Genomic DNA, 53,983 nt, shown 5'->3' on the forward strand with positions numbered 1-53,983 from the left:
AGGATGACTATAAAAATGAGGCAGTGGAGGAAGACGAAGACTGGAGGCGCCAGCCCCTCTAGGGTGTTGTGGAGGCTTCTGGGACTGGAGCCGAGGTAAGTGCAACGTGCAGATGGTCCAAGTGGGCAGAAATGTCCTCTAGGAAGAGCATAATCCACTCTTGGTTGTCCTGCTGGGAGTTCATTCTCTTAATTTTGGTCTTTGGGTCACTGCAGGGTCTCTGATAAGTTCATGGCCAAGCAGATTATCACAGGACCAAAGGGAGTTGTGTGAGCAGGTGGCCAGGGGTGCAAAGTACAAGGGCCATTTGGTGTTCTGCAAAGGATCCCCTCAAGAAGTTTAAACTTTGGGGTGTGCTGACCCCAAGTAGTGACCCCAACATACTTTTTTTTTTTTTTTTTACTATTGGTAACATTTCATAGGGTTTAATAATTTTGTAGCACAATAGGCTTTTGGATAGTTACCACTCTGGTATATTCATTGGCAGAAACCAAAAATATAGGACAAGCACATTGATTTTATACATGGGCCAAATTCAAATACTTCACAACCCAGACTGCCTTCGCTTGTGTCCCACCCGATTCATTTTTTCAGACAAATAGTGCCTCAGTAAACAAAAGGTAAGTGCAAACATGCCTCACCCACCAATTTAAAATAAGTTCAAATCATCATTGGGATAGTAGTTCTGAAAACCGAGCCACAACCTCAAACCTTTTGAAACCTAAAAACATAACAAAACAAAATTCTAAAATGAAAATATATACAAAAGTTTAATACACTTAAACAAGGATGAAACTTGTGGTCAGGAATAATGATAACATGAAACTTCACTGTTTTTGAAGTACCTTACTAAGGTTTACACTTCAGGACTTTTATTTTCATACTGCTGATAAACAGTTGCTGATGCCCATCCATCTGTAAAACAATTAAATAGAACTAATAACATGCTGATACTTACAGGAACAGACATATATTCGCAGTTAAAGGAAACTTGCAATGAGAGCAATAAAACGCTGTCATTGCAAAATAATTACAAAATAAATAAACTCCAGCAATATAAAACAATTCATCAACACCAAACAGCTAAAGTAAAAATTGGTATACAAACACAGAAACTGTAAAATATGTAATGAAACAACAAATACATCTCTGCGTAGTTTAGGCTGAGCAACCAAATATATATATATATATATATATATATACTTGCAGGTCTGCAAGGGACCTGCATGGCACCATCGCTGGTGCAATCCTTTCCAGGCTCCTGCAACAAAAAAATAATAAATGCACAATTTTTACCTGCAAACAAATGTGCATTTATTATTTTTTGTCAAAGGTGAACTTATCCTTAAATAATTCTTCCAAAAATAGAAGTGTTCATAGTTTATTTTTATCAATTAACAAAATGGAAAGTAAATAAACAGAAGAGAAGTCCAAATTAAAATGATGATTGGCCCCCCAAAGAGCCCTGGTCTCAACATCGTTGGGTTTTTCTGGTATTGAAGAGACAGAAAGATTTGAGGCAGCCTACATCCACAGAAGATCTATGGTTAGTTCTCCAAGATGTTTGGAACAACCTACCTGATGAGTTCCTTCAAAAATTGTGTGTATGTGTAACTCATAGAACATCAAAGCCACAAGGTCAGTAGTACAACCAACCAGCAAGCATTCTTTGTAAAATACAGGTGTCCTTTATTCATGAGAAGAGTGGTCACATTGAATAATAACCTGCATGTCATTGTGAAGAGGTGCTTCTTGAACTCATCTTCTTGGAAGTTAAAGATTTGAACAGGGGTTGCTAAGATTGCTTATTTTACACAGGCCAGGATTTATTGATAAAATCTTAACTTGAAAAACTAAAAATGATTTGTATGCCCTTTCAGTCTGCTCTACAAAGCTGCAATGTAGCTGCAGAGGTGACACTTTTATTACATGTTTATGTAAATTTTATGTTAAATCGTACAGAGTTTACTGATTAGGTAAATCATGTATTCAAGTAATGTATGAGCCCTAACCTCACAAGTATTCTGCTTGTTCAAAATTTGTGAGCAGAAAATTCAAGCAGGATTGTGTGTAATATACATGTAATGTGCAGCAATAAAAAGAAATCATGTATGCAGGTGAAGTTTTAGAATGTGTAACATTTTTATTTATACTATAGGTGATGACTACAGCTTCAGTACAGGCAATATTCCAGTTTATAAACAAAGGCAGTGTGCATGGAAACCAACACATTAACAAATTGATAGGAAGTGTCCTGCCCTAAAAAGCTAACACTCTAAGTCAGCCTTTCTCAACCAGGGTTTCATGGAACCCTAGAATTCCTTCTGAGGTTGCTAAAAGGTTCCTTGAATAGTGACCGACAATGAAAGGGGACACCACAATTTTCACTTTCTTTCCTATTATAGCTCATTTTATTTCAAGGTTAATACTAGGAACATTTTGTATAGAGAATTGTTTGTTAACAAAAATTGTCTGAACTGGGTGTAAAATATTCTGGAAATGTCACATTATGTATTCTTTTATTTAAAATGTCCTACAACTCTCTGATCATGTTAATGTGCCATGAGCTGCAAGTACAATCGTTTATAGCAGGGGTTCCCCAAGATCTTGAGATTTGAAAATTATTTAAACCTTGGTGTCAAATATTCTGAAAAGTCACATTCTTTATTCTTTTATTTAAGACATCCTCCTACTTACTTATCACACCAATGTACCATGAGCTGTAAGTACAATCATTTATAGCAGGGGTTCCCCAAGATCTTTAGATTTGAAAATTATTTCAACCTGGGTGTAAATACTCTGAAAAGTCACATTCTTTATTCTTTTATTTAAGACCTCCTCCAACTTACTTATCACACCAATGTACCATGAGCTGTAAGTACAATCGTTTATAGCAGGGGTTCCCCAAGATCTTGAGATCTAAAAATTATTTCAAGAGTTCCTCTGGGGTGAAATGGTTAAGAAAGGTGGTGCTAAATAAAATAACTGAAATGGCCTGAGTAACGTTAAATTCAAATTGACTGATGTGAATGTACAATATATATATATGTAAAGTGCTGCGTAAACTGACGGAGCTATATTATTATTACCTGTAATAATAAAATATTTGTGAAGTTCAATTTATTTTTTATAGATTAGGCAAGGATTAAAGTAAAACTAAAGGGATTTTTTTAGTTTTGGATTGGGGAAGGAGGGATTACAATGCCTGTCAGGTTTTTATTGCTGTCTCTAATCCCATTAGGGACATTCATCCACTTGCACTGATGACAACCAACAGTGAAAGTAAATCCTAAAGTTTGAGTTGTCTCCAGAACAAGAATAAATCTGGTAACAAGCAGGGATCCCCTCACTTTGGGGAATTTTCTTTCACTTCCAGCTTTGGCTATGGGACAAGATGTGAAGGGAAATTTCCCCAATGGGACAGAAATAGCACAAAATAACTCAACAGAGGTCATATTCCTCTCTTACTCTATCCAAAATAAACAAAATGGGCTTTAAAACCCTCATCTCATATTCTTAGTTGTTAGGTACAGTATGTGCTCTATTAGAGAGATTTACCTTCACTTCCTGACCCATTTGCAGGATGTGATAGGAAATCTCTCCAAAGTGAGGGAAATTTTCCCAACTAGAAGATGTTCTTCATTCTTGTTCTGATGACAGGTCAAAATGTTGGATTTTTCCTTGCTTTTACCTCCAGTGACAATGATGACTAGAACAAATAGAGAGGGTAAATCTCCCCCCGTTGGGATACAGACAGTAATAAAAACTTGACAAAGTTGCTAACACTTCCCTTCTTTATCCAAGTATGCTTATCACATACATTAATACAATTTTTGCTGATCTATATGATATGTATACCTTAAAGTAGTAAGCAAGTCAAAACCTACCTAAGCTTAAACCTGCTCCCACCTCCATATGTCTACTCTGTCTATCCGTTAAAAGGAAAGTCAAGTATACTTACCTATTCTGAGGTCTGGTCACATGATTGGGTCCTAGCACTGGCTTCAGTGTAAGAGGAGGGACAACCGACAGTAAGCCTATGGGTGACGGCATTGCCCAGGCTCTACAGCCTTTGTTGGTGATCTCTCCTCTTCACTGAAGCCGGCCACTGTGGAGATCATGTGACCAGACTGGAGCGACTTCAAAATAGGTAAGTCTAGGCATCTTTTCCCTTCCAGGGTATATAGAACAGTCTTAGAGGGGAGGTAGGAGTAGATTTTAGCTTAGTTTGGTTTTGCCTGGACTCTCACTTTAACTATTCATGGTTGAGTGGGTTAAACTGGATACTTAAATAGTCTGGGTAGGGTCATTTTCTTTATAGATCATGCCTTTATAATCTCATTGATGACATCCATATAAAAAGACATAAATAGATCATATTAGAATTTATTATAACAGTAATCTGTTGAATTTGGAAACTAGTGTAATAGACATTTGTCCATTATCTTCTATGTATTGACATTGTCGGCGAAAATCAGTCATCCTGAGGAAGGTGGGTGACCTTGGAGGATATATTGGAAACCATTGATGGTCATTGCATTGATCCTGGGTACACAAAAGTTAGAAAACAACTCTGAATATATCCTAATCCAAGATAGATAGTAATGTAGATAGTAAGAGAGATAGAATATATGATAGAATATATGATAGATAGATAGATAGATAGATAGATAGATAGATAGATAGATAGATAGATAGATAGATAGAGGTAGATAGATAGATATGTAGATAGTAAAATAGATTAGTTAGATAGTAAGATAGATAGATGGCTGTAGTATGTATTATTATTTTAGAATATGTATATATATATATATATAATTTTTTTTCATTCTAGTACTGTGAATTTTTTTGGTAAGTAACCCTCATTGAGCACCTCTATTCTTTTTCTCATCCATAGTTTCAATCCATTGGTTGAGAAAAACAAAGTGGTTCCCTCCAATAAGGAAAAAAAAATAGAAAGACACTCCCACATTCTTTTTTCTATTGGCCACACAGCTGTGGGCGGGGTTTCCTTTTACCACCACCCATTGAATTTGCATAGGAGGAGCCTGGCTCTGTAGGAAGATAACGTGACTGGCGACGTCACAGGCTTGTCATGGAGCCCCGCCTCTCTTGACGTCAACAGCTGTGGAAGGCAACGCGAGACTTTGTAAGGTGAGCTCACACCCTTCAGTTTTATTATAATGGGGGGTGGGCGTGCTGTGGCTTCATTGGGGGAGGGGGGGCACTTGTGGCACCCCAAAACTTGGTGAACCCCTTATGGTCTCTGCTGAACACTCACAGTAGTGACTTATAAGGAGCCCTAAAAACACAATGGAAAGGGGGTGTGGTCTGACAGTGGACACTTGGTGCATGCAAATTATAGGGACTATGACGTCACTTCCTACGTATATACCCGGCCGCCATTTTCTGGCGGTGAGAGAGTCGGGGGGGAAGGTGTCTCGGTGGCGGGAGAGGAGCGGACACGGTACCACGGCCAGCACGCCCACCCACTCGGTGACTGCAGACACAGAGTCTTCTCAGGAAGGCAGGGGGCGGGGACAGCGGCTGGTACCGGCAGGAAGAAGCGGCGGCGGACTCCCCTGGCCCGGGGCACTGATAAGCGGAGCACTAGCCTTTGGCTGTGCCGGGTAAGAGCAGCACGTGTGACTATTGTGTGTGTGAGAGAGGGGAGGAGGGGGCGGCGTGCCGGACCGGCTCGTGTCCCGGCTGTGTAGGAGACTCCTCCCTCTCCTGACGGGGGCGCCATCATTCTGGGGAGATGCGGTGTGCCGTGCGGTGCCCCCTAGGGGGTTGTGCCCCGAGGAGGAGGCCGCAGTGTCTGCGGAAGGATGAGCATTTATTCCCCTTTTATTCCTCCATACACGTGTTCTTCACATAGATGTGCCGGCTGTGTGAGAGCGGAGTGGGCGCAGTCTTCTCCAATGAGGGAAGGGCCCCATCCACGGCTCACACCAACCAATGACAGGAGCAGCTTCTCCACTCACCAGCAATACAAAATCCAAGCACATCTCCTCCACACCAGACCACTGCTCAGCCCGCATTGGTTTTATACATAGGGGGGACTCCAAGAAACATCTGCTGGCTCACAAATAGTAGAACAACAACTTCAGGAATTACAGCAGTTCTAAAATCCGCTGGCTTGTAGGGCCCCTTTCCATCAGGACCCCCATCGGTTTTTCGGGAGGACCTGATTGGATGGTCCATGGAGTCCTAGGGACAAGCAGATGTAAATGGACTTGGTCCAGGGGGAAAAAAAGAGTGTAAAAGGACTGCATCAGATTATGAGGACCAGACTGGAAGTAAGCTGATGTAAGCACAGAGCAGTCCCTGTACACCCGATCGGCCATAGAGCAGACAGGTCCACAGGGGTGTGGATGTGACACCTATTGTTTTATTACAGGTTCTTGTGTAGTGCTGTCAATTCATGCAGTGCTTAACACACACATATAATATATATATATATATATATTGCATTCCCATCATCTATCCCGTTCTGTTCTGATCAGCAGGGGATCTGCACACTAATCTGATCAGAACATGGCTCCGTGAAAGAAGCCCAAGGCCCCTTTGACACTCAATTTTTCATCTGTTTTTGCCAAACCAAAAGCAGAGTTAAAAAAAATGACCATTAAACTCCATGGTGCTCTTCACACCAGACATTTGCGTCTTTAAAGCTACTTTCACTCTGCTCCACTGAAAAATGTACATGAAAAAAAAACGCATCTGTTTTATTTACGTGTTTTTGCTTTGGTGTGTTGTGCTTTTGATGTGTTTTGCATTGCATTCCCCACTGGACAAAGCACTCCCCACTGATGCATTGCATTTTTGCTGCGGTTTCTATTCCTTTCTAGGGAATGGTGTTTTTTGTTTTTTTTCTTAACTGAACATATATGTACCAAAAATGCAGCAAGCAGGTTTTTGTTTTTTTTTCTCCGCAACTGAACAATGAATTAATCTGAAGAACGCCATAGTATTTAAAGATGCAGTTTTCTTCACCTTTTTAAAATGAGTGTACCGTAAATGGATCAGTGTGAAAGCAGCCTAAAAGTTCTGCCTTCTTGCTGCGTGTTTGGTGCAGAAAAAAAACCCACGCGCCTCCCCACTTAAATGGATAGACAACACAAAAAAAATGCACCTGCAGTTGCATTTTTGGTGTCACGTTCTTTTTTCACATGTGCAAAACGCGCCAAGAACATAGCAAAAACGCATATGCATTTTTACCACATTTTTTGCAATGGAACAGTGTGACAGTTGCTTAGGTGTTAAAGCGAGACTACACTTCTAACGATAATGTGAGCAGACACTCTTTATTGCAGAGAAGACATGTTCTCTCTTCTGTCATAATATGCACTCTTGTGGTTGCTCAGTCTTCTGTTGAATGTGCATTGAGCTCTACCTACCTCAGCATGCTTTCTGGGCACACTATTGCTGTGCTGGAGCGACTGAATTACATGCACAGGGAATTACATCTTCCTCGCTCTTGACATGCCAGGTTTTCAGTCTCTGGATTGACAACAGCTTGGGAGGAATGTCACCGTTGCATTTATGGAAGATGGAGATTAGCATTTTGCAGCGTTTAGCTCTGCTTTAACCACTTTCCATCCGGACCATAAACAGCTGGACGGGATCATTGCAGGAACAGGTGGCCATTTATAAACGTCCTCCCCGCTTCCCTGGGAGCTCGCAGAACCACGATCTGGTGCCCGCTGTGTCCGGAACAGCGATCGCTGTACGGAACCTCTGTGTGAGGTTCAGATGATGTGATCACTGATTGGCCAATCAGTGATCACATGAATAGTAGTAAGCAAGATGTCACTTCTGACATCATTGCTTACTACTTGTGAAATCTGTGAATGATCACAGAGGTCACATGGTACAAGGCTGTTGTGAACAGCCTTGTACCATGTGACAAGCTGTGACTAATCACAGCTCACACAGTATTTCTCAATGTATTTCCAGAGAGGAGAAATTATTGCTTTTACAGCCTTTATGGGTTTAAAAGCAATCGGTGTAAAAAAAAAAAAAAAATCACTATGGTGACACTGTACGGCCAGGGTGATAGTATGTTGAAAAAATAACATAAATAAAATAAACATTCTTGAAAAATTATAATTTTTGGTTACAAACTAATTTGGGTTATCATTTTTTTTTTTTTTTTTTTTTTTTTTTTTTTTACTAAAAAGATAGCTGAATGCATTGTGGCCAAGATTGATGAAGAAATTATTTTTGCAAACTTTTATAAGAAAAAACTTTTTTTTTTTTCAAAATGTTTGAAATTTTTAATTTATATAGCAAAAAAATAAAAATCCCAGTGATGATTAAATGCCACCAAAGAAAATTTTTATCTGTCTCAAAAAAATGCTAAAGAATTCATATGGGTACAGTGTTGCATGACCGTGCAATTGTCATTCAAAGTGTGATAGCGCTAAAAGCTGGCCTGAACAGAAAGGGGGTGAAAATGTCCGGACTTTAAGTGGTTACGCTTTGTTTAGATTTGTGGGGGGCAGTAAAACACTGGTTGTGCTGCATTTTACAGCCCATCAATGGCTCCCCCTGTTGTTGCTAAGAGGGAGTTCACATGCCAAGATACTTTTTCACAGCTATGGCAGGAATTGTACCACCTGTCACACTCGGCAGGTGCAACCCATTCAAGTGAATGGTGCCGCGCTGCAACTGCGCACAATTATCCGATAATTAAGGGGTTAAACCATGCAGTGAGAAGGAAATAACACTCCTTTCTATTTCTGTCTGAAGCGTGATCCAATTGTGTAAATGAGACCTTGAAGTGGAACTAAAGCCATCGATTTCACAGTTTAAAAAAGTTACATTCCCGGCACATATATAACTGTCACATTGGTTGTGCTCTGAACCAAACTGTCAAGCCATCAAATGTCTGGTGTCATAACTGATCGCATGTGCAGCATCATGGCAGTTGAAGATCAGAGGCTAGTATGGCAGCTTCTTTGGCTGTTAAGGATAGGAGGGTTTAGTTCTGCTTTAAGTCTCAACAAGGTGTCCGGCACTTTGTGGACTTATCTCTTTTATTTACAATTTACATTTTTACTGAGCACTGGAAGTACAACTCCCTATAACTTTGGTGCTCCAACACTGGACCATTGTGTTTTGTGGAGCAGCTCTGCCCACCCTCTCTCTCCGCTTGCCCACTCATTTGTATTATGTGAACGTGTTCAGGAAATACAAAGTGTTGTCTTCAAGTCCACATTGTAGCATAGACTTTATAGACAATTGATATTAAAGGCACTTTTTTAAAATAATAAACATGTTATATATGCTTGCTTTGTGCAGTGTTTTTGCACAGAGCAGCCCAATCCTTGAATTCCCTGCTGGCGCTCCTGTCCCATCCTTCCTGCTGAGCATCCCCATAGCAAGCAGCTTGCTAAGGGGGTACCCAAGCGAGTTCCCACTTGAGCTCCTGCTTTGTGTCCATTCACACACAGCATGGCTCGACCTCACCCCCCGCTCTCTCCCCCATTGACTCGCTGGCAGTGATTGACAGTGCTGTCTCAGCCAATGAGGGAGAGTCCCAGGAGAGCCGCTGCTCTTGTGCACATTGTTGGATCGTGATGGGGCTCAGGTAGGCGTTGGGGTAGGCTGTGGGGGGAGCAGCACACAGGTTATGCAGTGCATGAAGGTTAAAAGAAACTTTACAACCACTTTAACACTTTCAATGGTATATTTACCAGACCAAAGGGAGCAAATATGAGATATTCACTATTGAGGATTATTTTTTTATTCCGTTGTCTTTGCCCATCCTCTACTGTTTCAGTGGCCCTCAATACTGGAGGGAGCAATGTTCATGTAGTTACCTGAGGTCACCAGACACCGCTAAATGGTTTTCTGTTTTAAGCATATCCACTTTGACAAAGACCTATCTACAGTATTAGATGTAGTTATGTCGATGAACGTGGCAAAATGTAGGTAAATCAATTTAAAAGCAATATAACTGCATCAAAGATCGCAACAAACTGATGTCAGCTTAGTTGCAGTGCTGATTCTTCATATACTAGATTGCTAGACAGCTGCAACATGAATGCCATTCTGTAGTGAGTCACACAAGCATCCTAAGGTACTTTAATGGAATCTGCCATTTGTAGTGTTGTCATGTTGTTTTTGCCTTTTGTAGGCATCATGGTTTTTGTGTGTGTTTATGTGTGTGTGTATGTATACGTGTGTGTGTGTGTGTGTGTGTGTATATATATATATATATATATATATATATATATATATATATATCCCATGTCATGTGACTTGTTAGTGTTACAAGGTCTCAGGTGTGAATGGGGAGCAGGTGTGTTAAATTTGGTGTTATCGCTCTCACTCTCTCATATTGGTCACTGCAAGTTCAACATGGCACCTCATGGGAACTCTCTGAGGATCTGAAAAAAAGAATTGTTGCTCTACCTAAAGATGGCCTAGGTTATAAGAAGATTTCCAAGACCCTGAAACTGAGCTGCAGCACGGTGGCCAAGACCATACCGCGGTTTAACAGAAGAGGATCCACTCAGAACAGGCCTCACCATGGTCGACCAAATAAGTTGAGTGCATGTGCTCAGCGTCCTATCCAGAGGTTGTCTTTGGGAAATATATGTATGAGTGCTGCCAGTATTGCTTCAGAGGTTGAAGGGGTGGGGGGTCAGCCTGTCAGTGCGCAGACCATAGGCTGCGCACTGCATCAAATTGGTCTGCATGGCTGTCGTCCCAGAAGGAAACCTTCTAAAGATGATGCACAAGAAAGCCTGCAAACAGTTTGCTAAAGACAAGCAGACTAAGGAGATTGATTACTGGAACCATGTTCTGTGGTCTGATGAGACCAAGATAAACTGATTTGGTTCAGATGGTGTCAAGTGTGTGTGGCAGCAATCAGGTGAGGAGTACAAAGACAAGTGTGTCTTGCCTACAGTCTAGCACGGTGGAGGGAGTGTCATGGTCTGGGGCTGCATGAGTGTTGCCAGCACTGGGGAGCTACAGTTCATTGAAGGAACCATGAATGCCAACATGTACAGTGACATACTGAAGCAGAGCATGATCCCCTCCCTTTGGAGACTGCGCCAGAGGGCAGTATTCCAGCATAACAACCCTAAAGACACCTCCAAGATGACCACTGCCTTGCTAAAGAAGCTGAGGGTAAAGGTGATGGACTGGTCAAGCATATCTCCAGACCTAAACCCTATTGAGCATCTGTGGGGCATCCTCAAATGGAAGGTGGAGGAGCGCAAGGTCTCTAACATCCACCAGCTCCGTGATGTCGTCATGGAGGAGTGGAAGAGGACTCCAGTGGCAACCTGTGAAGCTCTGGTGAACTCCATGCCCAAGAAAGTTAAGGCAGTGCTGGAAAAAAATGGTGGCCGCACAAAATATTGACACTTTGGGCCCAATTTGGACATTTTCACTTAGGGGTGTACTCACTTTTGTTGCCAGCGGTTTAGACATTAATGGCTGTGTGTTGAGTTATTTTGAGGGGACAGCAAATTTACACTGTTATACACGTTGTACACTCACTACTTTACATTGTAGCAAAGTGTAATTTCTTCAGTGTTGTCACATGAAAATATATATTTACAAAAATGTGAGGGGTGTACTCACTTCTGAGAGATACTGTATATATGTGTGTATATAATATCCTCTGTGCTGGGCCCAGGTGATTCAAGGAGCCATTCACACTCCAATGTGTAAACAAGAAGGAACTTGCCATACTCTGATAACGTCATATAGGTTCCGATTTATTAAAGCCAGCAATCTCTGTAATAGTCCCCAGTCTTCTAGTGAGTTCTTTATAGTTTTCATGTGTGCTAGATTTTGGCTTGATGGCTTAGCCTGACAATTCAAAAAATGCAAGGTGTTTTACTGGTAGGTTCACGGTTAGTCATTTTGTATCCCTAATATTAAGCCAGCTTTTCTGTTAAACGTTTTAGTAAGATCTGTGTGTTAATTTAAAATCTTAAAAGCTTAATTCCAGGAAAGTGAAGGCACACTTTGAGTAAGTCCAAAGAGCATGATACCTCCTGGGCTTCTCCATTATTTACACCTGACAAGTCTATGGCTTTGCCATACACTCCAGGCTGTGAGAGGGGAGAGACAAGTAGAGCACAGGGGCGGACTGACCATTTGGGAACTCTGGCACTGCCCGAGGGCCCTGGGTCAGTAGGGGGCCCCATGAGATTCCCCTGGTACCTTTTTCATAGGCTTTTTTGGGTGTGGGTGAGGACACAGGGGCCCCATGATCCCCTATTGCCCGGGGGCCCCATGAGTTGTCAGTCTGCCCCTGGTAGAGCAGCTATACCCGCGCCCCCCCTTCTGCCCATTCAAAGAAACCTTTGTATTTTGTGAATGTTTCTATAATACTAAGGCTTCTGTGATTGGACAGGAGGATCAGGCATAGTAGCTGCAGTGACTCTACTGGTGAAGATGCCAACACCAGAAGGTCCAGCACCTGGCTCCCAGAACTACAGATAGCTGTCTTTCAGGAGTTCATTAGACCTTTCAGATGTAAATAATGGACATAAGTCCATGGAGGTGCATGACACCTCCTGGGATTAACTTGGTGTATTCCTTGAGTTCAACTTTTAGTATTGAAATGTAACTTTTTTCTGTATAGGTCTAACTTGTTTTGCCGTTTCCACATTCCCAAGTCATACTGTTGGTCCTTTAATGTGTTGGGCTGTCTTGCTGATCAATATGAATGTGTTTGGTGTGCATAGGGGCTAGCTAGGGAAAGGGCTTATTAAGGCAATGCATTAAATAAAACCATCCGCATAGCATACCACAGCACACACATGCAAATAAACCAATTACTGCATTTCACTCTTTAACATGTTATAAGAATTTTTATTTTTCGTTAAATTATATAAAATGAATAGCCTGCTTTCACCCGCTCAGTTCTTGAAGCCCTGCTTGGTGCTACATAGCTTTGAATAAAAAGAAAGTCCTGGCCACACCGAGGAACCACTGCATCCACATGTCCATTTCCCCATTCATTCCTATGGGTGGAGGAGCTATGAGTATGGACCCAGACATAGGAATTTAAAATCCACTGGCTTGAACTATTGAATTCTAATGGTAGAATGTTTTTTGAAGAAAAGGACAGATTAATATTTCCCTGCTGGCACTGCCAAGAACCTAGAAGGTGACTAAGTAGGTGTAGTCATTACGGTTGGAGACTGTGCTGGGCTGACTTGATCAGTCACTGGTTGTGGCTCCTACTACTGTCAATCACAGCCAGTGAGCTATTGGGGGAGAGGGGGGGCAGGGCCAAGCCACAGGTCTGTGTGAATGGACACAAAGAGCAGCGGCTCGGGAGCAAGCCTGCCTGGATGTCCCCATAGCAAGCTGCTTGCTCTGGGGGCAAGAGGGAGGGGCCAGGAGCTCCAGAGAAGAAGACGAGGATCGGACTGCTCTGTGCAAAACCAGTGCAAAGAGCAGGTAAGTATAACATATTTGCTGTTCATCTTTTTTCATTGCCTTTAATATCACTTTAATATTTTTGGATGTGCAGGACTTGGTTAAACTCAAGGTCTACTGCCAAGCTGGCACAGACAAACTATTTTCTACACAAACCGGTGTGCACTCAGCTGCCTATAGCCTTGCGTTTCGGCAAGGAGAAGAGAATTTCTCACACCTGAATCAGAATGTTCAGGCTGAGCAGTGCTCAGCCATTTATAGGCAGGTTAGTGGTCTATGAATGAATATAAAGCTTTCCCTGATTTTCTGAGTTAGAGACTATGACCTCAGCCAATCAGAAGCTTTGTATTCATTCAGTGTGCTCCACCCAGCTCTATTTTGTTTGGGGTGTGAGACAAGATATTCTCGTCTCACTGTTGAAACACCAGGCCTTATACTTTATGTAGCCTCAGCTTTATACAGCGTATCCAGGAGGCACACCTGTTTGTGTAAAATTGTTTGGACCAGCTCGACCCAAATAAACTAGTTAAAGGGACAGTAAACCTGGAAATCAACTCTCAATAGTGTTTCAACTGATTAAGGCAGATTTTAGCCAGCATATGACATTTTAAACACAAATTATTGTATACACTGTGTACCCAATTCTTGTGTGTATTTAGAGTAACCTAATACAGAAAAAGTATCCGTAAGCGGTAACATGTTGTAGACTTACCAGATAACAGTGACTCATTCCCTTCAAAGCAACAATGATAATGGTATAGGATAATGTTAGGAAATGTACATGGGACAAGAGTGAAACTGATATTCTTGCTGCAAAACATAGGAGTGCCAGTAATACATGTGTTCCAATATCCTTTTGCTTAACCACTTGCCCTCCTGCTGATTTGCACCCCCCTTTTCCTGACCAGGCAATTTTTTGCATTACTGTGCTGCGTTACTTTAACTGACAATTGTGGGATCATGCAACGCTGCTCCCAAGTGAAATTTACGTCCCTTTTTTTTGTACTAGTCATGGTGGCAATCAGCGACTTATTGCAGGACTCCGGGACTGCAGCGGGCATTCTGACACTGGGAGGGAACTGACTTGGCGTCACTGACATTCCCAGTGACAGCAATACGGTGATCAGCGCTAAAAAAAAAAAAGCACTGACACTGGGCAGAAATGGGTTAACATGAGGGGCGATCAAAGGGTTAACTGTGTGGTGGGAGTGGTTTATTGGGGGGCAGTGTGTTGGTGCTTCACTGTGCTGTGCACAGCCATCTAGAGCAGTGTGCCCGAGCAAACAGGGAGGACTGTTGGTAAACAAAGCAGCCCTCTTCCCTGTTGGAGATCCTTTGTAATCACTGGCCGGGACCTGGTGATTGACAGCCGCAGCTGTGAATGGCAGCGCAGGTAGGGCACTCGCCCCCTACCTGGAAATACAAAATTGTGTATGTATGTATGTATGTATGTATGTATGTGTGTATATGTGTATTTGTGTGTGTGTGTGTGTGTGTGTGTGTATGTATGTGTATATATATATATATATATATATATGTATATGTGCACCCCTGTAGCGGGACGTGGTTGAATCAAGACTGCTGGACCACGGTGGGGGTTGGACCGGATTGTGTGCGGGGAAGATCGGCAGGTCAGATGTGTATATCCTTGCTGCCCTCTCCCATAGAACAAATTGAGCAGTTGCAGTGCCCGGACAACCCCACTGCATGGGCAAAAAAAAAATTGCCTGGAATTCTGCTTTAAAGCAGTAATAAAACCAAAAGTGTAATATTACAACTTATAAATTATTAGTTGTGGTGGTTGCATTCGTTTTCACTTTTAGGGTTTTTCCCTCTGTTTTCACCTGGTGATCTGACCAGTCAGGGTCACCCTTGGACACAGCATTGTCAGTCTGGTGGAGGGGAGTGTATCTAAATCTGCTAGCACATCTAACAGATTGATGCCAAACTCCAGCTTACACTGCAGTTACAGCAACAGTTTTTTTTTTTTCTTTTGGAATAAAGATGTTCTATGCAATAAATGTCACACTCACATGGCCAGTATGCACAAGTGCTTTATGCAGAGTAATTGTCTCCAACACCGCTACTGATTCTGTCCTGTGTGCGGCTAGCTGGTATCCGTAGAGCGTTGATGACCAAGCCCCTCCCCTACGCGTTACTCTACCAGGTCACGTGACTTCATCGGGGGGGGGGGGTGATGCTCCCTGACGACACTCTACGGATCTAGAGATGCCAGCTGGCTGCACACAGGACAGAATCAGTAGTGGTATTGGAGACAATTACTCTGCACAAAGCTCTTTTACATAGTGCACATGTGAGTGTAACATTTTAGCACAATAAATGTTGGTTATAGGGATAAAGAGCTATGTTCTGGTTGTTTTTCTTGACATTGTAACCGATGGAGGAGAGCAACTAGAGGAGTGAAGGGGACCCAGATCTGTTGGATACCAATCCTATCTATACTTGACCCATTAAAGGGGACACAAGCTTTATATGACCTCACTTAATGGTCTGGTCATAAATCTAAGGTGAGCGCACAACTGGTGGGGGAACACAATCAATTTTTTTAAAAAAATCCGATTTTTTTTTTTTTTTTAATTTAAATCGGATTTTTTTTAAATAAAATGCTTTTTGATGAAAATATATTATCATCCAAAGGTTATTCCATCATGAAATAAAGATTAGTTTTTTAATTATGTAGAATAAGGTTGTATATGTTTCATTGTTTTGGTAAATAAATTCCATGAATCCATTCACAATGTCATGCTCTTCCAGAGGTTTTTGTAAGATTATTGGGCAGTTTCTCTGCCTACAAGATACTATCACAGATACTTGGTTTACTTTTGCAGTTCTCAAAACTGAATTTGACTCAGCGGAGATCACATGCCTCTTCTTCACAGCAAAAATGTTATAACATGAACAGATTTAAGAAAAAGACCTGAATCCTAACTTCTACAAACCTATGAATACAGAATCAACCCCTTCAGTGCTAAGTTTCAAGAAGTTCAGTGAATAGAATAGAAACAATATTTTTCTGATTGTTTGGAGTGGAATAGATCTGTACAAGAAGAAAGTGAAACTAAGTGTGAGGAGGAAGGGGCTGACAGTCTAAGTTTCTTAAAATATATAGATTTTGTTTAGCCAAATTAGTTAACAAACATGGATGTTTAAGCAAATAACATATGCTGGAATGTTATTGTTTCATATGAATAAATCTATTTAAATTGTTATTATTAAGGTAATGATTATTTTTCTCCTTCCTAAGTACAACAGAAAAGTTGTCCAAATATGAATGATTAACCTATTAAACTGGGGATTAGAAAACTAATATGAAAAGTTGTTCTTAAAATCTTCATCTACTTGCATATTAAAGTTATACCAGCAAGAATTAGTCTTTATGTAGAAAACTAGGATTTAAATCAAGCCTTACTGACTAGTGATTTAAATCGTGATTTAAATCAGTTTGATTTAAATCAAATCCACCCTGACACAAGTGTTGAATAATTACATACACCAAAGGTGGACATAGAAGCACGTGATATATTGCACTGAAGTGATTGAAGATAATTAAGGAATTAATACGGACATTTTATTATATTTTGGATTCATTTAAATTTTGCACTTCTGTTGTTAGTTTGATGCAATTTTGAGCGGAGCGTGGCACATTTTTGAGAATTTGCTCGGGTGGCAGTGCTGCCGTCTGAATGCTTCCACCTGACAGGTGAGTCCTGTTGCTTGCCTGCTGCAGGGCTAAAGGTAAAAGAAAAACTACTTGCCCAATGCCCGAAACTACATTTCCCGGGCGTCGGACGATAGGAATTCAACAGCCCTGATCAACAGATGAAAAATAAAGGAAAGGCCTAAAAAAGAAAACGAATGCAGTATTCGCATCTAAGTTTTCATAATTTGCAATATATTATTTGATTTTGGGTTTAATACTGCTTTATAGTGGTTCTAAATGCAAATGTGTTTGTACCTTAATTCATTCTTTGCTTTAAAGTGGTTCTAAAGAGACAGCAGCGAGAGCCATTGGCTCCCGCTGCTGTCAATTCAACCCTGTGAGGGGGTGGCACCGAGCCTGTGTGTCAATAGGTGCACACAGCCTGCTTGAGCACCCCCATAGGAAGCGGCTTTCTATGGGTGCAGTTGGAAGGGAGGAGGAGTTGAGTGCTGGCAGGGGACCCCAGAGGAGGAGGTTCAGGGCCACTTTGTGCAAAACCATTGCATTTTCATTATTTTAATTGTAAATTGTATTTTAGGCTGCTGCTACTCTGTCAAATCCTGTGAGGAGGGAGCAGGGGGCGTGGCAGAGCCGCGGTGTGTGTCTATGAATGCACACAGCTCGCTCAGAAACGCGCCTGCATGGGTGCCCCCTCAGCATACGGCTTGCTGAAGGAGCACTGGGAGAAGAGGAGGAGCCGACAGTGTTGCCGGGGGAGGAGGTAAGGGACCGCTCTGTGCTATACCATTGCACAGAGTAGCTAAGTATCCATTATTTAATTAAATAAAAAAAATAAGATTTACATCCACTTTAAAGTGGTTCTAAAGTTTTGGTTCTATGCATTAAGGTAACAAAACCTCCTCTGCTGCTGGAATCCACCCAACCCAACCCCCCCCCCCTTCCTTATTCTTACCTCAGCCTCATTTGATTTAGTGACATGCACGATAGTAGCGGCTCTAGCCGCTCTCTCCCTCCTTATAAGGCAAATTGTTAGCAGCGGGAGCCATTAGCTCCTGCTCCTGTCAATCAACTCCAGTGAGGGGGCCGAGTCCCGTTGTTTTGTGTCAACAGATGCAGCAGCAGGGCTTGGGAACGAGCACGCATGAGTACCCTCATGGGGACGCTGGACAGAGAGAGGAGCCAGGAGTGCCGGTGTGGAACCCGAGAAGAGATTCGGGGCTGCTCTGTGCAATGGAATTGCACAGAGCAGGTAAGTATAGAGATGTTTGTTATTTTTAAAAGAGAAAAAAAGTTTCCTTTACAATCGCTTTAAGCCTCATGTAATGAATGCAGTATTTAAAGTTTTATATGCTGCTTGCAAAATTTACAAATGGCAGATGTTGACCCATTCATTTCTTATGCAGCAATATCAGGATTTTAGGTTTTGTTACAATCTCAGCAATAGCATGAATTTTGCCACATTTTTGCATTAGTGTTTTTCGGTGTTTGCGTTCTTTAGTGTGTTTTGCCAAAACTATACTTCCACAGAAGCTTGGGCCTCAAAAACACTCAAACACTTTTTATAGCTGAAGCGTATGCAAATTCAGTGGTTTGGGGATTTTTTGTTTCAGTCTAAAACTGCCTGTGCCAAAAAATGCTGATAAAAGCCTAAATGTGCATGGACACATAGGGTAACATGCTTGGGAGTTTACTGGCTGTAGAAAAAACACCTGACGCCCAAAACAGCAGCTGTAAAAATGCCCAGTGTGCATGAGGCCTAATACTTTACTAAGGGGCTACAACACAAAGGAAATATACACTTCTTCCATTTAGAACAGGCTGATGTATAGAATTATGCATTTGTCAAATCACAAAAAACAATATTTAAATAACTTCAACCTGTGCTGATGACTCACAATGTGAATTCCTTGCATTGCAATTGATGGGTGGGGCCTTCTCATAAATGGGAGTGGTGTCAATTACTTATGCTTCCAGTACGTTCTAAGTACAGAGAGTCCGTTCTCAAATGGACTATCCTGAGGGATTTTAAATTGCCTGAATTTGGGCTCAAATAGAAATGAAGATTAAACTTGGTAAAGGAATACAGAAGTTTCCTGTCATAAAGTTTAATGTGTATATGAAGGCTATCAAAAACAAACTTTTGACACAGGTTATTAATGAAGAATGATGTAGGTGTCCAACAGTTCTCTTAAGTTGTCTTTTCACACAAACCGGTTGGAGGGAGTTCTTGGGTTTCCCCTATAGGTCGAGTATGAAAATCTTTTTTGTTTTGTTCATATAGTGTCTTGGACCTCATGCACACCGGACACCATCTCTTGGCAGCAGTGTGTTGGCAGAAAAACCGCTTGGCGCTTGTAAATGTGTGTAGTGCGTTTAGGAGCATCATGTGCTTGGGAGTTAATTTCATTGGTCAAAATAATTCATTTAAATCGGTTCTGAAAAAGAATTTGCATGTAAGCACTAAATGTGCCCAGCCTTAATGTGTTTACAAACATTGTGTTTCTGCCAACATGCTACTGCTTCTGGAAGTGCATTTTTTTTTTTCCTCTGTCTAAACACCCTTGCCTCTAACCCCTGGTTCACATTTGTGCAGGCATGAGAGCCCATTCATTTGAATGGACTCCCGTGCCCTGTGACACGTAGGGAAGAAGTCCCTGCACTTCTTCTGAAAACACAGCATGCACAGGAACCTCGGTTCCCAGTACGGTTGTGTTTTCCAGTGTGTGCAGCATGCCATTAGAAGTAATGGCACCTGCCCGCGGGTCCGTATTCCTCTGTGCGGGTGCACATATTTTCGCGTGGATCCGCACCACCTGCACATATGTGAACCTAGCCTATGGGCATATGTGTGTATGAACACATAGGCTAACACGTAGGAGTGTTTAGAGGCATAAAAAAAAGGTCAGACATCCTTAGGAGCAGTGTTAAAACCATTCAGTGAGCGTGAGGTCTTATATCCTGTAGTGGACTTGCAAGCCCAGGCCTCAAGACAACATTTAAATGTTTGCTTTTACAAATGAACACATCATTCCTTAAATGGTACTGTTGTTGCACTTCAAAGATCAAACAATTCTGAAAGAACTACATGCAAAAGAGTGGTGCTACCATGTGTTGTTGGGTAGAAAAAGAAAATGTTGTGATGAAATATATCCAAAAGAAATAATTAAAAAAAAAAAAAAACAAACCTGATGTAATGTGAAATTCAAGGCTGATTATCTGCACATGTGGTCGGTGCAACTTAAACACTGTTTTAGTTTTCTCGTATGTCAGTGGAGGACAAATTTTTGAAACACTAAGGCTCCATTCACGTCTAGGCGTTTTTGTACCGCCACGATTCTGTTTGCAAATCCTGAACACTACAGAACTGACAAATCACAGGCTTGTTCAGGTGGCAGTCATTGTTAATGGCACTCAAAATTTGGTGTGATTTTACCGTGATTGTCGTGTGAAGTTTGTTGCTCCAAAAGATGCTCCTGCTTATTTTTGTTTTTTTTTTGGGGACAACAAACTTTGCGCTATGTGGGATGGAATGGCGTGATTTGTCAATTTTGCAGAACATGTTGGGATTGTGGGCAGAAATGCAGAGTTTTTACCTGCAATACAAGACACCTAGATGTGAACAGAGTCTTAAGAAATAAGGTACAAAAGGATCTTCAGAAGCGTGGAAAGATGAGTATTTGTTTTTAAACACATTGATAATATACTGTATATATTTTTCTTCCCAAGATATCAAGATGGTAATTTTAGTGTATGGTCAAAGAAATAATGTAATAGTATGTCTGCTTTGGTGCTGGTAAGATGTGACATATGTAAGCAATGAATGACCAGAGAGGTTACCATTCAAATGTAAAGCACCCATTTACAGCTATACCCCAGTGGATTCTTGATGCACTTTGCAAACACGTGTGTTGTAGTACTCCAACACACATGGTACTATGCAGTTTGGTGCAGCATAGACTTTGGTGCAGTTGTCCAGCCCATTAAAATTAAAGTACAACCAACGGAAAAACTTTTTTTTTTTTTCTTTTTTTAAACAGAGTGGAGATGGATTAGAACCCTGTCAGTTGGTATTGCTGTCTGTGCCCCTGTTAGGAAGATTCACCATCTCTAGTTGTCCTGTTTACCATTATCATTGAAAGTAAAAGAACATCCCAAATTTTGGGTTGGCCCCAGAAAAGTAATAGAGGAGTAATCGTCCAATGGGGACAATGGTTCTGGGACCTGGGGGGTCCCCTAGGTATTCCCTTAATTTGCAGGGATTTCCTCACTTCCTGTTTCTTATGGGACAGGAATGAAGGATTCTCCACAATGGAATGCAGATGGCCAAAAATGATCTGACAAGGGTTATTACTCTACTTTACTCTATCCAAAATGAAAAAAGTTTTGCCTATAGTTCTACTTTAATGCATATAAAATGCATATACATGCATATAGGTGTGAGCGAAGGTGAAAAGGGTCAAGCCATCCTTTGTCCTGCTGCATAATAACATTTTACACTAAATGATCATTGACCACAATAATTTGAAAGCTTAACTTTCCCAAGCTGTGCAAAATCAGTTTGGTAAAAGTGATTGGAAAGTCTGTAATTTTATTCATTTTTAAATAACAAGTTTATATGTGCTTGCTCTTTGCAGTAGAATTGCACAGAGCAGCCCCAAACCTCATGTCCCCTGCCAGCGCTCCTGGCTTCTCTTCTCAGTGTGGCACACATGCATGCTCAAACCTGAGCCCTGGTCTATGTGTCCATCGAGAGACAGCGAGGCTTAGTCTCATTCCCTTGTCACAGGATTTGACTGACAACAGTGTGAACCAATAGCCGTGCTATTCTTGGCAAAGCCTGTGAGCGGGAAAAAGAGGCGAGAGCTGCTGCAAATGGGCACTGCGCTGGATCAAATGAGGGCTCGGGTAAATATAAAGGGGGTGATACTTTAACCTAAACTTTTTTTACCTTAATGCAAGAAGTGCATTAAGGAAAAAAAATGTTTAGACTTTACAACCACGTTAAGTAATTGGAAGCTCGGTCTTTGATAGTCTGGCAGACAGTCACCAGAGCTCCATCCAGTTGAGCTCTTGTGGGAAGAGCCGATCCATAACATTACAGGAAAATGCCCCTCAAGCCAGTTACACCTCTGGGAAGTACTACAGAGAATGGCATGAGTGGAAACGTCTTTAACCACCTCCCAACTGCGCCATAGCCAGTAGACGGCTACAGTGCGGTTGTCTAGTTGTCCTCCCAGAACCCTGCCCCCTGTGCTCCCCTGGGGCACACTCTGTGATCACTGGGTCAGTACAACCCCATCAGTGCAGCCTCCTCAGTGAAGAAATATCATATACTGCAGCTTATCAATTCTTAGATGTGATGTCTGCATTAGTTTTCTTTTTAGGCTTTCTTGTTTTCTATTTTATCTGGTGATCCAGCTTAGTAGTTCTGTTTTTCAAAAGAACATGCTCTCTTGCAGATTTTCAATTATATGGAGGAGACAGACTGTTTACCACTTACAGGGGTGCTTACAATGGTCGGCTTTTATTCATGTAAACATTTTATCCCAAAAATAATAGTTTGCTGTAACTGCTTATAAAGTATTACAAAAAGATGGCAATCACCCCAATTTTTAACTAGCCTTTGTAGTACATGGAAGGGCAGCACACATCAAAGATTTTCCAGTACACTTACCAGCTAGCCTGCAAACAAACCAAATTTACCCTGTCTAACGGTTTACATTAAAAGCAGAGGGTTTTATTGCACACTTCAACGTTTCTCTCTGTATACTGCAGTCCTTACTCTATATTTGTGAGTCCCCAATTTGGAACACATATAGCAGTGGATAAATTAAGGGCAGGTTTGCCTGGAGGGAGCCCACCCCTCCTTAAAGGCATAGACACATTTAATGCCCAATAAGATCACCGTGGCATTCAATGTGTCCCCACACCAAATCGGTGAACAAGCTATGTAATAAAATAGTAGCCACCCAATTTATAACTAGCCTTTGCAGTAAGGTGCACTAGGAAGAGCAGCGCACATCACAAACAAAAAATATAGTATTGGCCTTGATGTGTTAGTGTATCTGACTCTGCAAGTCCATTCAACCCCCCCCCCCCCCATACTGACAAAGCTGCTAGCCATAGGTGTTTCTGTGACTCCTTCATCCAGAAGGCACACTAATACAGAAAGTGTGTTATTGGCTAGATCACCAGGAGAAAACAAAAACTATTCTAGCCACCCCTTCTAATGGTTTATTAAGGTGCCATTTATTACATTTTTGGTTTGGAGTTTAAGGATTCAAGATCAAGATACATTTGTGAGCAAAAAAATAAATATTGGTGACTGCACATTCTGGGATAGTATAGAGGTGATGGCGTGATTCAAAGTTAAGGATTTTTTTTATTATTTTTTTTATTTTTTTTTTTTAGTTCAGTGACTGAAAATCAATGAAATTTGATACAAATGTTTTATTTCAATCATGTCTTAATTCCTTTTTTAAAATTTTTCTTTTTTTTTTCTTTTTTTTGTTTTCTAGCACTGCAAAAATGTTTCAAACACCTGTCAATAATCTGGAAAAAATAAGAAAGACTAGGAAAAGGGTGAAGCAGTTGCTGCTGCAGATTGGTTTAGACACATGCAGAGAAGCATATGAGGTAAGGGGGTTTTAAAGAATTGCCTTTGTATAGGCTTGAAATCTTGAGGTATGTGTAAACAAAAGTAAAACCTTTACCAGCTAAAGTCTCAATCTGCAAGCAGGAATCAGAGTGGTGCCAGATTAAATGATCACTGTAACTGCCAGGTTAGGCCCCTTTCACACAACCATTTTGATCAGGTCCGCCTGTCGGTTTTTCAGGTGGACTTGATCAGACGGTCCATTCATTTCTCTGGACCAACAGTTGTAAACAGACTTTTGTCCATTTGCAGCCGCATACTGCTGATTTGGTCCAAAAAAAAAAACTGGAGGGGGATCCGTCCCCCTCCGGCTAGGTGGATTGGAGGGCCTACACGGAGCTGTCATACGCACACTCTGGTTAGCAGGGGGTGAGCAGACAGATCTTGTGAAAGGGGCCTTCGTGATCAGTCTTGCATTGTAAAATTGATACAAATGTTCTACTACTACAGTCCTGTTAGTGCATATTACAGACATGTTCCTACAAAAACTGCACCAAATCTGTGAAGTCCGGCAATTCTTTTTCCCCAGTCATCTTCCAAGACAGCTCACTTCAGCCTACCACAGGAAACACAAACTCGAAAGATTAAAAGACCTCTCTCCTCTTATTTCTCAGTTTTTATGTTTATAGACCTCCAGGACTTCACTTTGTCATGTTCATGTGCCCCCTGGTCTGGTGATTGGTTATCAGACCTCTTTTCTGGTGACTAGGACCTGGTTTGCCAGAGGTGTAAAGTCGCTTATCCACTTTTGCAGGTACTTTCCCTCTTTGGGAAGTGCAACTCCTGTAGCCTGGCCTGTAGGTCTCGAGAGAGGTTGCACACGGCTAAAGGATTGTGTGTGGTTGAGTATACCAAGATAAGGGGTTGTGCTATTTCTGGGCTTCTGGTGCACTTTTCTCCTTCCCTGTGTTTTTTTGGGCATGTGCAGGGAGACGGTACTTCTGGGCATGCCTTTCCCTCGGGGCCAGTTCACACTATAGAAACGCAGTCCAGATGCGTTCTGGATGCATATTTGCATGCACATTTTTGGTGTGTTCCAGAGCGTTTTTGCCGCTTTCCAGTGCGTTTTTTTTATGCATTCCAGTAAATGTTCCCCCCTCTTCAGTTTAAATAGGGACATGTGCGTACTGGTGCATTTTTGATGCGTTTTACTGCATTTCAGTACAGTTTTGTGCAGGAAAAATGCAAAAAATGTGCATTTTGGTGCAGAAAAAAAAGCAACTGAAACGCATGTAGTGTGAACTGGCTCTCAAGGTGTCCCAATATGGCACTGGAAGTGCTGGTGCTGTACTTCTGGTGTGCAAGTGGTGCATTTCTTTCTGGGAGACTCACAATTTAGGGAAAAAAATTATTTGTAAATATTATCACCATGTTTTGCTTTGCACTAGTCACATTTTATAATGACACACAATAACAAAGAATTATTACAATTCTTTGTTAAAAACACAACTTTAATTTCATTCACTTCTCTTTTTAATTTTTAATACTTCCCTTCCTCTCCCTCAAGTCTTACCCTTTTCTCAGTAATCCAAGATCCATGCTGTGCGGCCATAGAATTCCGATGGAGAGACCATCTGTTTTTGAGTCACATGATAAAGATATCCTCTTTAGATAGCCAGGGTGTTCTCTGTGTACTGCTGTAGAGAGCAATCTGAGAGCAGAGGCTTGTCACATGATTTGACTTTTCCAGACACAAGCTTACAAATGAGACCTTAGGCACATATATTTTTTTCTCACCACTTGCACATATATGCACTTTCCTGTAACTGCCGGGGAATGACGCTCTAAAGCAGGGGTGGGCAAACTTTTTGACTTGAGGGCCGCAATGGGTTCATATATTGGACCCGGGGGCCGGACCAAGAGTAGATGAATGATGTGTATGTGTCATCCATAGTAAGTATAGTAATATTCCCCCATAGTAAGCATAGTAATTCATCCCCCATATAGTATTTCGTCCCCCACAGTACTATTCCCCCCCAAGTAGTAAGCCAAGCCCCCCCTGTGTCAATTCACTTACCTTTGCTCCGCGCTGTCCTCTCGCCGTGTTCCCGCGCCGTTCCGGTCTTCAGGGCGGACTGTGTGAGGAGCCTAGCTCCCCTCACGTTCGTCATGCTGCCCCGCCTACACACATCCTGACAGCCAATGTTTGCCTGCCCTGGCTGCGGGCCGGATTAAAAGGTCCGCCGGGCCGCATATGGCCCGCGGGCCGTAGTTTGCCCATTGCTGCTCTAAAGTGATGAAATCTCGTCAGAGGAGATGACGGAATGGTTTTTCCTCCATCTCCTTTGTAAGCAGCTGTCCTGACCAGTTACTGCACTCAGTAGAACAGGTGGGCCTGGAAACCACTGGGGGGGGGGGGGGGGGGGAGAAGTGTTTTGAGTGTTAGGGGAGGGCAAAAACTGCTTTTATCTAAACTGAACAAAAATTTAATTTTGCAGCTTACCAGTTGTTGGATGTGGTGGCTGCATTATTTTCTTTTGCAGGCTTGTTTCCTTTATCCCTTATACCACTCAAAGACAGAAAGTGTTAGGACCACAAAACACCTCCCTTCTCCATAACATAGGGGGAGATTGTTCTGTAGTACGCGAGAATTACGCAGCCTCTACTTGCATTGATACTAGCACAGCAGAGGATAGAGGACATTATGAGATTAATTCATTTCTGGCAAGTGTATTTACAAGTCCAAAAGGCAAACGGACAAGGAAATCATTGGTAGAATTTATGTATCCTTTAAAGAAATTAGAAGTTGGGTTAAGTTTCATGCTCAGGTTGTTGCGTGGAAGTATATATTTTACAGGATTGGGTAAAGAAAGGGTGGCCAGGGTATGTGGGCCAAATACTACCAGTACTGGGTTTCTTTATGCCTGTTAACAGAACTGTAAAATAATTTGTGTTACTTTCTGATAATGGGCACTAATATACAACATTGTATTTCCTAAACTCAACTCCCTGGCTATATGCACTTAAATATAAAAAATGAAATCTAAAAGTAATGCTTTTAATGTTGTGTTCAAGTGAGGTTCTGCTTGTATTTCTCAATACAACTTACTGAACTTGAAGAAAGTGGCTTACAGGGTAGGAGAGCTCTGGCTGTACTTTCTTGTGAGGGCTCATATTGTGATTTAATTTTGCTGATGTGCTACTGTTTAGCTAGGTAGTGGCAACCTTTTGACTTTGCATATTCTTGCAACAAAGGCAGGACTTGCTCTCTGATGTAGCAGAAATGTCAAGTCACTTTTAACAGCTGGGAAAAGTAGATAAAAATGAGATATGGGGGTACACAATGTGACACTTTTTTTGGGGGGGATGATGGATGGACAAAATGCACATGGGGAAAAGGTTAAGTATGAGAACTGTAGGGGATAATGTCACTATCCTTCCATAGAGATCCCAAAGAATGCCAAGAATCTACAATTTTGCAAAGTTGACGCTCCAGTAGGATGAGTGACTTGCAAGATTTAAAATTCTCCTCTGTTCCCAAGATCTCTCCTGAAGAAGCATGCCATGACATTACCCTTGCCTAAGTGCCGTAGGTGAAAGCCAGTAATAAGGCAACTATATATTCCAACTTTTTATCCCACAGATGCCTTCCTGTAAATTCATTGTACACATACGATTTATAAAGGGAGCCCTGATGTAATGAGCTGCTTTAAGTTCTGCTTTTAAAATACAACTACCTATGGACTTTTTATGGTAGTTGGACTTCTTTAACCATTTGCCTACCAGGCACTTATACCCCCTTCCTGCCCAGACCAATTTTCAGCTTTCAGCGCTATCACACTTTGAATGACAATTGCGCAGTCATGCAACACTGTACCCATATGAAATTTTTATCATTTTTTTCTAGACAGATGGAGCTTTATTTTGGTGGTATTTAATCACCTCTGGGTTTTTTTATTTTTTCTTAAACTAAAAACAGCTGAAAATTAAAAAAAAAAAAAAGTTTTTTCTTAGTTTTGTTATAACATTTTGTAAATAAGTGATTTTTCTCCTTCACTGATGTGCGCTAATGAGGCTGCAGTGATGGGCATTGATAGGCTGCACTGATGAGGAGGCACTGGTAGGTGGCACTGATGGGCATTGACAGGCATCACTGATGGGCACTGATAGGCGGCACTGACTAGCACTGATGGGTGACACTGAAAGGCAGCTCAGATGGGCACTGATATGTGGCATTGATGTGCACTAGTAGGCACTGATATGTGGCATTGATGTGGCACTGGCAAGTAGCATGGATGAGCACTGAGAGCTGGCACTGATAAACACTGGCAGGTGGCACTGCTGGGGCTACACTGATCATCAGGGCACACTGATCATCAGTGCCCTGATGATCAGTGTAGATTTCCCCTCTGAGGGATGCAGATTACCGGCTCTCCTCTCCTCTCGTGCTGTCAGCAATAACCGGCATTTCCCTATTTACATGTGATCAGCTGTGATTGGACACAGCTGATCATATGACCGATCAGACATCTTCGGCCCTTTCCGTTGATCCGCTGTGTCCGAGGGACACAGCACACCGCATATCGCCGCGCTGCGGGAGCCCGGAGTGAAAAAAGAAGCAGTAGTTTAAATTTCTTATGTCACATTATCACAAAGGTCTAGGAAATGCAAAATGTAAGTAAAAAATACACTTAAATTAATTTTAGGTCACAAAAAGCAATAAAATATCCAATTTTTTGTGAAATATAAAAGACGAAGTTGCATCAAGTAAATATCCAACATGTCAAACCTTAAATTTGCATGCACTCGTGAAATGGCAGCAAACTTTAGTACCCTATATTTTCTATAGGTGGCACTTTTAAAGCCCCTTTTATAGGTCATCAGTTTGTTACGGAGGTGGTCTGGTGCTAGAGTTATTGCTCTCATTCTGGCGTGCACGGCGATATGCAACATGTATCGCAATCGACGGTCTCGTGTAAGCACCCCAGTGCGTGCTTTTACGTTTGTGCGTGCATACATATGTGCGGGTGGGGGCCTTTAAAAATTTTGGGGGGAGTTATATGCTTGGGTGTAACTTCCATTTAAAAAAAAAAAAGTTTTTTTTTTTTTTTTTTTTCCCCTTCACATAGGGGAAAAAAGTCTCCTGTGTGATAATTTTTTTGGTGACAGGTTCTCTTTTCTGAGAGATGCTAAAAGACCCTTAATATCTCCTCTGTGCTCCCCTGATTGTAATGCAGTACACATCGCACTGCATTACATGTTTTCCCAGCCTCAATGACCGGAAATCTGTCACAGGGACCCGGAAGTGACGTCACATCTTTTCGGGGTCAGGACAACGGGAAGGGGAGCAGATGTTTCCACTCTCCTCCCTCCCCTATACCACATCATCCCGCTGACACCCACTGGACCAGTCTCAGGCCCGCAGATGGGCAAGCGGAGCCTAGGACATAGAGCGGGCGGGGGGAGAGAGGCTGGCACTGTGGGCTATGTTGAATCAATTGGGCAGAAGCGCTGCTGCTCGAATGCTTCCACCTGACAGGTGAGCCCTGCTGCTAAAGGCAAAAAAAAAAACTACCTGCCCAGCGCCTGGAACTGCATGTCCGGGGCGTCGGGCGATATGAATTGCACATCCCTGTGATGGGCTCCTATGATGCGGAGAGAAAGGAGGGTTACTGGACACTGTCCTATATGGAAGTGCTCTGTTGCTTCTAGTAGGCCAATTATTGTGAAAATGTTTATGTTAATTGTTCAGTACAGGACACAGGCTGGATATTCTTAGACTATGGGTTATAGGCTGCTACCTTCAGGTGATTAGACACGGGCAAAGCTCTGCTGGACAAGCCCCCTGGGTGTGCTCCAATAACACTACCCCTTTCCTTGAATCCTCCAGATTTTTTTCTAGTTTTCTTTCTTAGGCTTTCAGCACGCAAACTTTTGGCGAAGCATCTACAGACACTGTCTTCCACTTTACTCTTGTTGATGCTCTAATCGTGCCTTGATGCAAATTTCCAGCATGGCTCTTGCTTCTATCTATATGAACAGAATCTTATTGCTAAACGTCTAGTCAGTTGAAGCTGCCTCATGACCCTTTTGAAATAGGAAATCCAGTGAGGCACTTAACAAATTCATCAGATGTTACAGGGGAAAGGTGCTCTTTTCACAATGGAAGTTTCCTAACCTCACCCCCATCCTCAGAGACTTCGTCAAAAAGAAGAGTGCCACACAGGTCTCTTTAGACTTCATCTTCAAAGCCAAGACACAACCCTTCCATTCACCGCAAAATATGGAACAGAAAATCTACCAAGTCTACCCTAAAGCCTTCTTTTTAATGAAGGGAAGTCAATTTTGCAAACTACCCTGAACCATCTCTTGTCCTGTGGAGTAGTTGTTCCAGTCCCCCAGAAGACCAGTTTAGAGCATTTTATTCAAACCTGTTTAGTACCAAACCTTTTACTGCCTCTCTCACACAATGGGAATATCTGCCGGTGCTAAGAGCCGATCATGTAGCCGAACCAGCTTCAGAATAAATAAGTATAGACATCTTTTCCACGATAGAATAGTCCTAGAATGAAGGTGGGAATAGGCTTGGTTATAATTTGACTAGAATTCCACTTTAATGCTGGAAAAGCTACTTCAGAAAGTTTTACTATTGTGCTTGGAACTCCTTTGGCTGGTGAGAACACAGGCACTTAGTGGCTTGCTAATATGCTACTGCTTTGGAGTTTGTGCTACTTCCTTGCTGTAGTTCAGTTTTAAACAAATTTAGAATGTGTCAACCTAGTGAACCTCTGTGTCAATGATGTAGCATTTATCAATTAATATTTCCAGTACACCGTTTTTAGAAGAGCAACTGAAACCAATTTTTGAATTTTCAGTCATTCTCCCTTTTGCGTGCCAAATTAAAAATCCTTCAACTGAGAACTGTTTTTTGTTTTGTATTTTTATTTGCCTTTGTTGTAACTAAAACAGACATGAAATATGTACCTAGATCATGTGCTTATTTATAAACCAGACTAAAAACGTGTAAAGCTTACCAGACTTATAGAAAGGAAAGGTTAAACATAAGACAAACTTCTCAGATCAGGGCTGCATTCAGCTGGGAATAGACTTGGGAAGTTTCCATTCTGCTCTAGAAAATGAGGCTAGGTTGTCTGGATTGATGGCATTACCCATTTTGCTGTTCACTATTGTGACCTGATTTCTACAATTAGAGTTCTGCTGTTTAACTGTGTGCACAATAATATAGCTAACTTTGGAGCCAGCTCTTTCCTCAAGCTCGAGTGGCAACGTAATCGAACAACACACACTCATTTGATTTATGGAGAATACCACCGTGTGCCCTAAAGTCAGCCTTAAATCATATTTAAATCACAAACCAAATTTGTAATATTAAATATCATCAAACCTTAGGTTTGGTGGTGTTGATTTCCTTTAAGACTATAAATCCACCTTCGGATCTTGCTAGTTAACGCACATTCTATCCTAGTGTAACAATGCTTGCTCACTGTACTGAATCTATGGAGTAGCAGCTTTGTCATCCAAGGCTGCTCTCCTGATTAAGACTACAAATAACTTGTCTTGCTTTATGGTTACATAGGGATGGGGGGAGTGTTTTGTAGTTCAGAGTCCTGGTGGTGCTAGTATTAGAGATTTCAGTTAAGTGTGCAGGATATTACAAAGATGCACAATTTCTGGAAGGATCAACAGGTCATTTACTATATATGCACACAATGCTATTGGATGTAGCAACTGTACTCATTTTGTTCAAGTTAAGGATTGGTAAGCTGCAAATATATTCAATGTTTATTCTTCAAGTGTACTTAGTTCACCCTAGTGAATTTTTCTCTTGTAAAAACACGCAAAGGGTACAGCTCACACGTGTGCATGCAGCCATGCAGTTAAAAATAAAAAATGCATGCAGCATTTCTAAAGTTTTGAACTGCATGTTCTATAATCGACATGAGTTGCAACTCATGAGTCTGCTTTCATCAGCAGTGTAAGATTGCTTAATGTGAATACATTCTAAGGATTTTATGTTATAACTAAAAGGTATAATGTACATAGATCTCATTTTATATGAAAATCTGTACTATGCTTTGATACTTACTGCACGTACAAAACTAATGTGTCCGATAATATGCAGTTACAAAAAAAAATGTTGCTTAAAATTGCTTGAACAAAATTACTTGGGGAAAAAACCTGGCACAATTCGACTCTTACTACATGTGCAAGTAATGTGCAGTTACAAATGTGCTTGCATCAAATTAACATCCAATCAAACTCATGAATCAGTGCAAAAATAATACAATTGTGAATAATAGATGAGCGCAAGTGTGCATGTGATAATGAAATCCAATCTAGTCCATAAAAGCAACCTTCCATGGTAAAAAAAAAAATTTTCAATCCTCAAAGACCCACAGGGGAATAAACTGGTGAACAAAAGTGCGTAGTCACTCCACCACAGTGATCCTAGTGGACAAACTCTTGCCGCCTTTTGTCAGAACCTTAGTTATAAAAGGTCCAGGAAGGCAGAGTCCCTTTTTAAGTAGCCTGGATGAGCTATAATGGAGGATTCCATCTCCCTTCTAAAACGGCCAGCTTGAGGAAACCTTTTAGGAAGTTAACTCAAAAGAGAAAGGAAAGACCTAGTGCTCTCTGTGTTTCTCAAACAACCTGAATATTTTTTTAAAATCCTACATTAATGAAGTATGACTAAAGCCTTTTTGCCCCTACTTCTGTGGATCACAGGAGTGCTGTTCGTTCTGCTAAAGTTCGTTTTTGGCTGACATCACTTAGCTGATCCAGGCTGGCTCAGCCTCTCAGCAAGCCACTAGGAGACTGAGCCAGCCACTCCCACCCCCCTCCATAGCCAAGTGCTCCAGTGAGGGCAGAGAACCAGAGACTGACAGCCACCACTCTGTGCTCAGTGGAGGGGAGAACTGAGCAATCAGCAGGGTTTGATCACTTCCCTCCGTGTAGAGGTGGCGGGGGACATATGTTACATCCACCGAGGTGAGTGTATACATTTATTTTTTTTTTTCCCCCAATTATAAACTCTTCAGTGTAATTACAACAGGAGAATTTTATTAGAGCTTGTCCTCTCCACAATACAAATACCAACAATGACTCAGTGCTCTCCCCTATGTGTTGCATTATCGACTTATTCAGGGCAAGAAGTCTGTTTATTTGAACGCATGTTCATTTATTAGTTTGATTGGATGCAAGCACATTTGTTGTAACTGCATATTACTTGGCACATTTGTTTTGCGCATGTAGTGAGAATCAAAGCATGGTATAGGTTTTTTTTTATTCAAGCAACTTGTAAGCAGATCTGTTGTAACTGTATATTTTTATGTGGCACATTAGTTTTGTACATGCAGAAGTGACAAAGCACAGTAGTTTTTTTTTTTTTTTTTTTTTTTTTCTCATTTCAGCAGAGTTTTTTTGAGTACTGCTTCTCTATAGTTATAAGTAATTGTGAGTGTGAGATTTTATATATAAAATTATATACACGGGTTGGACAAAAATGGAACCACTATATGATTTGCAGGTTTGAAAGTGACGACATGTTTAACGTTGGAAAGTGTGGAAGTATTCTTTTGCTTTTGCTGTGTGAGGGGACACCTAGCTAACATGTGGGAAGCCTCACTTTCATTGTCCACTGCATGCACTGCTAGTAATACAGAGTCTTGTCATTTACTGAGCTTCAAAGAGGGCAAATTGTTGGTACCCGCTTAGCTGGTGCCTCTGTGGCTGAAGTTATTTTAATTAGTGTCGTGAGGTACAGAATCAAAGCTTATGACTGCATATACAGTTTCTGAGAAAACTATGTTTAATAAACATAAGCACGGTCGACATGGTCAACCAAGAATAAGAAAACATCTGCTACAAAAGTGACTGCAGAGCTCAATCTCTGTCCCATGAAGACTGCGCAATGTCATTTTGTCTTTCGGTCAGTTGACCACATTTGTTTAGCATACAACGTTTTCCCGGAAACTGTATATGCCATCATAACCTTTGATACTGTACCTCGCAACACGGAAAACTGGCAACTTTAGTCATGGGCACCAACAATTTGCCCTCTTTAAAGCTCCATGAGCTCTGACATGACTCTATTAGCAGCGCACTCCGTGAATGACGAAAGTGAAGCTTCCCACCTGTTAGCTGTCTCATCACACAGTGGAAGCTTCTTTCAAGGTGAAACATATTGTCACTTTCACACCTTCAAATCCTAGTGTTCCATTTTTTTTTGTCTAACTCCTGTAGTTCTCATTTTGTATTGCTACCTATCTGGGGAATCGCTTAAGCATTTTTTGTTTGCCAGAATTGCATGGCCTTTTACCTTTAGCAATAGTGAAGCTTTCAAGAAGTTAAATACATTAAGTATCAAAATGTATATTCTTTTGTTTGTTTTTTAGGAAATCAACACTTATAATCCAGGCGACACAAATTTTTCCAGTACATCATGGGAGGATGTCTCGCTTTGGGAAGCTATTGGACGCAGAAATGTATGTCTAACACTAGTGGTTGGCAATCAGAGTAGAACAGCTTTTACTACTATCAAAGTCCTGTGTAGGACTGTCTTTCTTGAGCAAGGTTTCAATGACAATATTTATTTATTTTGCAGAAGGTTAAATGTGCAGGAGCTATTTTTGTGCCTTAGGCCCCTTTCACACAGTGCGGAATCTGCTTTGTTCAGCAGGGAATCTGTCCAATGATCCCTTGCTGAGCAGAGTGGGCAGGTGACATGTCCGTGTTCACTCAGTTTATGCAGAACAGAAATGGACACAACCCACTCTGCTCTATTGGCGGTCAGGTGTAAACCCTCTGATCTGCCTAGATGGAGGGGGAATGGATCCCCTTCTGTTTCTTTTAGCGGATCGGATTGGAGGTAGGCGGGTGTAAATGGATACAAATCCATTTACACTCTCCAGTCCATAGGGATACATGGACCGTTCGATCAGATCCCCTTGAAAAACTGACAGGCGGACCTGATCAGATTGCTAGTGTGAAAGGGGCCTCATTGTGACTTTGCCTGAGCAACAGCATATTGTTGTTTTTAATATATTTGGCAGGATTTTCAACTGTAGCATGCATGTTAAAAACACATTGATGTTAATTTTGTCATTTTAAGATTTCTTTATTGAAAAATAGAAGTAGGTTTTTGTAATAGGTGCCTGACAATACTGACTACCTGTGCAAAATCTAAAACTTAATTTTGGGCATCAGAGTGGTGGTGGGTGATTAGGAAAATCTACCAATTTTTACAATTTCTTGCTGAGCTAATATCCTCCCTTGATGTCACTGCTTTCTGTAACTTAAGACATCCTTCTAAAAACGCTGAAGCTATAGACTGTGTGCATGTGTTTCTCTTCTAACGTACACCCAGAACTACAGTTTTTTTTTTTTATTTTCTAGGGTGGTATCAGGTAGATGCTTTTAAAGTCATACCATGCATCTCAAATACATTGCTAAATGGCTACAGGAAAAAGCTAAAAATCTGCACTTTGATCACTGCTGTGAAGGTTAATTTATACAGGTAAGCAGCTGCACAACATATCAGAGTGAACTCTTTTGGCAATTGTTTTTAAACTGGCAAAGGGGTTCATCCTGGAACAATGTGCTGGTTATTTGTATAATCATACCTAAACTTTGATGTGCAGAGTGCAAGCATTACGCCAACTTCATTTTTATGATGCCAGCAGTTCCCACACACCTAACAGTGTGATGGTACAATCCTCTTTTTGGCAAGAACTATGTAGTGCAACATCTGCCTACATTGTTTAATTTATATCCTGACATGTAGACCTTTTGCACTGGTAATTCGAAGGTAGATTGTAGAGTCAAAGTCTAAAGTATGTTGCCAGTTCAAGCAGAGCTCCAAGGAGCCCTGAGGTTTCTGTGTCAGATTTTTTACTTGTATAATGTTTATCTTTGAGTTTCTGAAACCGCTGTGCTAGTTAGGAGTGAATGAAAACAACTGAGCATTTTTAAGCTGGAGATAAAGAATTCTGTATCTTCTGTGTAAGGGAGTGCTGCCCATGGTGCTTTTACTGACCTGTATGGTGAATGCAGCTTCAACAGCGCTAATAGCTGAGCATTTGGCAAAACATGTTTGTTTACCTTTGTCTTGTCTGACAAGACCGAAAGTACATAAAGCATTGCTTTAGACCTGATAGATAAATAAAAAATGCCTATTACTGATACTGTTTAATATCAAAAGTTCTAGCAGACCACATTCGCTTTTGAAGCTGCAGGCACTGTCTCTAACCTCCAGATGCTGCCTGCAGGCAGCCTATTTAAGTCTATTAGGATGCAGCCGCTCCAAGGTTATAGCTGCCCAACTAATGGGATGGGTGTGAGCGAGTGGCTCTAACCGCAGACTGTGTATTTTTGGGGCTGCTCACCACAGACTGGTCACATTAGAACAAGCAGCTGTGTCTGTGCAACCGCTGTATTCTAATATACTTCAATGGGTTGCTACAGGCAACACCTGGAGAATATAGAGCTGCCAAAAAACCCATCCTGTTCATGATGTATGGCTTCAGCACTTGTGTGATGGAGGCCTTTAAATTCACACCAGAGCCACTGAACTCTTGGCTCTTTTTCTATTACTTTCTATTGCAACAAATTCTTTGCAGGCTGCCATCCTAATGGAAATGCACAACATGTGTTTCTAAGATGTTAAAAAGGCCTCCTGCACAAGGGAAGTAAAAAATGCAGGCCATACGTGGGTCGAATTCTGGACAAATTTTCTTTAGAAAATCTGAAATTTTGTGTTTTGTAATCCAATCATGCGCCATTGATTTAGAAATTCGACCAACCAAGCCTTTAATTTCACATCATGTTGCTACAGAAAATAATTTTTTCGTGGCCAAGAATTTTTTTCTTTCCAGATCACAGCTTATGCTGATCCTTTTTTTCAATTACATTTCTCGCATGATTCTTCCATCATTGATTGGAAATTATTGAGTTTTTCCAAAAATTTCCAACATGCCTGATCACTCAAATTCGATGGTCACTCGAAAATCAGCCATTGATGTGGCCCACTAATGGTTAATCTTAGAAAAGATTTTCGAAAGAAAATTCTTTTAGAATTTGATCCATGTTTTGGCCAGCTAAAGTCATGTTTTTTTTTTTTTTTATAGATGCATGTTGTCTATGGAACAATGCACACAGCTGCATTAAAATGGAGGGATAGCATAGAGTTGTAAAATGAAAATAGAAAATTGTACATTTGTGCAGTAATTTATGTGCATATACATAGTTTTTTCAAAACGTATTTTTTGGTAAAAACACTTTTAAATTTAATACAAGAAAACACAGTATATAACACAATTTTTTTTGTGCTGTATAAAAGATGTTACGCCAATGCGAAGCTTTAAAAGCCTTACAGGTTTTTAAATTACTGCCCATGATCTGACGTTTGCAGTGATACCTCGAGTGGGATGATCACTGTGTGTGTGCATTCGCCTTTTGGGGGGCATTTTTTTTTCTTTCAATTTATTTTTACACTGCCACTTTAATTTTTTTTAAAATCACTGTTGCAGTCCCAAGGAATGTAAATATCCCTTGCAACAGCAATAGGCATGTGACAGGTACTCTTTATGGAGGGATCTGGAGTCAATGAGACCCATTATCCCTACTCTGCTCTTTAAAAGCATTCAATCACACCAATATCAATGTGATTGAATGAATGCTTTTATATTTTAAAAATTATGCCGTGTATTTCCTAGTAAACCAGAAGTTATGTCAGGTCATTGCTTCCAGTTTACCATTTAACGGAGCTGAACAAAGCCTATGTGGTCTTTGGCTCTGTGCCCACTTTGTGGCAGCGCTGGCTGGTCAATTTGGACTCCTGATGCGATAGAAGCTCCTGTTTAAAGCCATTGAAGGGGGACGTCCTCTCCCGCTGCTTGTAATAGCAATCCAGTGGCTAGTTAGCTGCTCCGTTTGCTATTAAGAGAGCCGACAGTTGGCTCTAAATAACTATTCCAGCTGCAGGAATCCTCCCAGTACAACGGCTTAAACTCAAGCGATGTATGGGTATGTAGCTGGAGATAAAGTGGTTAAAAGTAATCTAATGTCAAAGAATGACTTTAGGTACACAGCTTCACCTTAACTTCTGGCCTTTAAAAAAAAAATAAAAAAATTAGTAAATAGACCTTGCAAATACTTGAGTATCTCCTGGGGTTCCCCCAGAGTCTGTGCACCTGTCTTCGCTTCTTCCTCTTTATCACAGCTCTGCCATTAGCTTTCCAAAGAAAGCAAGTAGTGTAGCATAGAAAATGCAGTTTTGTTAATGTTAAGCCTTTCCAGAAGAGTACAGTTGGTAGTACAGCCAGTGCAAAAGTAAATTTTTAACATTTCAGAGATGTTAGACTGAAAAAAATCTGTATTTGTATCACCTCTGTATTGTACATCTAAAAATGATATGCAGAGTATCTGCAGGTGCCTGACATTTATTTCCAGCTGGAATTAAAGCAACCCTCATTCTTTACAGCCAAGGAATCTTACAATTAAGCCTCTGTTCTGCAGTTACCATGGTGCTGCACATAAGTTATGGCACCAGCCATTTGCAAGCCTTGAATGCATCTTTTTTGGTATACAATCAGGGATGTGAAAAAAATACTTCTCTGGGGACTAAATCAGTGTCCCAATCTACTTGTCCCTCATGACAATCTACTTGTCCAGATAAAACAAAATAAATTTTAACCCAAACTATATTTAAATCTGAGGTGCTTTTAGGAATGTTCTATATTTTCTGAAAGCAGACACCTTAGAGAATAAAATAGTGGTAGTTCCAATTTATGTCACACAATATTATTGCAAAGGTCTAGGAAACACAAACTTTTAGTAAAAATCAGTATTGAAATCGACATTTTCACGTGTAGGTGCCCCAATACGTCTGTTTACATTTGTATGTGGGGGCTCCAAAAACTTTTTTTTTTTTTTTTTTTTTTTTTTTTTTTTTTAGGGAGTGCTTGGGTGTCATATTATTATTTTTTTTTTGTTTTTCATCACATAGGGGTGACAAAGTCCCCTATATATTGATTTTTTGGTGACGGCCCTTTTTTTTTTTTTTTTTTTTTTTTTAAAAGTCTGATTCATATTTAAAGTGGACCTTCACTTAAAGGTGAAAGTACTGCTAATCCTCCTCTTTACCAAACATGTCTGCTTTTGTTCGTATGCATTACAGGGTGGTGATAGGATTCATAGATTACAGAACAAAGAAGATTTGCTTTGCTTTCTAATTATTAGCTTATGAGAATTATTAAGGTCTCTGCATTATTGGTAAGATCGACATGAATTTCTTTTTTTTACTTGCGGAGAATGTTTTTGGCTTTAAAAAGAAAACTAATGCAGCCACCACATCGAAGACTGGTAAGCTGCAATATATTATAATTTTGTTTTTGGGTTTACTTATTGTACTTTATTTTGTTCTCCTTTATTGAAGTAGAATCCAGAAGTGCAGAAGATCTTTTTTTTTTTTTTTTTTTTTTCCCATAGTAAGAAAATATTTGGTGCTTTTGATCATAAAACAAGAACAGAACTAATTTAATTTTTTATTTTCTTTAGGGTTACAGATCAAAGCAGTTTTGTTGCAGCCTCTGCAACTTTTCAACAAGACTGCTGTCGTCTTTCAAAAGTCATCTGCAGCGCTATCATGAAGATGAGAAAGATCAGGAGATGATGTCAAGTTGTCCAAGGTGTCCATTCACTTCCCATACAAAGAATGTGGTCAAACACATGCGGATTTTTCACTCAAGTGTGCGAAAAGTGCAAACACCTACTACAAAAGATAGTCAGAATCCTGTTTGGACAAAAGAATTACCAAAAGCAGTTCAAATGAAATTTTCTTGTTCAAGGTGTTCTTTTACGGACAGCCTATATTACACTATAAAGAGGCATGTTCTAACTAGCCACCACAAAAGTGAACTTGAAAATTATTTTGGGGAAAAGTCCGAAGAGGAACTTAAAGGGACTCTTGGATCAAAAGTTAATCTTGATAATAGATTTTACTGCAAAAAATGCAATTACACAATTCATAACCATGATGCATTAATGTACCATATTCTAACATCTGACAAGCATAGAGATTTGGAACAGAAGCTGAGAGCTGAGATCTCTGATGCTGGTCGATCAAGTATAAGAAGGCCATACAAGAAAGTACTTGGTCCACCCATAGCGCTTTCACCTAAACCAGCACCATTGCCAATCTCCCCAGCTGTGGCTCTTCCATCTGCTCAAGATGCAAAGGTGGCTTCACTTCCTCAAAACGGTCCCAATCAACCACTTTTGGGAGCATCTACTGCTATTATTTCAAATCTAGTACCATCTATAACATCGGTTCCTGATCCTGCTGGAGGTATAGTGAAGACCACAACTACTAATGTTGCCCCTACTGCTCAAGTTGGATTTGTAACTACTTCCCTTCCTCAAAACCAGAGCATTACCCTACAAGCTTCCCTTCCCCAGTCTGTGTTTTTGTCTCCAAGGTTTACTCTAAATCAGCCTGTCACTGCAACAGTGCTTCCTTCTGCTTGCAGTGTTGGTGGACAGATAATTCCTGGAGCTCAGACCACTGTGCGACCTACAGTTTTACCAGTCAACCAGCCATTACCCAGGGGCTTGCTTCCTGTGAACCAGTCAGCAATGCTTCCCTTGCAATCCAATGTAATACAGATGAATCAAAATGTAAGGCCTACAATCATCTCTGTGAATCAACCACTGAAGTCAACTAATGTTGCAGGCAATCACCCTGGGGTTCCCCAAAATACTTTCCTTGCGGCACCTATAATAAGGCAGCTTATTCCAACTGGAAAACAAGTAAATGGAATACCTACATATACTCTTGTAACATTGCCGGTTGCTCCATGTGCTATTCCAGCTGTTAATCCACCAAAAGTGCCTGCACAGCTGTCTCAGCCAGAGAAAGTGGTTCATGTATCCACTTCTCCAGCCAGCGCACCATCACCCCCTGTTGTACAGGCACCTGAAAGCACATCAGAAAAAAATCCAACTCCAAAACGTACTCCTGCCAATAGCCCAGGTGTTGCTCCAGGTGCTAAGGACAAGACCAGACAGTGGAAGACATGTCCAGTATGCAATGAACTATTCCCCTCAAACGTATATGAAGTTCACATGCAGATTGCTCATATAAAACAGGAGAATGGCCCTGATAAGCCAACAGAGTCTGCCGCCAACAATGAGACAAAGCAACCTATAGTTGCAGCAGCACATGCATCTTTTTTGAAAGTTGTGAAGGAAAAGTCTGTTCGATGTGTCACTTGCAAGGTATTTGCTCAAGACAAAGAGGTGTTACAGCACCTTTTAATGCACGGTATGGTATGTCTGTACTGCAAAGCTGTTTTTTACGAACTCAGAAACTTTATCTACCACATGAAAATCCTGCATGTAGACAAAAAGAAAATCCATGCAGACTTTGTCAGAAAAGGTATTACAGTATCGTGTGATACCAATGGTACAGCACTGTTTTCTCATTTTGACTTTACCTTTCATGTTTCCAAGGAAGAGCTTGGAGAAAAAGAAATGCACATTGCTGTAGTTGCTGGAGCCAATTCTAACACTTCTACTCCCTTATATATCAAAATACAAACATCTGCTGAGAGAAGCACGCATGATGAGCAGAACTCTAAATGTTCTTTTTGTGAATACGCTTTATCCAAGTCAGAAGCACTGGAAACGCATTTGAAAGATAAGCACCACATAATGCCCACAATGCATACTATACTTAAATCCCCTGCATTTAAGTGTATACACTGCTGCGGTGTCTACACTGGTAGTATGACTTTGTCAGCCATTGCGTTGCATCTTCAGCGCTGTCGTAATGCTCCTAAAGATAGTATTGCTGCACTAGAGTTGTCTGCAGACAGCAATGCTAAAGGGCAGTCAAAGGGAGGATCAAATGATTGTTCAAAAGGAAAGCAAAATTATACTGCAGAAACTCAGGTTGCATCAAATGATACAAAGAGCCAGAAAAATGGTCTAGGTGCTTCAAAAGACTCCTCTCCTGTGCCTTCTAAAAGAAGAAAAATTGACTCCAAATCAGAATTTTCAGATCATTCTGCTGATCAAAATGTTAGCATGCTTGTGATGGTACCAGATGCTTTTGCAACTGTATCTCACGAGGCTAAAAAAGAATTCCTGCTAAAGTATTTCCATGTGAAACCTTACCCCAGCAGAAAGGAAATTGAATTGCTGGCACATGTACTAGATATGTGGAAGAGTGACGTTGCTTCATTTTTTGGTACAAGGCGATATATGTGCACGAAATTTCTCAAAAATCACAAACAGCAAGTATTACTGGGATTTAAAATGGATGATCTTAAGCAAGTGAAGCATGACATAGACCTGTCTGAAGATTATTAGACTGCTTCAGTAGGTTAATTTTACAGAAAATGGGATGCAGCTGGTTAGCTGTACAATGGCTTACATAACGTCACTTGTGATGAGAAATGATTCAAATGAAAACTGGAACTGGTTTAAAATGTATGATCCAAAACACTTGCTCATTAATCCATTTTTTATGTTTGGTGTTCACTATGGTGCTCCTAACTTCTGGTTCAATAGTTCCAGCAAATTGACCTCTCTATAGAAGTTTGTCAGTTTCACAAGTTTTTTCCTGCATTCAGCACTATATTCTCCTGTGTCTACGTATGCTTTTTTGTTTGTGTTTTCCAGAAGCTCAGTTTGTGAAGATGCGCTGTATGTCTGTCAATATACTGTATGACCTGTCAAGCCCAAGCTTTTCAAAGCTTGGGCTTGACTAGTCTTTACTGATAGTATTTAATCTAAGACTGTGGCCCATTGTTACACTGAAGAATAGATGTGTTGAGGCTTATATAGGATCACTAGAAATATCCGGGTAAAAACAAATCCTATCTGCTAGGTCAGTGGTTCTCAACCACAAGCCCATGAAGTCTCTTCTGCTGGACAGTGCCTTTCTCTGTTCCCTTATGTTCAGCAGTTGGCCCCCATGCTGGGTGAGGAAGTGTGCTTGGAAGGAGTTGCACAGAAGAGGAAAGAACTCCCCAGACACTGGTTGGAGTCTTGGGTGGTTAGGCTACTGACTAATGAATTGTGCTTCCTATCGGGACCCAACTAATAGGGTGCTCAGGGCTGAGCCTTGAGTACAAAGAGCTGCTTATGCTTCTCCATAAAGAACTTTATAAGTGATCGCAAGAATGACCAGAGCCCTCTGCAGAGAGAACATAGTGTGGCCCAATGCAGCATCCAGATTTATCTCCTGTGAAAGGTAGAATCTTGTAAATCAGTGGTTCTAAACCACTGCGCTGTACAATGTAGCACATGAGTAGATTCAGAGCCTATTATGTCACACACAGTGTGCAGTACACGGAGTCCCTATGCCTGCTTTTTTTTGCCACAGCGCTTTTTTTTTTTCCCCCTACGTTCTGAAGTTCAAGTGTATGTATAATGCAATGCTATGGGCAGCATTGTGTGTATCATGTATTTGCAGTTTAGGATTTCACTGGCTGATATGATTGCAGTTGTGGGTGCATACATTTCTCCAAAACATTGCAAAAAAAAATGTTTAACAAGCCCTCGCTAAGGTTGAGAATCACTACTCTAGTTACATTGTTGCTCCTGCACCATGTACTGACCTTCTAAGCAGATTTCATCATTTCTTAGCTTTGAAATTCATTAATATGTAAGCCTACTGGCAAATCTAGGGGTTGGCTTTGTAATTTAGGTGCGATGTACAGTTTTTGTTTTTTTTTTACTTTTCTATGTGCTGCTCCTTAAATACATCAATAATTGTTTCACAGCTGTAGCTCTGTCAGTTTCCACTTTTGTACACGGTTTGTTTTAATTGGTAGTTATGTGGTTTGAACCCCAAACCTTTTCTTTATAGAGGTCTACATCTTTATTCCTTTCATCTACATACTGGATGGAGCATCATTTATGCATCATTTTAGGTGTACTTAACATGTCTTTTTTTTTCCAGTAAGGAAATTAAACTTTTTCTGCAATTCAGTTTTTAATGTGTGATACAGGACTCTTTTATATCCCTATATAAATATTATATAATTTATTAGTAACTTTGGAAGAACAGGAACCCTTAGTTGTAGGAAAGGCTTAATGTGGTGCCAGTTAGGCCCTCTCGTTTCTACTTTACTGTAATATATCTAGTACAAAGAATATATTGCCTTTGCCAATTTGGACTTGCTTTTGTTCCAAATAAACATTTTAACTACAGATTGAGTACAGTGTTGTTTCTTGAAGCCACTGCAACAATTGCACTGTTTACTGTAGATGAGTTTTGAAGCGATCAAGGTGCTTCTGATCTTTTCAGGAGAAAGAGGACTCGCTTGCACAGAGATATTAGAAAAGCAAATGCCTCAAGGTGCTTATATAAAATTTTAGAAATGATAAGCACCTTAAGTCTATTCTGAAGTAATAGTCTATTCTGCTCCGTTTCCTACCAACTGTACACTAAGCTGCCAGTGCACAGCTCAGCGTGCACTCTGGGAATTCTTCAGCTGTGCCTAACTGATTCCTGTGTGCATATGTGGGGCCAATCAGGATTTTGAAAACCCACCACCCAGGGAGAAGATGTTAGCGGCTGACAAGGGATGTAACTGCCTCAGGTGGAGGTGAGCATCTTTTGGGGTTTCATTCTGCTTTAAAGTGGACGTTCAGTCAAATACTAATTATACTTAAACCTGATCCCACCCCCATTCTAGGCCTATTCTAATTACCTTATAAAGGAAAGATTTCTATACTTACCTATTCGGAGGGTGCTCCCATCTGGTTACATGATCTGCTCCCAGCACTAGATTCAGTGTAGAGAAGGGACAGCAAATTTCCCATAGTATGTTTGTGGGACATCATGCCCAGGCTTTGGAGTGCCGTAAGTATAGGCACCTTTCCTTTTAAAGGGTAGTTAGAATGGGGGTGGGAGTAGGCTTAAGTATTTGACAAGACTTGAACTCAAAGTGAAGACTTGCTATGGCATGGGTAACATTTTGAACTATTGTTCCTAATCGGTACCCTAAAAAAAAGTGTGGTTTTTTTTTTTTTTTTTTTGTCTTGAACTCCTTTTATAGAAAAAAAAATAGCAGTATGCTTCCTGGTATGTGTGGGTGACACTTCTGTTCTCCCCAATGACCAGTAACATTGGCTGCAGTGATGGGTGTGCCAGTGTAGCAGTTATTGCATTTAATCTATAGCCATATCAGTACAATGTTACTATAGTGACAATACACTGTGCACATTTATTAGGCAAGTGAGTATTTTGACCAAATCATGAGTTTTATCCATATTGTCCAACTCAAAGCTGTATAAACATGAATGCTTATTGGATTTATGCATATCAGGTGATGTATATTTGTGTAATGGGGGAATGTGTGACTTAAGTATATCAGCACCCTATATTGAGGTGTGCATAATTATTAGGCCGCTTCTTTTCTCAGACAAAATAGGCCAAAAAATAGATTTAACTGAGTCAAAAATTGTAAAATCTTTCAGAGGCATGCAGCACTCTTGAAATTGGCAAGATATTGGGGTGTGATCACAGAACCATCAAATGCTTTGTTGCAAATATTCAACAGGGTCGCAAGAAACGTGTTGAGGAAAAAAAACATGCAAATTAACTGGCAAGATTGGAGAATAATCAATCGTGAAGCTGCCAGGAACCCATTATCCTCCAGTGCTGTCCTATTCCAGAACTGAAGCCTACCTGGAGTGCCCAGAAGTACAAGGTGTTCAGTGCTTAGAGACATGGCCAATGCTGAAACCTGACCACCGAACAAGTCACATAAGTTGAAAAGTTAAGACTGAGCCAAGAAATACAGATTTTTTTAAACGTTTTATAGACTGATGAGATGAGTGACTCTTGTTGGACCAGATGGATGGGCTCGTGGTTGGATAAGTAAAGGGCACAGAGCTCCACTACAACTCAGACACCAGCAAAGTGAAGGTGGGGTACTGGTATGGGCTGGTATTATTAAAGATGAGCTAAGTGGACCTTTTTGAATTAAAGATTGATTTAAAATCAACTCCCAAATCTACTACTAGTTTTTAGAAGACCCTTTCTTCAAGCAGTAGTACAGGAAAAAGTCTGCATCTTTCAAAAAGACCATGATATTTATGCAGGACAATGTTCAATTGCATGCATTGAAGTACTCCACTGCGTGGCTAGTCAGTAAAGGCCTTAAAGATGAAAGAATGACATGGCCTCCTTCCTAAACCCCTTTTGAGAACTTGTGGGCCCTTCTTAAACAAGAGTTTTACGGTGAAGGAAAACAGTACACTTCTCTGAACAGTGTCTGTGAGGCTGTGGTCAACAGATCAAGGAACTGACACTCCATGAATGAAAGGCTTATGACTCTCGACCGAGAGCACTGTAGTTCAATAATGAAATTAATCTTCAAAAATACAACTTGCCAAATAATTGTGCCGTGTATGCTTGATCTGTTCATACTGTCACTAGAGCAATGGCAGAGTCACTATGGTGATGTACTGCTATGGCAGTGATCGGAGACAATGGTTGGTCTCACTAACATGCAGTGCCATCAGAGTTGCTGCAAAATGCAGGTCCAATTACCCCAGGACTGCTGACCAGTGGTGTTTTTTTTTTTTTTTTGCCTAGGGCAGCACAAAACCAAAAATATGAGTCAGGCTCTGCATACACAATCAAGCAACCGCTCTCAGATCCCACCTAGTCCCTGTGGTGCATGTGTCCATTATTCCAGGGGGCAGTGCTGCCCCCCTGAAAAATGCCTTGTGGTAAATACGTCCCTGCTGCTGACCGCCACATGAAATCCTGCCAGCTGTTTTTAAGGGTGTAAGGCAGGAAGTACAGTGGTAGATTCAATGTGCAGGGGCATATATTGGCAGAACATATACAACTGTGCAAACGTTTTAGGCAGGTGTGAAAAAATGCTGTAAATTAACACATTTCTGAAAGCATGCTTTGTTTATTTTTATCAATTAACAAAATGGAAAGTAAATGAATAGAGAAATCCAAATCAATATTTAGTGTGATCACCCTTTGCCTTCAAAACAGCATCAATTCTTCTAGATGAGCTTGTGCACAGTTTTTGAAGGAACTCAGCAGGTAGGTTGTTCCAATATGTTGGAAAACTAACCACTGATCTGTGAATGTAGGCTGTCTTTTCATCTAATATACACAAACCGTGCACAACTATCCTTCACAGGTCTTCATATATTCTCACCAGAATCTCCCCAATTGAAATGTGTATCATATGATCTCTTCTTTCTTCTTGACCATCTATTCGACTGCTTCCAATCTCCAAAGCAAAAAAAAAAACTAATAGTGTAGTAATTTCTACCTATAATGTAATGCGTGATATACATATATATATATATATATATATATATATATATATATATATATATATATATATATATATATATATATAGAACACTGAATCGTATCCACACTAATTACTCTTACCCTCACAGGGTGAGAATGTGCATTTAACTCTCCATCACTATAATTATCCTCTTAAATAAGAGTGTGACCATGCCCCATCCACTTCCAATGTGCAAATAGATCAACACGCTCCTTCCCTTCAGGCATGCACCTTACTCTGCATACATCGATAAGTGCTTTTCAATACTCCGTGTAATCTTCCCTCCGTTTTCTCCACCCGCTCTTCATAAACTCTCAATGACCATATAAAAGCAAACATACAAGCCCATAGTGCAGCAGTAGTGTAAAATTAATGATAAAATTGCACTTGCATGAAAGAAGTAGGAAAATGGCCGTCGCAGCACTTCCGGTTATGCCTGACGTAACAGCCGACTGCCGCATTTTTTCATCTAATTAACCTCGTAGGCAGTAGATGTTGGACGTCTCAGGGCTATGCTTTATGAAGAGCTCCCACTGTAGTCTTGAAGCCCCATGTGCCATCTTGTTTACTGGACAACTTGCGCTATTAGAACACAGTCACAGTATCCACATAACGTTCCTCCTCTATAAAACCTGACTCTGTATGCTAATATAATCACTCCGGTGCTCGATATCCAATCGTAGGGCACAAACTGAATGTTCCACCAGAGTCAATAAACACCCTCTAAGTGTGTGTCAATACAGTGGACGTGAACAATTATAGGATCAACTTCCTCCTAGTGTTCATAGACAGAAATCCAGTAACCAAATATTCTATTAAGCTTTAATCTACCTCCCCTACACTATTCCATTATGCAGTATAACCAAATACATAAAATACATGTTACAATAATACATATTATCCGTCCCCAAATTAAAATACATATACATAAATAACATAGATAAATACTCCCTATCTGCCTAAAATTGATGACCCAATTGCAGCCTAAAACCTATGCCCTAGAAATTGGAAATAGAACTAGATTTAAAATAGTTCAATGTTTAATCCTTTAGGGTACATACTGTGTAGCTCATAAATTCAGAATGTTTAATTTTTTTAAACTTTGCTAGTGTGATTATTCCCTCTCCAATGTACCCATACTTTATCAAAAGCACAAAACAATGAGAGGTTGCATCTATGTACCACCTTTAACCACTTGCCATCCTGAGGATTAACCCCCTGTTAATGACCAGGCTTTTTTTTTTTGCTATTCGGTATTGCACTATTCCAACTGGTAATTGCGCAGTCATGCAATGCTGTACCCAAACTAAATTTACGTCCTTTTTTTTTTTTTTTTCTCACACAAATAGAGCTTTCTTTCGGTGGTATTTGATCACCTGTGCGCTTTTTATTTTTTGCGCTATGAACAAAAGACCAAAAATTTTTGAAAAAAAACCCAGAATTTTTTACTTTCGGTCATAAAAAAATAAATATTGTAAACTCAGTCATAAATTTAGACCAAAATGTATTCTACTACATATTTTTGATAAAAATCCCAATAAGTGTATATTGATTGCTGCGTGTGAAAGTTATAGCATCTACAAACTATGGAATAGATAATGGAATTTACACAGCTTTTACTTTCTGACTGCCCAACACCTTTCTTGAGGTGCTAAAATACCAGGACAGTACAAGCACCCCCAAATGACCCCTTTTCGGAAAGTAGACAACCTAAGCTATCTGCTGAGAGGCATATTGAATCCATGGAAGATTTTTTTTTTTTTCCACAAGTTTTTGGAAAATGACATGTATTAAAAAAAAAAAAAAAAAAAAAAAATTATGTCACGTAAGTTGTCACTTTAAATGATATATTCACATAAGGCATGGGTATATGTGGAATTACACCCCAAAATACATTTTGCTACTTCTACCGAGTATTGGGATACCACATGTGAGACTTTTTTGGGAGCCTAGCCACATACAGGAGCCTGAAATCCAATGACCACTTTGAATGCCTGAAGGTGCGTAACTTCCTCATTTCACTTCCTCACTACCTATCACAGTTTTGGAGGCCCTGAAATGCCAGGATAGCACCAAACCCCCCAAAATGGCCACTTTTTTGGAAAGTAGACACCACAAGGAATTTAAATAGAGGCATAATGAGTATTTTGCAGATCTCATTTTTTCTCACAAGGTGTTGAAATAGAGAAGAAAAAATGTTTTTTCTTTCATTTTCCAAAAACTTGTGGCAACAAACAAGATCTGCAAAATACTCAGTGCTTCTTATCAAATTCCAAATTTCCAAAAATGGGTAATTTTGGGGAGTTTGGTGCTATCTTGGCATTTCAGGGCCTCCGAAACTGTGATAGGTTGTCAAGAAGTGTATTGAAGTTGCACACCTTCAGGCTTTCAAAGTGGTCATTGGATTTCAGGCTCTTTAAAAGCCTCTTAAGCCCTATAAAAGCCTGAAGGTGCTTATTGGATTTTGGGGTACTGTACTTGGCTAGACTGCTAAGTCTTTCACATGTGGTACCCCCATACTCAGGAGAAGTAGCAGAATGTATTTGGGGAGTAATTCCACATATACCCATGGCATGTGTGAGCAATTAAATTATTTAATTGACAGTTTTGTGTTAAATCTTTTTTTTTTTTTTGTCATTTTCCAAGAACTTGTGGTAAAAAAAAGTAAATTCTATTGACTCAACATGCCTCTCAGCAAATAGTTTGGAGTGTCTACTTTCCAAAAAGGGGCTGTTTTGGGGGGTGGGGGCATTTTATGCCCAGCATTAGAAGTTTATGCCACACATTACTCTTCTAGCCACCTGAAAACCAAGCTTTTTCTGAAACTTTTTGTTCACTTGGGAAAAAAAAAAAAATCTGTATTTTTGCTAGGAAATTACTTTGAACGCCCAAACATTTATTTATTTATTTATATATATATATATATAATTTTTTTTTTTTTTTTTAAAAAAGCGGACACCCTAGTGAATAAAATGGTGGGCGCTGCCCCTATGTCATAGTACTCACACAGCGATTTTTCAAACGCGAATTTTTTTAAAACTTTTTTTATTTTAATGCACAAAACACAATATATTGGCCAATTATTTGGTAACCTATAAAAGATGATGCTATGCTGAGTAAATAGATACCAAACATGACATGCTTTAAAACCGCATGCCCCATGCAATGGCGACAAATGGCATACATTTTTAATATTCATAGGCAATGCTTTAAAAGGCTTTACAAGCTACCATTTTTATTTATTGGAGGTCTAATGCTAGAATTACTGCCCTTGATCTGATGTTTTCTGCAATACCTCACATGCATGGTGCAACCGCTGCTTACATACTGGCACGGGGTCAACGCTTTCGGGGGTATTTTTTAAAGTGTTGTTTTTTTTTTTTTTATTATTTTTACACTCTTTTTTTTTTTTTTTTAATCACTTTTAATTCTATCACAGGGAATTCAAATATCCCATATACCTTCAATGGGCATTGTCATATATTCTTTTTTGAGAAATCTGGGATCTGTCAGACTCTAAATATCTCCTCTGCCCTTACATTATCTAATCTCACCAAGATCAGTGTGAGCAGATTCTTTCCCAATTTACAAATGGCGCTGTTTATATCCTGCAAAACTGAAATGATGAGATGCTCGTAGCTTCCGATTTCTTAGACTATAGAGATGATTGATATCATTCCGGTCTCCAATCAGCTCTATGGTCAGCTAGCAGAAGTACCAGCTGCATTCTCTGGATCCCCCGATGGCACGGGACTGCCTGAGAAGGCCGTGGAAGGCAGCGGGGGAGGGGGACATCTTCCCCTGCTGCTTGTAAAAACAATCCTGCAGCTATTTAGCCACTAGGATTACTTTTACATGAAAGCCCATTGCTGGCTGAAAAAAAACAATACCAGGATGATGCCCATAGGTCCCAAATCCTTGTCATTTCTTACAATGTGCCAGTATTTTCCAACAATCTGACTTTTTTTAGATAGACAATTGAAGTCTGAAATACATGCAAATTAGAAACCATTATCCTTTATTTTACACAAACTGATTTTCTTTCTAACACCACCCACATAGTTTTTACTTAAAGCAGAGTTCCGGTCCCCAGAATAAATTTTCTTTAAAAGTTGACCCAGGATTACCTTTTCGCGAACATTAACAATTGGATAAAATTATAGCCTTCTAATTCATTTTAAATATGTAAATCTTAACTTGATCTCGGAAGCAGGCAGGCGCCATGATGGCTGTGGGCATCTGAAGCCCTCAAGGCTTTTTTTTTTTTTTTTTTTTCCCTGGAGTTGGTGCTGCTGGTTATCCAGCATGCACCACTCTCTCACGCCTCCACAGTACTGACCCTGCTCAGCGCTACTTGTATAGAACAGGTTGCTATAACAAAGGCAGAGATGGCGGAAGTTCCCGCCCCCGTATGGCAACCTGTCCATTAAATCACACCAGGGGGAAGGCAAGTGAGGTCTGGAAATGGAGCAAGCCCCGCAACAATAATTAGAACAGCACAGATCTTACACTTCCTTCCCACACTGTACTTCGGTAAAATGGTGACAAACTCCGCCCATTCTCGTCATTTCCGGTTTCGAAGTAATGCGATATTCAGTCACTGAGAACCCAAAGGACTCCTGGGATCCAGGAAAAGACATCCCAGGAGACGTTGTGAATTACCTTAACACATCATCCCCTAGGCAGCCGGGACTGGAAGTGCAGTCCTGAAATACGATTTTAAGGTATTTACATTAAGAAAAATAATTTTTTTTTATCCAAATCGTGCTGGACAACACATGAACCATGTAATGAGAGGAACTTTTAAAAAATGGGTGGAACTCTGCTTTAAATTATATCTAATTTTACAGGTTCATAACCTTTATCCACAAATCTTTTTTTAATTCCCAATTGTACAATGTAATCTTCCAACTTTTAGAGCGATTCCTCATGATCCCACTGAACTGTCCTCTTAGGATTCCCTCAAGCCACATAGGATGATGGCAACTCGACTTGGGAATAATTCTATTGCAATCTTGGGTTTTAGTGTGTAACACTCCTTCATGCCAAAAGATGTGTAGATCCAAGAAATCGACAGAACGGGTATCCATCTTCTTGGAAAACTCCACCCTCCTAGAGAATAATGTACAGTTGTGTTCAAAATAATAGCAGTCAGACATCACTAACCTGATCAATCACTGTTTTTGGTAGAAATGATATTTCTACATGGCAAATAATTTACTAGCAGGTGTAGTAGAGTAATAGAAATCCAACAGACCCAACAGTCATGACATGCATGCTGCTGATTCTGTGTAATTGAATCACTAATTGAAAGGGGCATGTTCAAAATAATAGCAGTGTGGAGTTCTATTAGTGAGGTCATTCATTCTTTGAAAAACAGGTGGCATTTATTGCCCTTATTTAAGGAAGCAAGGCAGCAAATGTACATGCTGGTTACAGTGCATTTCTCTCTGGAATTCTGAGAAAAATGGGTCGTTCCAGACATTGTTCAGAAGAACAGCATACCTTGATTAAAAAGTTGATTGGAGAGGGGAAAACATATAAAGAAGTGCAGAAAATGATAGGCTGCTCAGCTAAAATGATCACAAATGCTTTAAAATGGCAACCAAAACCTGAAAGACGTGGAAGAAAGCAAAAAACTACCATTCGAATGGATAGAAGAATAGCCAAAATGGCAAGGACTCAGCCAACAATCAGCTCCAGGAAGATCAAAGGAGGTCTAAAGTTACCTGTGAGTACTGTTACAATTAGAAGACGCCTATGTGAAGCCAAGCTATCTGCAAGAAGCCCCCGCAAAGTCCCACTGTTGAAAAAAAGACGTGCTGAAGAGGTTACAATTTGCCAAAGAGCACATTGACTGGCCTAAAGAGAAATGGCACAACATTTTGTGGACTGATGAAAGTAAGATTGTTCTTTTTGGGTCTAGTGGCCCGGAGACAGTTTGTCAGACGACCCCCAAACACTGAATTCAAGCCACAGTACACTGTGAAGACAGTGAAGCATGGTTGCGCAAGCATCATGATATGGGGATGTTTCTCTTACTACGGTGTTGGGCCTACTTTTATCGCATACCAGGGATCATGGATCAGTTTGAATACATCAGAATACTTGAAGAGGTCATGCTGCCTTATGCTGAAGAGGAAATGCCCTTGAAATGGGTGTTCCAACAAGACAATGACCCCAAACACACCAGTAAACGTGCAACATCTTGGTTCCAGACCAACAAGATTGACGTTATGGAGTGGCCAGCCCAATCCCCAGATCTTAATCCAATAAAAAACTTGTGGGGTGACATCAAAAATGCAGTTTCTGAGGCAAAACCAAGAAATCGAGAAGAACTGTGGAATGTAGTCCAATCATCCTGGGCTGGAATACCTGTTCACAGGTGCGAGAAGTTGGTTGACTCCATGCAACACAGATGTACAGCAGTTCTCAGAAACAGTGCTTATACAACTAAATATTAAGTGATTCAAAGGAAAGCAAAATCTTCAAACATTTTTCAGTTTATATAGTGAATGTTTGAGTTTGTAAAGAAGAATACAAACACTGCTATTTTTTTGAACAGTCTAATATTCACTTTTCTTCAATTTTTTTTAGAGCAACAACACAAATTTGATATATTTTTCTTCATGTTTTTGATTTGGAATAGAATGTGGTGAGGCTGCATTAATGAACACTGATCAGACTGCATTGATGGGCACTGGTGAGGCTGCATTGATGGGCACTGATCAGACTGCATTGATGGGCACTGGTGAGGCTGCATTGATGGGCACTGATCAGACTGCATTGATGGGCACTGGTGAGGCTGCATTGATGGGCACTGGTCAGACTGCATGGGTGTGCAGTCTGTATGTCTCTGTGTGGGCAAAGTTATTGCTGGTATATTGTTTTTGTAGCGCTGTGTGTGTATGTGTATATATG

At 40.5% G+C, this 53,983-nt stretch overlaps 1 protein-coding gene across 3 annotated transcripts; it reads left to right on the plus strand.

Annotated features, from left to right (window-relative positions):
- The first annotated feature begins 5,401 nt into the window (after positions 1-5,401).
- On the plus strand, positions 5,402-43,940 carry ADNP2 (ADNP homeobox 2). 3 transcript variants are annotated; one of them, XM_089682222.1, is made up of 4 exons: positions 5,402-5,630; positions 23,623-23,740; positions 34,118-34,207; positions 39,279-43,940. In XM_089682222.1, exons 2-4 carry the CDS (start codon positions 23,633-23,635, stop codon positions 42,090-42,092), a joined length of 3,012 nt encoding a protein of 1,003 aa, XP_089538348.1. In that variant the 5' UTR covers positions 5,402-5,630; positions 23,623-23,632; the 3' UTR covers positions 42,093-43,940. The 3 variants fall into 3 exon arrangements, with proteins under 3 accessions (XP_089538348.1, XP_089538350.1, XP_089538349.1); XM_089682224.1 differs by lacking the exon at positions 23,623-23,740 and adding an exon at positions 35,118-35,238; XM_089682223.1 differs by lacking the exon at positions 34,118-34,207.
- The last annotated feature ends 10,043 nt before the right edge of the window (positions 43,941-53,983 follow it).

The sequence above is a fragment of the Staurois parvus genome, unplaced genomic scaffold (genome assembly GCF_062004578.1).
Source record: "Staurois parvus isolate SC_StPar_1 unplaced genomic scaffold, SC_StPar_1.0 ptg000287l, whole genome shotgun sequence".
Classification (NCBI taxonomy): Eukaryota; Metazoa; Chordata; class Amphibia; order Anura; family Ranidae; genus Staurois; species Staurois parvus.

Excerpts from the sequence above, each read along its gene's own strand:
- ADNP2 (XM_089682222.1), top strand. The coding sequence starts at position 23,633 with ATGTTTCAAACACCTGTCAATAATCTGGAAAAAATAAGAAAGACTAGG. Across the intron at positions 23,741-34,117 it reads CATGCAGAGAAGCATATGAG|GAAATCAACACTTATAATCC; the intron begins GTAAGGGGGTTT and ends TTTGTTTTTTAG. Across the intron at positions 34,208-39,278 it reads AAGCTATTGGACGCAGAAAT|GGTTACAGATCAAAGCAGTT; the intron begins GTATGTCTAACA and ends TATTTTCTTTAG.